This window comes from Athene cunicularia, assembly GCF_003259725.1.
Source record: "Athene cunicularia isolate RWA chromosome 6 unlocalized genomic scaffold, athCun1 chr6_part1, whole genome shotgun sequence".
Taxonomy (NCBI): domain Eukaryota; kingdom Metazoa; phylum Chordata; class Aves; order Strigiformes; family Strigidae; genus Athene; species Athene cunicularia.
In genome coordinates, this window is record NW_020799105.1 from 6,765,504 (window position 1) to 6,823,003 (window position 57,500).

At 42.1% G+C, this 57,500-nt stretch overlaps 2 protein-coding genes across 2 annotated transcripts in view; one reads left to right on the forward strand and one right to left on the reverse strand.

Annotated features, from left to right (window-relative positions):
• Positions 1-23,632: 23,632 nt before the first annotated feature.
• C6H10orf71 (chromosome 6 C10orf71 homolog) lies at positions 23,633-29,116 on the forward strand. Its single transcript, XM_026851313.1, has one exon. It carries the CDS (start codon positions 23,633-23,635, stop codon positions 28,283-28,285), a length of 4,653 nt encoding a protein of 1,550 aa, XP_026707114.1. The 3' UTR covers positions 28,286-29,116.
• A 14,154-nt stretch (positions 29,117-43,270) lies between these two features.
• DRGX (dorsal root ganglia homeobox) overlaps positions 43,271-57,500 on the reverse strand; it is a 15,114-nt gene continuing 884 nt past the window's right edge. The window contains exons 2-4 of the mRNA XM_026851309.1: positions 55,527-55,699; positions 55,075-55,187; positions 43,271-45,073 (exon numbers count right to left, since the gene is read on the reverse strand). Of these exons, the coding sequence (XP_026707110.1) occupies positions 44,808-45,073; positions 55,075-55,187; positions 55,527-55,699 (552 nt within the window). The 3' untranslated portion in view covers positions 43,271-44,807. The remainder of the gene's footprint in view (positions 45,074-55,074; positions 55,188-55,526; positions 55,700-57,500) is intronic.

The window sequence follows — 57,500 nt, forward strand, 5'->3', positions numbered from 1 at the left end:
CCCCTCTCCTCTCTCCTCTCTCCTCTCTCCTCTCTCCTCTCTCCTCTCCCCAAGAGCTGAGGACATGAACTTTTTCCAGGGCTATCAAATGAACAGTGAAAGGAAAGAGTCTTAAAGGCTTGCTTAACTGGAAAATATCACCTGTCTTTTCAAAGGCAGTGTTTGCTTGTCAGCAGTATGGGCTCTGCCCAAAAGACCCTTTAGGCACCTGATTATGTAGGAGGGGGAGCTATGTTGTGCTGTAACACCTGCAGCACTGGCGGGCCGAGGGGAGGCAGGTTAGGTGCCAGTCCTGGGGGATATCACTGCCAGTGCTGCTCAGCACCCCTCTCTGGCACAGGGCAGGCTGCCACAGCCATACCGTTTCACACACTCCTTCTCCTAGCCACCCTGAGAAAAGGTGGGCATCGACACAGGCAGATTTTCTCTATCAGGACCACCGGGTACATATTTCTTTAGTTCATCTTTCTGGATGAAACACTGTTTCCTAACTGAATTTGAACTGAAATGTAACACCCTTCACTTACGTGAACTTGTTGCTGGTGAGAGATAGCACACTGTCCTGCTTAAATTTGCCAGTGGTTTCAGTGTCCACCTTCTCTCTTCCTCTTTTTAGCCTAGCTCTAAAACCCTGTTGCATTGCAGTGGTCAAGAATGACACCTGGGTCTGAAAAACAAAGCTTACAGCAAAAGCAGCCCAGGGGTAGGGTGCTTGCCCAGCACTGAGAGCACAGCAGGACTATTCACAGGGCTTCTGAGGCAGAGTGGCAGCCTAGCACAGTTTGCTTAGGAAGGCTGAAATTAAGGGATTTAGAGAAGAATGCTAGAAAGCTTAATTCATTTAGATGCCTTTGATCTGATCCTATAAAATCTTAATCTGCTCATATTTCCTGCTGGAAAATTTACAAGGAGTTAAGAGAGAGAGGACCCAACACACAAAGCTTAGAAGAAAAACAATGACTGTGGTTGCTTTGTTGCTCCTAGTTTTCCCTTTATTCTTTCCTTATTTTTTTAGGACTTTCCCAGTATCCCAACTCCCTTTCCATCTCCTCTTGTGTGTATTTCATTCGTATGTCCTTGGTCTGGGGATCTCAGTGATTGGTGGGTTTCAGTCCCCTTCCTGGGGGCCATGGTCCCACAACCTCTCTCCAGCTGTCTCAGCACACGGTGCCTAGGGTAAGCTGGTCAGGAAGGCTTCCTCCTGATCTGTGGGGAGCACTGTGTCCTGAGGCTGTGATTTTTCCTGCAGGAAGGAAGGCATTTCAAACTTCCCAGGGGTGTCTGATAACTTCCACTGATGAGGAAGGGAGCCTAGATGTCCGGTTTAAACTTGTAAAAGGCCAGAATTGGATGTGATGGATTCCATCATTGGATCTCATCTTCTTGCTCATACAGGATATTTTGCACTAGAGCATTTGTGTTCCTCACATTACTGATTGTGAACCATCCGTGCATTCAAATGCTGAAACAAGTGTTCTTGAATGTCTCTGTCCCTTGAGGATTAATTGCTGCATTCCTGCCCCCTTCCAATACTAATATAATAATAATAATAATAATAATAATATCTTCTATTTATAGAGCTTCAAAGTTTGCCAAAGAGCTACCTTTGGGATGGAACATACCAGCAGTTAGTGCATAACAACCCTAGACAACAACTTAAGACAGATGAATGTATCCAGTTGAAGCTGAAGATGAGATTTCATTTGGCAGAAGATAATTACAAAAGTTATTAATTATTATTGTTGTTGTTTATGCAGCTCTAGACTCAAGAGCAATAGGCACTTTTTAAATACTACCAGTAGGTAGACAAAAGCGCAAAGGCATTATGATCATACCATAGTAATTTGCAGAAGGCAGAATATGCTAATAAAAATATTCTCTTGGAGGTTTTCCCATCTAGGACTCAGCATAAGATGATGAATAGTCCATAATGCTGGGAGAGTGCTGGATTCTTTTCCTGGCTTTTCTATAGGTTTCCTGTGTAACCTTGAGCATATCATTTAGTTGATCTGAATCTAACATGTATACACAGCATGTAGTAGATGTTTAACTAAAGGTGAGATGTGGAAAGCATTCTAGTAGAAGTATTTGATATGAATCTCTAAGTGGTTTGCAGCATGATTTTATTCACATTGACAGTTGTGGGGGGTTTTGTCTTAAGCAAGAGTACCAGGTGTACATGTGCCCAGATTTATAGATCATATTCTCTGAGTGCGAGGTTAAGTGCTTGCTTACTCTGGTACTTGCAACAGTGGAAACCCCTAATATACTTGATGACTAATATAAAAATCTCATGGACTTCGCAAACTAATGTAACTCAAATAGTAAACACAAGGACTGTATGATTATATCTGAAAGATCCTACGGAAACAGTGAGTCTGCAAATTATTTTTGAAGGCAACTATGAGAATTTGGTGACTATGGTTTTTTATACTGATGCCAAAATAAAAGGTAAAGCTGTGAAAGGTACATAGGAAAATATGAATCAGGACATTGGAATAAACCATACATCAAAGCATTTAAGGTTGAACAATGAAAAAATATTGTTGTTTAAATGATATTTATTTTTTACTTATTTCTATTTATATCTATTCACCTATTCCTTGCTTTCTTTGTATTTTCTGGTCTTGCATTACTACCATGCAAGTTTTGTAGTTGTTTCTTTAATTGTTTACCTAAATATCTGTAGACTTTCAGAATTGGTAGAGATGTTTTTTTCTACTGAGATGTTTCATAATTGTCATGCTCAACTAGGCTGGAAAAAGGCTAGTCCAAGGTCTCATTAACATCCCTTCTATGAGGACAGTACAAACTCTGTCTTTAAAGCAATAAGCAATCAGAGCATGTTCCAGCTCCCACTCATGTCTCTGGAAGGGTTTCTGTTGACTGGAGCTGGCTCAGACATATCTGTCAGGCTGCTTGCTGCAGTCAACAACAATTTCCAGAATATCCAGCTTCCGTGCGTCACATTGAAATGTCTGAGGGGCTATTGTCCTTCAGCAGGGTTGGAATATTAAAATCAATGGGACTTGTGATCCCAAATGACATAGACACTGTTGAAAGTGTAATCAGCAGAGACATCAGACCTTGCCTCCTTGTTCAGGCCTGCCTGCATACTCAGGCATTTTCTTAATGGATTTCAGATACTACACAAATTTGAGAATTACTGCTGTATTTTGAAACAGGAATACCTTCTGTCACTAACAAAAAGATTGCAGTAAAAATGCACTTTGTGCTCACAGTGCTTAAAGGCTTCAGTCTGTGCTCTGCATTGTGTGCGGACCCTTCCGCTGAAATCACTAAGCATATCTGTATGAGTGACATGGATTTACTTAGAGCCCTGGTTTTGCAAACATGTTTAGTTTTGGTCTAAGAGAAGGGCCCTTGATCTCTACAGGAAGATAATCACATATATGTTTGCAGGACTAGAATTTTCACCAGTAATAATTTTATTATTTGCTTTATGTTTATCTTTTTGCCTAAAATGCCTTTGTAAAGTTTAAAGGAAACGAGTTGTGACTTTTTTTAAAAGACAATATTTATGTCTTTATTCCCATCATATTTTTCTTCAAATATTTGACACCATAGATTTTCTAATGAGTTTTGCACACTACAAACCTTTAAAAAGTGCCTGAAGTCAGTGGTTTATATGATCACAATTCAAACGACATGCTCTTTCCTTAATGGAATGATATTAAAGAAGAATTCTTCTGTTTGCATTTGTCAGTTTATTAATACCAGACACTTTAGTACATTTGGTACAGTGAATTACAGTCCCAGGAATCACTTTACTGCTAAAAGTAGTCTGAATACCTGGGACTCATCTGGTTAATCCTCATTAAGGAATTGTGACATAGTTTTTAGGCCTGGGGGTTTTTAGGGAGTTCCCTGATGTTATCTTCCTATCTACTCCACATACCTCACTGACCCTATTTTTCAAGTTCACCTACAGGGAAAGGATGAAGATCCATCCCTAGTTTTCAGTCTACCCAATTCCCTAGGCAGAATATGCCAAGGGCCTTACAGCCAGGTCCTGATCTGTGTCAACTCGTCCAGGTGTGCTGGAGGCAGAAGAGCTGTGACTGATTTCTGCAGCGAATCTGCACAATTGAGCTGTTTCCGATTACCTCATTTCTGTTTTCTCATTTTTCTGCAGTGGTTGCTTTCTGTTCCTCATTTGGCTCCTTTCTTCTCAGTCATTATTTAGCACTGTTCGGCAGAGAAGCACATTTGCTATTGTTCAGACCAGGTTTTTAGCTGTTCTTGGCCTTTCTGTGTTACCGTGAATTCCTCCCGCTGACACTGATAATCTCACTGCATCACCATCTGTTGGTTTGTTAATCTTCCATTCCTGACATTCAGCAAAACCTTGAATAATTACACATTCACTTTTTCTGAAAGGCTGGGCATAAACTTCTAGTTCTCTCTCTAGTACTTCCTGTTTCACTGAATGCCCATTTTAGATTATTTACTCTTCTTAAACATGACTTAAAGTTGTATCATTTTAGAAATACTGTATTATAATTCCTCAGATGACTGGAATGAGAAAAAACCAAAAATCTGTGTTACTTTTTGCAGTTAACTGGTACACTCTGATCTGCTAGTGGACTGGAAACAGGTTAGGCAATTGTGTTTGCTGTGGCTTCCATACTAGCAATGCCCATTTTTCTGCCAAGATATGCAAAACAGAAATATTTTTAAAATTTTCTGTGGCTTCCAATATTTCTTTTCTGGGAAAAATTTTGAGCTAGGAAGAGTTAGTTTGAGAAGGAAGAAGTGCAAATTTAAATTCCTTCCCTGTCTGATTCACATCTGGGCTGAAACCTCTCTCCCAAGCAAAAACTGGCATTCCCCTCACTGCCTACCAGGTAGACCATAGGGTAGACAACCATACAGGTAGACAATTTGCACCCCAGTATTTTCTGAACACATTCTGCTGTGAGTTTTTGAGATAATGAAGATGTGTTTTGAAACTTCAGTGACTGCTGAGGAATAAAATTCTCATATTTTCTTCTGCTGTGCTTCACTGTTTCCTCTTCTTGGCCCACAGCAAATGTATTCTGCAAACCACAAAATGAAAACCCATGTCATTCAGGCAAAATGATTAGCCTATAACAAGTTTTAATGTTTTATCTTTTCTCTCTTCACCCCCCCCACCACCCAGAGATAAGCCCACATTTGAACTGCAGGTACCTCTGCAGTACCAGCTGTACTGCAGCATAACAACAGTTTCCTCTTGTAAAACATTGGTATTCCTCAAATCCGGGGGGAGTCAGCCCTGCAAACACTGCCCAAAACCCATCTCTCAGTTGCAGTGGAACCCAGCACAGGCTAGGGCCAGTGGTTCTGTGGAAACTGCCATGGAAATTCATTCAACATGTTGTGTAAAATACAAAATATTGTATGAAATCTGGATGAGGTGGGGGGGACTGGAACAAAATTCATACTGGCTAGATCACCTTGTCTGTGGTGGGGTGATACAGTGCAAAGGACTCTGAGAGCAGCCATGTGACAACTCCAGGTTGACTAGACTGCTAGCTGCTTGGGCTCTCATATGATCCCCTAAAAATAGCACCTTATGCTTGCCATCATTGCTATCCAGCTATTTTAATTAGCCCGTGGTCTCTGGTTTTTGCTTTGTGATTTGTAAATAGGCAATATTTATGGGAAGTCAGTAACTCCACATTCCTCCAACCTTTTTTCTTAAATTAGATGGATTATAGCTATGTTTATTAAAAATAGCTAATGCATTTGTCCTAATATATCTAAATGTCACTGACTTCTACATAATGTTTTTAAAGAGAACTAATTTTGAGATCGCTTGGGCTATTAACAGCATTTTTTCCCTCATCTGACCTGTTGCAAGTCTGCTCATTTCTTAACCTTTAGTTGAAAGACTGATTTATTGCGTGTCCTGGGATAGGCTGAACCTCTCCTGCAAACTGCAAAATGCTGTCAGTTCCTGCTGATTTCACTGACAGTTGCTGATGGGAAGGGAAAGATTCCAAGGTAAATCAGCGTGCATAGGGCAGATAGGTACCTTTTGTTTGCTTAGATAGTGCGATCCCCTTGAAAATTTGTCCAGGGTAAAATAGTGCTTTGCAGGATCAAATCCTTACTTTCAGAATAATTTAGCCATCTTCTGGTGTTTAGTATTTCCTGTAGTAAGTTTCTTTTCTGCCGCATCTGCCTTCCGCTCTTGGCAGAGTGTTTAATAGTGAAACAGTTACACAAAAGCATATATTTGACATCCTATCTTTTGCAGATATGATCAATGTGCGGGGGGTGGCTGTCTTACTGGCAAAAGCAAGACTTTGCTTCTGACTGAAGAGTCAGTTTACTTTGAGGGAAGTACGTAGGATGTGGTTGTGACTTACATCCTTGCCAAAGCTATGAAGAAGGCTGTGTCTCTAGAGGCTAGAAGGCCTGCAGTCTGTCCCTGAAAGCCATAAGAGGGCTGGTGAGCCCCAGTCTGGTGCCATGGCTGGGCACCTCCCAGAGTTTTAGGTTGAGTGTTCAAGGCTGAGATCCAGACAAGTCGTCTGTGAGTCAGCTGGGTCTGGGTGGTGTTGATGGGGCAGCAGCAGGGAGAGCAAATCAGGCTGTAGAAATTCTTTTAAAATTGAATTTAAGGTCATATTCACAGATGGAAAAAAGATGGTGGAATCAATGTCTGCCAGCGATCACAAATGCAGTCAAAGCTGAAATGTAGCAAAGTTTGTTGGTTTCATGAAAAGTCTGATTTCAGAGAAGACTCATAACTCTTTTTTTTTGGTTGGAAAATAATATTTTTAACTACTTTCTAAGGGTAGAATGAAAATAATTTTGATATTGTATTATATTAAACACCACTTTATAAAATTCTAAAAGCTTGAACCATGCTGAAATTTCTTTCAGAGCTTCCTTTTACAGAGGATTCTTACTTTGCCAGGCTTCAAGGTCCTAGACCTATAGCAATACTGAGACATCTTTCTCACTTAAAACCCTCAGGTCTCTGCTGCCTCCTGGAGACAGGGAAGCGGGGTAGGTCTGACCAGAGCTTTTGCACAAAATCCAGTTGCAGGAGGAAGCAGTGATGCTTTCACATTTAGTAGAATATATGTAGATGCTCAGACAAGTCCAACGCCTCCTAGAGAAGAATGCAATACTGGAGACCTCAACTCATTTTCAGGCATTCTCTCTCCTTCAGCAAGGTGTGAAATGGAAAGATTGCAAGAGAAGGAACAAGACAAGCACCTCCTCCCCAGAAACTGGGAGCATTTCCAGAGGTGTGCATTCAGATCAGCTTGAGCATGGAAAGAAAGGGTTTGGGTCCAGGTTGCTGACATGCTGCAGAAATGGGATAGAACTGGCAGCCACCTCCACATCCAGACAGGTCTCATGGAGATGGAGCACACTTGCTGGAAAACAAACTGGAGGCACCTGGGCTGTCCCAAGGAGGCAGATGGAGCAGCATTTGGTTTGCACAATAACTCCTTGCTCAGCACTGTACTGCTGCTGCACTTCTGAGCCCATCCAGGAGCAGGCATGCAGGTCCTGTGAACATCCCCAGACAAATGCAGGCCTTGCAAGACTTCAGGTGAGGCACAGCAATATCTACTTGCAAGTGTGGGGATCAACATTCAGAGCAGAGGAAGGTGTTGTCCTGCTGTGGGATATGTTCTAGTCCTTGATTCACTGATTTTGTTCAGCTGATATGACACTGGGGCTCCTCTGTCCAGCCGATGTTCTGCACTCATCTGTCTAGTGACCAGTGATCAAGCTCTTGTATTGACCGTGATAACAGTCAACAAATTATTCAGTCCGTGGCTGCCAGCTAAGAACTGAACCTGCATTGCTCTGCTGGACAAAAAGTGTGTAAACAAACAACTGAAAACTCAATATAGTCATATTGCTCTCATGGGTTATTAAATAGGCCCCTTGCTCATTAATGCCAAGAGAATTATAAACCGTTTACTTTCTGCAACCAAAGCAATTTGATACTTGTATTTTTCTAGTGTAGAGTGGCATTGTTTTCATTTCTGTTTATAATCAGTTCCACTTTTTGGTTTCCATGTACCAAGGACTTTTTGCATATGATCAGTCCATTGACCCCTCGGGGTCTGCTTACTGCTTCTCTGGGATTTGCAGCTAAGGTAACAAAGGAAAAAACTGTCTCTCTCAATAGGGCAGAACTCCATTTATTTCCCTGGAGAGTGTTAAGGAATGGGATACAAGTCAGAAAAGGCTGAAAACTACTGCTCTTGCATGAGGCTCTCATGTCTGTATTCTCAGCCTTGCCAAGCATACAATTTCAAGTGTGCGTGTGTGTGTCTGTGAAAGATGGTGTTCATTATACATACATATATTCATTGTCCATTGACATACTTGTGCAAATTGCATACTCTTCATATAAATTCAGAATTTCAGTCCAAACGGCTGTCTACAACAGTCGGTGTGATCTGTTATTGCTCTACACTCACTGAAAGGAAGCAGCAGGAATTTTTGCTTTTTAAATTTCCTGGGAGCAGGATAACAACATCTAAGTGCCATTGGGTTGTGTTTGCTGTGTGTTATTCAGTAATTTTACCCAGAAGTGGTTTTATTTTAATGACAGGCCATCTGATCCCAGTCTCATCTGAACACTGAATTTGCAAATATATGTATTTATTATCATCATATTTGAATAAGCATAACGCCTATCCCAAGATTTGAGTCCTTTCAAAGCTGGAGTCTGTAAAGCATATTCATCATGATGAATAGTGTTAACCCCAGCTGTTTTTGTGTGAGAGGCCTGTTTTGGATTCTCCAAGCAATCAGCCACCTTTCCCGCACTAGCAGTTGCAATTTCCATAGGGGTCTTTCTAGTTGCAATTCAGCCTCTAAGCAGTTCAGAAGTTCATGGGCTCACAGAAAGCAGGGCTATACCTGCCTCTCTTCATAGACAGCAGGGATGGGTTTATTTTTAGCACAAGTATTCCAGAAATACATTCCATCCCTCTTTAGAAATGTGTGGGAGAGACAGACAACTATATACAGACAGTTTTGCCTACATTACTGGCAGAGGGTGCCTGAAAACTACTTTTCTACTGTTTTCATCCCAAACTTTTATTTTTTTGTGTGTATGCACCGGTTCTTCCTGATGTCTCAGTTCCCAGGTGCCATGACGCATGATGCACCAGGTCTTTGTGTATAAGTGCTTTCCTGAGTACAGGATGTGGGGTGTAGTTTGGGGCCAGAACTTAGCAGAAGTGCCCTGATGTTTGGCAAAAACAGCATTCAGTTTGGGATGAGTTAGGAGAAGCACTTGAGCACCAAAAACCCAGACTAGGAATTTAGGAGTGAGCTTTGCAAAATCTTCCTGCTGGCATCTAAGGTGAATGATGAACCTCTCCCAGGTGGGGAATTCAAAGTTGAAGGTTGCTTTAGAGAAGGCAGATCATTGTCTCTCTGAGAACTGGTAAACTTCAGCTGCTCTGGGATGGCAGGGAGGATTAGTTCATCACAAGCCTCCTGGTGCTTGGAGATTCTCAGTCAGCAGATACCACATGGTTGTTGCCTTGCTCATGCTGTAGCAATGTAATTAGCAGCTCTTTTTAGAATGCAAATGAGCACTGGGCTCATGGAGCCCTGCTCCACTGTGGAAGCGGAGTTGGGCTGTAATTGCAGGAGATTCTGCTCTTCATTTGGCTGCAGGCTGTGGCTGAAGTCCAGCGTGATGCTGAGCCCTGAGAGAGCCCCATGACTTCAGTAAGGAGCTCTGTGTTCTCAGCATAGCCCAGGATGCAATCCATTGTTTATATCTGCAGTATAAAAACTTAGCTTGTTGACTTCATGGCATATTTCCCCTATTATTCAACATCCTATTGCAGTTCACCCAATGAAACCCAGTGCTGGCATGTGCCTCCCAGGAGGGCAGATGGTCTTGTTTGCTTTGGAAGGAGGGTGGAATGGAGTCCTTACTCCAAGAACACTGGATACGTTTGTCCAGCCTTGATGATGAAATTAGCTATTTATGAAAAAGCCTTGGTAGGACAGTAATGTGTTATTCATATGCATACTTTTTACACAGCATTTTTAATGGTGACATTAATAAACATTTTGACTCCCACCTGTAGATACAAAAATGCAGTGCTTTAATGTTTGAATCACTGGCAGTAGCAAGCCAATCGCACAGCATTACTTTCTGTATTAGTTATCTCTGAAGCATTACCAATGGCAAATCTGAATGTAAAAATAGCTGATGACTGTTTGTTTCATCTGTCTGTTACTTGACACCGCATGGTTATTCCAATACGTATGTTTGCCTCTTCCCCACCATGATCTCTGTTTGGTTTCCCCTTGCCTGATAACTATTTAAATACATTTTACTAACTTTGGATTCCTTGCTCCACTTCACTTCACCTGGCTGTGCAGGTCCGTAAGGACTCAAGGTTTAGCTCCTCCACTTTTATTGTTTTATTTATTTTTCAGTGGTTGTTTCTATTAAGATAACCATGCTCAGAAGGAGAGTCTGAAACACATAAATAATGGGAAGCACTAATAGTAAGCAGTCTGCTGTAAAATGTTTTGGGGCTTTGACTTAAGGGAAGAAAGCGCAGCACTGCACTGTCCCTGATCACGAAGCTGGAGCACAGAAGGTAAGGAGGAAGCGTATGGGTCTTTTTAAAACAGGGAAACGGTGAAGAATGGTGGTGTCTGAGCATGTAGATGTGTGTGCACTCAAGGATCAGTTGTGTAATTGATCAGATAAGAGAAATCAAACAGCATTTATATCTTTTTTTCAGTGATTAGTGGTAGAAAGTCCTTTCATTTTGTTCAGCTTTTTTCTGCTCTGAAAAGTGCAGAATTGTCTCTGAAATTCTGTGTGTGTGGAAAGAGACATACATATAGATTTGTATGCAGTGATTACTGTTTATGACATATAATTATTTGGTAAAGGGGTATGATCTTTTTAAAAGACCACTAAATTGCCATGAAGCTCCATTTAATTGTCCTGCACATTGTGCTGTAAGCAACTTTAAGCAAATACTCATTGATTTTATTTTCCAGATTATTTCCTGCCTGCAGATAAGATACTCATACAAACTTTAGTGATTTGTATAGGGGTTTGAAGGCATTTTAATTTCTTTTTTTGGAACAAATAGGAAGAGAATAATTTAAATATTTTATAGAGAGCAATTAGCATGCTACAGAGCCTGAAAAAGTAAAATAGTTCAAATACCTAGGCAGTGCTAAGAGGCCACTATAAATGACTGTGACTGTGACTTGTATCCAATTTTAATCAGTGGAAAATTTCTTAAATGGCATAAGCTTTTCTGATTCCAGTTGTTGCAGAAACTCTTAATCTGCCATCCCAAGGAACTGCATTTTATTAGCCTCGCCGCAGATCTCAGCAGCAAAATAAGAACAGAAATAATGAAAATTGAGCTTGAGAAGCCAAACTGCTTATGCCTTTTTAAACGGTCTGTGAACAGGCAATTCAATTAAATCTGAAAAGGGAAAGGTTTTCCAGTAGCAGGCCAAAGTGACCAGTTTGCACTGACTTTGTATGGTATTAGATAGAGGGTTCCTCACTAGTCCTCTGCCACTGCTGGGAGGGAGGCTGGAGAGAAGGAAAAGTGAGAAGAGATAAGAAGGAGAAATAAGCTTTCTGGACAGGATCAACATCCATGGCTCTTTTCCTTCACTTCTTCAAGAAATTGGCTACGTAAAAAGCAATTGCCGTCTGTTAAATTCTCGAAGGATAAGGCTTGTGGAAAATATTAATAAATGAAAGATACCAAATATATTGGAGCCCCAAACCAGTTAAATTTCTCCATCCTCTCATGCTTGTCATTAAGGAGGTATTTCCATAGATATTCACAACTTAGTTACTGAAACAGTTGTAACAGGCACTGACGCTCACCAGTGAACTTGAAGGCCACAGCTGGGTAGAGGTATGCAGGTATAATTGCATCCCTGCACTGCAAACCAAAAGCACATGGACATTTCACTTTGTAGCTTCTTATTCCTACCTGCTTCTCTGAAATGTTTGTCTTGTCTGTACTTGCATTACTAGAGCTGTGCAAAAGGCCCATGAAAATGTAAATCACTCCAAGAACAGGAAAAAAAACAACTAACCCCATGAGCCAGGCTGGGAGAAAATGCCACTCATCTGTATCAGTCTTTCCTTTCTTTATTCTAGCTGAATTTACACACACAGAAAGGTGCTGGCAGAGGCAAATTCTGCAAGTGGTTTTTAGCTGCAGGCTTCACTGTGCTGGCTTGCCTGCAGCTGGGGTGCTGGGTCACACAGAACTTTATCTACTCTAAGAAAGCGGGTGAGTCCATTGCTTTTAGAGCTAGCATACATTGCTTGAGGTAGTGTTGCATTTTGGGACCTGCGGTCTGTGAGCCAGCTGATAGGTGTGTGGGAAAAGGGATGATAGCGGGGGCTGCATGTGTGCACTGATAGAGGAACTTTACCCTTGACAAAAGCTTGTCCCTCTTCAATCAAGCCTGCGCATGTTTTTGGGTGGGTCAGTGACTGCTTATATGTACATATCATGTGTGTATTAAGCTCAGTGTTTTGTGACTGTGTTGCTTCTTGCCAGGTTTTTATGGCTTTCAAGTGTGTATGGTCGGAGAGACTGCCACTAAGACCCCCATCCCTTAGCAGTCCCAGAGAAACTGAGGCAGCATTGAAGCCATAAGAGACAACCCTTCCAGAAGTAAAGTTGCTCTCTCCCTTGGGTTCCCCTGCAAAATGATCCTCTTTAGACAGGCATAGAAAGTAGATATTTAATTACAGTCCTAGGTTTCTCTATCATCCATCTCCTGTGCTTGCAAATAATGATACACAAGAAGGCATTAGCTAGTAATGATTAATTTAAATCATCTGGTAACAGTCAGACCAATCTTCTTATGAGCCAAGCAAGTCAAATAGTGATGCATCTTTATTTTCAGTCTCTCACATATCTACATCCCAGTAGCTTCAGGGATGCTTTTCCTGTTGCTCACTCACTATGTCTTGGGCTGTTTTGGGAACTGTGATAGGGATGTGACAGTCAGGTACATGAAGGCCACCTAACTCATACTTTCCACTTGGAAAAGATTGAAGTGAAAATCCCTGAAATTTTTTTAAAAGTTTCTAAAAGAGGTAAATGTGGTTAACATCTGGCTACGCCTTAACATGCGGAGTCAGCAAACAGCAGTATCTGGTGGTTTAAGGATATTGCAGATCCTCAGTCTCAGGTGTGCCTCTGTCTATCACCTTTACCTGGATCAGGCATAAGCTGTCATACCTTAAGGTCAGCCTGGCTAGCCTGTCAGCTTCACTGTAGACCCTTGTACAATTCTGCACACTTCTGATGGCTTCTGTTCTGTTGAAATGTATTTTAGGTGTGTCCCTGTACTCATCCTTTTTTCAAAGGTTTCAAAGCACAGGGCTCCACTGTGTAGAAATTGGTATAATCACCCAGAACTGTCTGGGATGTGGTGCAGGGGCAGCCACATGTTCAGAGGGAATCCTTCAAGCCACATCCAGGGTTTGTGCTGGGGCAGTGGGGCAACATTCTTGATCATGATGTTGTTCACTGATACTCTGTTTTGACTGGTCTTTGAAGTAGTGACATTAGGACTTAGTCTGTTTCCTCAAAACTGAGAAATTATTCTTTGACTAGGCTTGTGAATGAATGAAGCCATAGACAGGTAGCTAGAATTGGCACTTGTGGTATAGGGGAGAATTGAGGAGAAGGGCTGGGGAAGAAGTGGCTGGTAACAGCCCTGGGCTGCGGGTGATGCTACTGGTGGCCTGCAGCGTTTTTCAGGCGGCCTGGATGTTCTCAAAAAGCACTGTGATGACAGCATTGCTGAGGTTGCTGAGATGCTCACTCAGCCAGAGTCATTGGCCTGTCTCTTAGGGAACAAGTGTGGATTCTGTTTAAAACTCTTATTTTCCTTTATGTCTTTTGCATATATCCTTTACAGAATAATCACAAGAAATGCCTTAGCATGTGCATTAACTATAAAAGAATGAGGAATTGCCTTGGGGACCCACCGTTAAATCATAACAATGAATCAATCTCTGAATAGGAAGAGGGAGTCTGCATTTCCGAGGAAAAAAAATTAAATCCTGTTGCACAGTGAAAAGGGAACTGGAAGGAGCTTCCATCTTGCTCAGGACAAGACCACTGTTTGGCTTTTGCTCCTCAAAAGGAGGAAAATAGTATGGCCTCCAGAGATACTACCTGGAGGCAAGGGTGGGTGGGCTCTCCCTGCCCTGTCGAAGTTCTCCCATAGGTGGATAGCTGTCCCATGGCCACCTTCCAGATAGCAGGCAGGGGTAAAGCAAGCCACAGCTTTTGTCCTTCAACTGAAATGGCTCTGTTATGATCACAAATGGTTGAGGAGCAGTTTGTCATCAGAGGAAAGAAGTTATGTGAATGGATGGTTGTATGCTTGAGTCATATGCTCTGGCATGTATATAAGCATGTATTTCCCTCCCTATCACACTGCTTACTCAGGAACTGAGTTCTATTGACTGCACTTGAACGCAGCATCAAGGTGTAAGTAAGAAATAACTCTATTCCTGCAACCTGAGCCAGAAAACTTTGAAAACCAAAACCTCCACCTTCTCTTACCCTCTCTGGTACATCAGGTATTTCAGGGTATTGCATGACCCTAAATCCTGTGGAATTCAGTGGGTGAGAAAACTACTCAGAACTTGAAACCATTTTGAACCTAGCATGTACAAATGGCTTGAATTCTTTTCTTTGTAGAAAACAGATTCAGCAACATCCTTGTCCAAACCCTGGAAATATCCAGAAGATATAAAGGAAAAGAGCAGGTGAAACTAGCAGTAAAAGAACAGTGCTTGTTTTCTGCAAGCTTGTTATTTCCTGAGACTGTATCCTGTCTGAGTGGGTGTGGGTCAGACTCTCCTTGTCAAGAAGCTTAGATGGCTAAGTGTAAACTTGACAGTTCAGATGGTATTGGTGTGCTGAGGCTGGTGAGGAGGGCAGTGTAAGTGGGGTATGGTTCAGATTCCCCAGCCTGGAAAGAGAAGTGAGCCATGGCTTGTTGCTAGCTGCAGATTTCCTTGTCACAGAGGAGAATACACCTCCTTCCCTCTTGTGTCTAACATATTTGCTGGTACCATTACAATTTTCCCATGACAGGGACTAGTACTGTCTGGCATACTCCTTTACAAGGCATCCAAGCCATTACATTTATTTTCTTGTCCATGTATTTTTCTTCCCTTTCCCCTTTGTCATCTCCCTTCTCTAGCCATTGCGATGCTGTGGTACTCTACAACTTTCCCTCTCCTGCGGGAAAATCTCCTTTCTCCCACTCAGGAAGTGAAAACTCTGAAGCTTTCATCCTCTAAACCTTGCTTGAGACTGAATGAAAGGAGGTGAATATCTGTCTCATCAGCCAAAATCCTGTTAGTGCTCAGTGAGGGGGCTGTACCAATGCAGTGTCAGTTGTCACCTTGAACTAGTGAGGAAGGCTTGAGTCTTCGTGATATCGGAGAGATATAGGTATCAAGCACCGGAGGCAGAGCTGAGATCTTTGCAGTAAGTCAGTCATCTGCAAATCTGGATGGATTTCACTATACAATGTATTGCCAAGCTACAGCACCATACTCAGTTGAAGAGGTTTTTTTATAGAGGCTTGTGGTAAAGTACCAAGCTCTATGAAGGGCAGTGGGAAGGCACATTTTTGCCTTAACTGACAAAGGTTAAGTTCTTCTTGTGTGATTCAGAAAACATAGATTTTATTCCCTGTCCTTCCACAGATGCCCTGTTTGATCTTTGCAAATCAGTCAATTGAGGCTGAGCCTTAGCTGCTGTTCTGTAAATGAGACAGAAATCCTGCTTGCAGTGGAAGGGTTTGTAAGGATAAATAGCCACGAGATGTTCATGTACCATATTACTGGAGAGCTGTATAAATATCTCAGTATATAATGACTGACCTAGTTACAGACAGTGGCCTTTTCCAATCAGACATTTAATGCCAAGAAATGCACTGTTTGGGTTCAGTTGCTTAAATGTCACTTGTCTGTGCTGACTTCAGGTCATGGGAGGAGCACCGTCCCTTTGCCTTGTGATTCTTGTAGACGTGTGCTGTTTGTCATGTGCTGCACCTGCCCTTTGCCTGTGTCAGTCATGCATTCTGTGGTTTTGACTTCCTCCATCATGTCTGCATGTTACTGACTCTTCAAAGGCAGTGAATAGGGCTCAGATAGTGGAAGAAGTGAACAGGAGTTGCAATAAAGCCTCAGTTCAGATACAACCCTTTCTGAGAAACATCTCCTTCTTCCAGACTTGACAGGCCTCTTGGCAGGATGGGGCATTTGGAGGACATTGGGAAAGGCAGTACGGAGACCATCTGGAAATAACTGTTGGGTCTTTGCCATTGAACCAGAAAGGGAAAGGTAGAAAGACTTGCCATGATTCTCCATAGCTGTTGCAAGCAGTCACTGTTCTTCCAATTTTTCTTCACATGAGGTCTTCATCTCCCAGTGCTTGAAGCTTTGTGGTCTGAGCTGAAGAGGTAAGCATTCCAGCTGGGGCCTGGAGGTTCACATCCTTTGGGGAAAGGACACAGTGCAGGATATGTAACACATGATCGTTAGCTAGGTACACTCCCTCCCTGCATTCATGTTTTTACCAGGTTCCACTGACCTTCCTTGAGCTGTGAGTCTGGTGAGTCCCTGGGTCCAGCTCCCATGGCAACAGATACACCAGCTTCAGCAGAGCTCATTGGGAGAAAAATACTTCAACTGTCTTTTCTTCAGAAAAAAATGGTTTGACTAAACAAATAAAATCACAATCATATTCATTTTAATGACAGTTCCCCTGGAAAGATAATTGGAAATTATTTTTTTGATCATTTGGAATATTTACTTAGGGAAATTTCAAAACAAGATCACACTGTTGCAATACCATCAGAGTATTGTTTCATGTAGAAAATAAAATGAAAACTTTCAGTTAATGTTAAATAGCAAACACCCTCTCTAACTTCAGGAAGTAATAATATACTATTTTAACTATTATGGTATATATTACATGCTACTTCTCATGGCCTATAGTGTAAAAATAGTGAAATAATCTGTAATATATATTTCAAAATTCCATTCAGAATTTAAAAAAAATTCTTTTCAATGTATTTTTTCTTCAGAAACTTTATTCCATGTGAAATTTCAAAAACAATCTAAATGAGAACATCCTCCCATCACACACACACAAACACATTTCCAAAAGATTATATTGTCCACACGATGGCAATTCATATTGGCAGCCGGCTTTGCTGGTCCAGTCTGAGACTGCACATCTACCACACCACTCAGGTCTAGGTATTCTAGTGAATATTGCAGAAAAGAGCAAAATTACTTCGTCCCAAATGCACTGCTATTGTCAGTGGTGAGCGATACAGGTTAGAAAATCATAACTGTCCAGAGGACATCATTTGGTGGCATAACAAAGTGGTATCAGTTCAAAAATCCCTTTCCTTCACATGTTGGTCTGAATGCCACATGGCAGTGAGGTCTGGCCCTTCAGAGATGTTGGATTTCACTTTACTGTGGTTACAGTTATGTAGCCTTCTGGATAGTGCACCAGTGTCAGCTTAGGAAGTAGATGTATTTAGAGTCACCAATTCTGTTCTCAGTTATTCTACTGACGTCAGTAAAATGACTCTAGATTTATACCAGTGTAACTGAGAACAGAAGTTGGCCCAAAGTCAAGAACAGTCTCTCCCCTTCTCTGGCCCAGGACAAGCTGTTCGAGACACAATTACTGGGCCAAATCTTCAAGGGGAATGAACCCACTCTACACTGGTTTGGTTCAGACACATGGTTCCTTCACCTTGCCTTGCAGTGCAACAGTCAAAGATCTGCTGCTGGAATAGCTGAGGTCACCTTGTTCTATGCTAGTCATTTCTGTCAGCGTTTGGGATCTTCACCCCAAGGGGGACAGATCCAGTTCTCCACCCTCCATCAACTGGAACAGGTATTTGTATTTGAGGAAAGTGATTCCTCTTTCCCCAAGCAGGATAATCCATTTCGTCTGCCTTTTATGACCACAAAACATAGATGAACGTGATCTTGTTGGATAAGGGAAGTGGAGGCTCATGCTAATAGCTTTTACCTTATGGTCATTTTAACCAAGAAGTTGCCTTTCTTGACAGTTCAGGGAAATGTGGCTGGAGCACCACTGTCTCTTTTGCCAGGCAGCTCCCCTCCTTGGTGAGGGTGCTGTGATCCTCCTGGTCCATGTTCCCCGAGGGTTGCTCAGAGAGGCAGTGTGCCTGGAGTAGCCCAGGCAACAGGGCAGATCAGAAAGAGCATTTGGCTCCAATGCAGCCCAATATGAGCAGCTCACATACCCTTGGCAGTCCAAGCAGCCCAGCACAGGGGATGTTCGCATATTCTACACCAGACTACAGAGGTTTCTAATTTCTCCTGGATGTTCTTCTGGCTCCTTGTCTCTGACAGGGACTTACAGGGTGACCTTTAACTCCCTGACACCATTTTGTCTGTTTTCCTAACTGCACAGTGAAGACAGCAGTACTGTGATCATTGACCGACAGCAGCATGCTCAATAGCCATTCACATACTGATCACTGCTGCCATGCAGGATTTTTTGGTGATATCCAAGAAAGCTCACTGAGCCAAGCACCGCTCAGCCTAGTGAGGAGCTGCCATCAGCTGTGGGAGCATTGTCTCAGCCTGATCACACATAAGCTGAACAGGCCTGTTTCCATCCAGCCCTCTCATCTGATTATGAGGTCCTGTATATGCCACGAACAAACATGCACCTCTGCAAAAAATTCATCAGTTCATTAGGGATACTCCTATTTACCATGGCAAGAAGCACTATTCATTGTCACAATGAGCCCCTGGAAGCCCTGTGTGCAAGTAGAGCACACCACTGAATAAACCTCAGCCAGCAGTCACCACAGGGCTCTAAGTTTTGCACTGGAGCTGTGGATGGATGCCATGAAGAGAGCACCACATGAAGAAAACAGCTCACAAAAATATTAAAAAACCCACCTTCCTTCCCTCTCCCTTCTCTTCCCATCCTCAAGGGGAATGCAATGCTGCTGACTTCAAATTGCTATGGAACTCTCAAGAGTGCTGCCAAAATGCCACCACGATGTCTCATGGCACAGCATTTCAGCCAAATACCAGCCCAAGGGGGGTGGAGGAACCAACCAGCCCTTTACATATTGCAGCAGCAGTGATGTCACACACTCCAGCCAAGTTTTTCTGTCTAGTGAAAAGAGTTGACATTCAGTCTGTGCCAGGCCAGGAATAGTCTCTGTAATTTAACCTCCTCATCATAACTTGCTAGGCACTTAAGAAAGCCTCCTGTTTATAAGAGAGGGGAGGATCATTTCTGATTAAGCTCCTTGAAATCTGTGCATTCATGCAAGCTTTTTCAGTAGCTCGTATTATATGATGCCTATTGAAAACACCTCACATGTTTCTCAGCATTTCCCAGGCAGTTCCAAACCCACAGCATAGCCTTCCTCTGTCTTGAAAATAGACTAAATTCAGATAACCTTAAGTGTTTGCACTAGGTGAATCCTGACCTAAGATCAAACACTGCACCTTGCTTCAGGCTGCCATGTTTGTCCAAAAAGATACAGAAATTGGACTTTACCAGGCTATTAAATCAGCCATGAGCAGATTCTTTGTCCAAAGTTCAGAAGTTACTATCATACTTATACAAGGGATAGTTAGGTCAGTACAGTGCTGCTGTTTTCACCCAGTCCCAGTAGTGATCTGCACCTTGAACACTTGGTGTAGATACGGCTTTTAGAGCTTGAAACATGACACTGCCCAAGTACTAGTATTAGAGCCAGGCAAGACAAGGATTTTCACAAGGGTTTCAGAGGCAGTGAGGGTTGCTATTCTTTTTTTAATCAGTGGCATTGAGTTGTTTTTGTAACAGTGACTCCATCTAGGAAAATAATTGCTGAGATTACATCATGATCTACATGTTTATTGTTACCCTACTCACTTCACCAAATGTTCTCAGTTTACAAGGGACAAAATGTTTCTTCAGACTCTGTCCATAAGATCTGAAAGCTTCCTCCTAGTTCAGGCTCCACTACCAATAAATACTGATGAACATTGTGCTGCTGGAATTTAGTCAATAGCCCCATTGATGAGTGAGCCAGAACATAATCACAATCTCCCATGGCTGTGTCGTCTTTGCACAGTTAAGAATGTCATATAAGCAGTAAAATTGTAATTTAACCTCTGAGCAAAGAGATAACTAAGTATACATCTCTGCAGTGATGATGCCTTTTTACATCTGGCTGCAACCAGACATAGCATTGTTTTTGAGGGTTTTTTTTTATATATATATTTTTTGTTTGTTTGTTTGTTTTCTTTTTTTTTCTTTCTTTTTTTTTTTTTTTTTATTCCACTCAGACCATCTTAAACAGACCACAGAAAGCTCTGATTGGTAGAGACTTGTCCCTAAACTAACACTGGTAACTGTCCTTCCTCATGTAAGGTATAGAAGAGCACCCCAATGAGTGAGCCCTTGTTGCCACTTTTGCTAGTGTGTTTCGAATATCATGGACTGACACAAAAGTTTTCTTAGAGGCAAACCTTGCTTCAGGAAATTCTACTGTATCTACACCTATGTGTTATTTGCATTACCTCAGGGCCAGGCAGTTCCCCTTGTTGGAAATGGATAAATTCTTGCAAAGAGTAAGCAAACTAGCCTGAACCTTGGGGGTCTCCACAGCAAAAGGACAGCAGCAATGCACATTCACCACAGCTGAGATTTCTTTTAGCATCTCATGCCTCCGGTTCATGCATGGAAGCAAAAATATATTTTGTTTACTGCCCCTCACCATCGAGCTGTCCACCTTTCCTCTACTTTACAACAGGGACAGTGAAAAGGATGGACTTTCAAACCTCAGCTGCAATGGTTCCCAGTCCACCAAACTGATGTCTGTCTATGCTTGTTGGCAGTAGGAAGTCATATACAGGTGGAGTGGAGGCACACATTTTCCTCTGCAGTCCCTCTGAAAGACTGGCACAGCAAGGACGTAGACAGCAGCAGGGAAGAAATCTGGCACAACCCCTCTTTTTAGCCTGAAGACGTCACCCAGCCTTTGCAATGGGCGGATTACCAGGAAACCATTGCTCACTCAGCTGTTAGCCCCTGCTGGTGGTACAAGAAAGTGCTGGGGGTTGTGATAAGTTGTTTGCTAGGACCCTGACTGCACTCCAAAGCTACCAAACCCTCAAGGTTATTATCACTCTGGGATGAATGCCTGTCTCTTTTGGTAAGAAATCCAGTAAATCACTCCTAAAATGGTTGTAAAATGTGAATGAACAAATAAATTAATAAATACAGCAAGACACAATGTTCAGATCATGTAAACAAATGTCTGTTTTCAAGTTGCAGAGTTCCCTTAAGATCAAAAAATGCTGAAGGTTGGAAACATCCTTGGACACTACTTCTGTCAAACCTACATCACTGGACTATTTCTACCTCTTCACTAAAGATGATCAGGAATGAAGCCAAATACAAACATGAGAGGGAGTTCTGAAGATAAGCAAAATTATATGGCAGGTATGTACCTGTACTGCCCACTCATATAACAGTTAAGAATCAAATCCAAGAATGGAGTAACCTTTCATTTGTCTTCTCTTTTTTTCTTGCTTCATTATACACAAAAATGTACATGCAGTGTGGGGTGTGAAACTCACTTTTGAAAAATCTTTGTATAAAGTAAAATGGAGAAGCTCTATTAAGCTCATTTTATTTCTGATGTAAATCTATTGTAGTTCTGCATAAGTCATAGGAATTGTATGGCTGGAAGGACAGAATCAAGATTCACTATGATACTTGGAGTCTAAAAATAGGCTGGCTGAGGGTTTTTTAAATAGAAAAGGAAGGTTAGGAGTGTTTTCATTTGAAGAAACAACTGAGACTGAGTAATTCAGCTGATTAAGCCCAGTTACTCTGACTTTTTGTACTTTGACCAGCACTGAGTCATCACAGGGGAAAACATGCCCTTTCCAAGAGTTTCACTAAGATGGGCCAAAGGTGAAATCATGGATTTGGACAGCTGGAAGGGCTGAAATCTGGATCTGGATTTTGTTGTTCAGTTCTACAGTGGATTCAGGCTTGAAACGGAGACAGTTTCCATCTCAAGCTTGTAGAAGCTGCTGTAGATGTGAACTGTGGTGTTTCAGCTCATCACACGTTCAATGCAATTGGAGATACAGATCAGACTTTAAGAAGTAGATTTTAGCTAGCTCTTGAATGAATATGCTTTTAAATTGAGTCTCGCTGTAGTTCAGTCAATACCCTGCTTAAGCCCTTGAATGTGAGAATAAGTATCGAAAGAGTTTGCAGAGTAAACTTTAAAGAGCTTTAGTGTATAGAATTCAGGTATAGCTAAGGGTCTATTTCACTTTTACTTGTTCCATCCAAAGATTCCTCCATCCTGTCTTCAGACTGATGTGGAGATAGACAAAAACCACAATGCTGTGGGCCCTGACTGCGCATCGTAATCAGGGATTAATGGAAGGCTGTGGTATTTTATGATTGTGTTGAATGGGTTACCTTTTGCTCTCAGCAATTCTGGAACTGAAACCAAATGTTCCCTGTGTTCCTTTAGTGGGTCTGCTAGAGTCCCCTAGGCTCTCCTGCCTTCTGCTGGCTAAGCTGATATTAGCAGCCTCTTCAGTTTCAATATACCAACCAAACCGTATCTGGATATGAGTGGCTAAAAGAATTTATCCCAGCAGTGTTTGCTTGGAACATGCTAATACACAGTAAGTCCTCTACCTGTGGTGCCATTCTGATTTCTCAAACAAGGATCCAACTCACGGTAATTGTCACAGAAAAGCTCCAGCCTGATACAAGCAGGTTCTACAACTTCGTTTTCCACAGCCATGAGCTAACAGATGAGTGAGAACAGAATCTTCTATAACTTTATTTTTCACAAAATATTTTAAATTATATCATGATGTCTTGTCAACTAAGTTTTACCAACTTTTCTTTCATTTTGGACATCGTGTGCAATGATGTATCCAGTGAGATTCTTTTTTCAAGTAAGATTTCTCCCTTTTTATTACTAATTTTTTCCTGGCCAAAAAATGGCTAACCTTAGCTAAATACATGAACAGCACTTAGAAGCATTTATGGTTGGAGGTATGGAAAGGGAAATGCTTGAAATTTGGCTCTTATATCCTTGTTTAAGAGTCCAAGTAAAGAATCTGAAGTGAAACCACTTTCTTTTAATGGCACTTTCCAGAAATTAAACTATCAACCCTGAGCTAATTGAATTGACCAAAATAACAATTATTTTTCATGTTGTCTACTGTATTGCTAGCACCTTGTTTAGAGTACATATAGGAGCAAATTAGTCAGTGACTAATATATCTGGAATATGCTCTCTGTCCGATACTGTTGATATAGAAAAATGATAATTTATAATTTTTGGCTTTGCAGAGAAGAAAGTTTCCTTCAGCTATTCTGTAAGATGAATTGATGTGCAACAGCACCATCTGGAAGAATTGCTTTGCACTTGTGAATTGCAAACAGCTGGAACCACCCCACACAGTTATTTGCCTATTTGACACCTGAAATTAATCCTTTGGATAATTAATTCATGACTCCTATGAACAATGCAGGGAAATAAGAAACATACAGAAGGACATAGTGACTCCTCGAGTATTGGGAGCCTCCTGGATGACACAGACAGAGAGGTGAGCAGCCTCACAGACCGGGCTTTCAAAAGTTTGTGTGTGGCAGAACTTGAAGACTCTTACAATGAACCAGATCTTGCCATTTCACCTGACTTTGCCCTCCAGTTCTCTGCTAAATTTCACCCAGGGACATTAAACCATGCAATCAAGAAAAGCAATGTCTGTAACAAGCTAACAGCAAGAAACAATGAACATACAATATGGGCTTCCACATTCCAGCAGCTACCAAAGTGTGTTCCAGAGGAGAAAAGGATTGCTAAAAATAACACCTTTGCCACAGAAAGGAAAAATCTGAATTTGCCAGTCCCTGGTCCAAGGAACAGTAAACATGTTTCAAAAGTGTCCTCACTGATTAAGACATTTGATAAGACTGCAGACCAAGGGTCAGGAGGTTCCCTGATAGCCATTAAGCAGCCCATTAAGAATAGCTTTCAAAAATGTAAATTAAGTCATGGAAATGATATGGCTTGGTGGGATGACACAGACATTTTAAGCATCCAGAAGGAACTTTCTGAATTTTCAGAGGCTAGTCAAGGTAGCCACTGTCTCAGTGGCAAACATGAGCCACAGAAAAGACCTAATAAAATAGACCTGAGTTATTGTGGTTCTGATGGTTATTATCCTGTGCTGATTGAGATGTCAAAAGTAGCCAAGTCAAATTTTTCCCGTTCTTCTAAAAAGGTTTTAAAAAACAGAAGTGTGAAAGTTAATGAGCCAGCAAAAAGAGGTAATTTTCTTCACAGTGAGAATAGTGCTTTTGAATCATGGAATATTCATCACAAAAAACTGACTGAAAAAGACAAATTCGTTGATATAAAAATGAAAAAGGAAGGTCTTACATACCTGGAAGAAGCACCGTTTATTAAAGGATCCCACACATATGAATGTCAGTTGCCACCTGTCAAAACCACTGTTGCTAAGAAGCAGGAGAAAAATTTTCATCTTAAGCCAACTCCACCAGAAGCTGCTTTCACCATCCCTCTCCAAACTGTATGTGTACCTCAGGGCCCTTTCCCTTCAGAAACCGAATTTCCTGCTGCTCTTCCTCCTGTACCTCCCACTAGGATACATGCACACCAGGGTCCTCCTCGGCCACCCCCTGTCCCTCAGGTACTTCCTCCTCCACTCCCCACCCAGCAGGGCCATCCACCAACACCCCCAATCCCTGAAGCCCCTCCTGTGCCACCACCCCCAATGCCAGCTCAACTTTCCCCTCCTGCCTTGTCCCAGGCCTCTGTCTCACCTCAGTCCACATCCTACAGGGTGGTTTCACCCTCACCTATGTCCCATGCACCCAATCCATCTCCACCAAGACCCCTGGCCACCTTAACTGAAGGAGAGGCTGCCGGTCCCCAGCTGGGTAATACCTGTCCACCCTGGAGGAGACAGAGGGCTACAAAAGAGGCAACAGAGAGGAGACAAACTTCAAAGGAGAAATTCACAACCAGTAATGAGATGTGTTCATTGTCTGAAAAAGTAACTGGTGCCAAGCCTGATATGGATGTGACTCCTCTGGCTAAACAGGTAAACTCTCCTGGATCGATCAGTCCCTCTTTCAACATCACTGAACTCTTAACACCCATCATACCACCAAAAAAGGAGATGGATGCTGTTGAAAGTGAGTTGATCCCACTGACACCTCCTCCCACTGAGAGCACAGCATCAAGAGACCACGAGGGGAGTGCATTTGGTGATTACACGTCTCGGGATAGTTACAAATCGAAAGCATCAAGCCTGTTATTCAACTTGAAGGATGTGCGTAAGCGTGTTAAAAGCATTTATACCCCTTCTCCCCTGTTAAGGGCCTTGGAGGAGAAAAATAAAAGTAGGGAAAATATACAGGAGAGTACAAAAATGAATGCCACACTCTCAACTTTACAAGAAAAAAGTCACAAAAATATTTCAGAGGAAGAGGAGTCAAGTGATATAACCTCCGTATTGTCTGACAGTGTTCACAAAAAGGACAATAAAGCGGATTTAACTGGACACCTTACAGACAGTTACCTGGCTTTAAGTTCACCCCAGACAACAGCAGACCTTTTATTTTACCAAACTGGAAACAACTTGAAGCAAGACAGTTCAAAACACAAAGATCTGGTTAAAAACAGAAGGGATAATGAAAACTTGCCTTTGTTTAGACATGAATCAAAAGAACCTGATTTAAGTAAACATCTGCAGTATCCAGCACTGAAACCATTCAGTAGAGACAATGCAGATACAGCAGCTGGGCAGCCCATGCAAAATCTGAATGTCCAGGGTGAGGAAAATGAGAGACAGGCTGCTATTCAGAATGAACACTTTGCCTTCAAAACACTCCCAAACCAACACTCACCAGCAGAGGATGTGCCTCACAGTGACATCCAAACCAATGTGGTGGTACTTGGCCATGAAGCACAAGGCAAAAGAAGCACGAGTTCTTCGGAGCAATCTTTTGTCTCCACAGTAGAGCAGCCACTTCAGGAGGAGCCGTTTCCACCAGTGCCCCTGGTGCAGAAGGCATGCCTACAGGAAAGCCAGAGGACTAAGAGTGAAATAGGTGCAGACAGTATCAAAAGCCACAAGGAGAGAGGGAAAGAGGTTGGGGGAGATGAACTGGAATATTATTCTTGCGTCATCTCTGATACTGGTGCAGCAGAGAAGAGGGAGGGGAAGGTTACTGATAATGAACAGAGGAGCTTGATGAAAGAGAAACTAAGTAGAGAGAAAAGGGAAGAGACCAACAGCATGGATTCTTCTTCTGATGGTATGAGGGAGATGTCTATCCCCAGGTCTGAGGAACCACAAACACCATCGTCTTCAAGCTCAACCAAACCCAGTCTTTTTATGATTAAAGATAACACATTTAGGTCTCCTCAGGTAATAAGGGCTGTCAAGCTGCCACTGTTCAGGTCATTTTCCCTGGATGATACAGTGAGCAGCAGTTATAAGGAAATGGAAAGTAGGTTGATGCTCCCAACGGAGCACAAGAAGCAGCACCAAAACATGTTGCATGCCCAGGAGGTGGGCTGGTTGGCATCAAGGCTCAGAGGGCAGCAGAACATGAGAGATGGAGCAATTGACAGAGGGAAAGAGGCCAGTGAGCCTGGGTCTACTTCAACAACACTGGATCCCAGTCTTCTGGAAGATAGAGAGAGCTTTTCATTAGGGAAGCTGATGGAAGAAGATGGAGAGACTTCTGCTTTGTTAAATAAAGTTGAGAAAAAGAATGAGGAAAGTGTCTGCAGAAGGAAAGAGAAGTCCCAGTCTAGGAAGGCAAGACACAGCTTAACACAGCCAAATTTAGGTCTGGAAAATGACCAAGCACAAAACAATCTCAGCTATCCCACAGAAAGAAAGACAAATTACTTTAAGAATCATCATTTATCTAATCGCAGAGGTGGCTCTTGTGCCAAAAAAATAATCACTAGGGAGACAAGTTCCCCTGTGACCGGCTTCATATCAGAGGACCACACATATTCTCCTGTATCCCATGAAGCTTTAGAGGACATCCTACATACAGAAGATGCACCGGTTTTGTTAGACAGTCATGTATGCTCATCTGTTACAAGTCCCAGGTCAGGCAGCATAATGCACTCTCTTGCTGCCAGTTCGTCATCAGACAAACCAACAACTTCTGGTCTTAGAGAGACAGAGGATGTTATAAACCCTGCCTTGCTGAATATGGCATTAAAGAACCAAGCTGATATGTCTTCAGAAGAGATACTTGATTTAACGCAGAGGAATCTGCTTTACGATTGTGGAGGGGAAGCTGAGAGACTGGAGCCCAGGGGACTTGGGGAGAGAGCAGCAGGCAAGCCTCCTGCTGTGCCACCAAAAACAGAAAAGGCTCTTCGACGGGCCAAAAAGCTAGCAAGCAGGAGAAAGAGAATGCAAGAGCAGCAGAAAAAACATCAGACTGAGCATACAGATACTGTAGGGAGAAAGCCTTCTCATTCTGAACAGACATTAGCATCTCCTTCATTCTTGGGATATTCTCATCTTCATCCTGCTCCTCACTCAACTTCTACTCCCACAGAAACCAGTACAGGAAGACCCAGTGGTGCATCAGCAGTAAGCCCTTCACCCTCTTCAACCCAGCGTAAACTCCTCCAAGACCCTGACTCTGGTCAATACTATGTAGTTGATTTACCAGCTGAAGTTAATTTAAAGATATTTTATGACCCAGAAACTGGCAAATATGTTCAAGTCTCAGTCCCTTCCTCAGAAGGGAACTTAGACCAGCCCCCCTCCTCAGAAATGATGAATTCTCCCTATGTCTCCTATCCTAGAGTGCTGCCTTTACCAGCTTCATCTGTAGCAGTTCTAAAGTCACCTTCTCAGCTATCTGAACCTACCGGGTTAATGCCATCTGTACCAAGAGAACCAGCTGAACTACCTGAAGATGGTCAACAGGACCAGAGGCATAGTGGAGCTGTGGATACTCAGCCCTGTATTGAACCCGCCTCTTACTCCTACAGTCAAGACGCTGAAGAAACTCAGGTTCGTGTAAGAAAGGACATGAGTCCAACCCCGAATACTGACACAGTATCCCTCACTGATTTAGACGATTTTGCTGCTGAAGGAGTATCTTGAAAACTGAAGTAATAAAATATGCCAGCTAGTGTTTCCAAGAACTGTCTGGACAAACACATGCACACAAAAGCACATGCAGATTTGATGTTTGTACAACACTTTATGTCTGAATCTCATTATGGTTTGGGTGGGAAGGAAAATGAAAGCTGACCACATTGAAAGATGCAAGGTGACAATCACTCTGAAGAAGAATGAAATTGAGTAAGCACCAAATTATCAGTGAGATGAAGGGGCAATGCCAGCTAAACAAATAAATATGACAGTATGAAGCCACTGCTTGCTGCTGCTGCTGCTTTGCCGTTATGGTGACTGGGATTGCCAAAGCAAGTGTCCTTTTGCCCAGATGTGTTGCATGATATATGACATAAAGTAAAACCTATGAGACCATCTTATCCATCCTATGAGACTTAGGACAGATGCTGCATCCACTGAACTTCCCTCACTCACTGCCTTTGAACTATATCTACAGGTAGAAAGCCTATGGCTTAAAAGTATGCCATAAACCCAAGATTCATTTTTTGCACACATTGGTTGCCCAGCTGTAATCGACAAGAAGATTGTATACTGGATGCACAATACCACGGCCCTGTCAAAAAAGCTTTAAACAACCAGAATACAGTTGCAGTTACTCTAGACTCCTCATATACTTTTGCAGCGTCCTCTAACATGCTGCTGAATTCTTATACTTCTTGATAATCTCCAGATAAGTTCCCCTAGAGTCAGGGGTTATTTATAATGCAGTTTAAAACTTCAACTCATCTTGATACTTGGCCTAAAATATTGTGATAAGGAGCAAAGTTGAATGAAATCCCATGACAGTATTTAATTTTTTGTTAGGATGAGACGATCTTTGCTTATTATATTTGAAATGCTTTTTGTTTTGTTTTGTCTTCAGGCTCCCACTGAAATACAGCACTAACTTTTAAAATCTGAAAAACATACCTAATTTTGGTCTTGTGAAGTTTCGGTTGGGTTTTTTTTTGGTTTTGTTTTTGTTTTTTTAAGGGTATAAAATATTATGTGCATGCCAGACATAGTCTGCTGTGAATGCAGCTCCCTTAAGTTAGCAGAAAGGATTGGCCAAAATAAAGAAGTCCTACTTGAAATGTATTTGGTATCCAAGTTACGACAGGCTCCTTTTCAGATGCCCACATCTTATGTTTACCTTCACAGTAGAGTGAAAAAATAAAGTATTAATTTCTATAAAAGTGTTTCTTTGGATTATCACTTTTCTTTGAAAGATCTGTATCAAAATATCACTCATCCTTGCGTAAGCTCTTCTTTATCATCATAGATAATGAGACAACCTTGGTGAAAAGGTGGAAAAATTGAATGTAATGTGCCTGCTTATAAATATCTATATTTGGAGTATTGCTTTACTTTTTCTCTGTCTCATTTTCATAGTTTCCCCAATTAAAACTGAAGTGCAGGAACTCTAAGGAAGAACTATACCGGTGACTTTCAGCCCGATTCACATCTTAGGCTATTTTTGCAGGATTGTTTTCAGTGAAGTTAACTCCTGAAAAGAAAGGGAAGAATTGGGCCTTTTTTAAATACATACAGTGTGGAGATGGGACACGGGTACTTCTCCACTATCCCAGTTTTAATATTTATGATAGAGGTTTTCTTCAGTAAATTCTTAATTTCCCAGGACTGAGGCTGCTCTCAGGACACAGAACACTTGGTAGTTTGACTCTGTCCCCAACCTCAATTAAGTTCCCAACCTTCATCCATCCCTGACAAGAGCCATGCATTCAGAACCTGTCCTGGTCCCTTCAGGCGCTTCCTTTTGCCAGTGTTATTTGCTAAAACATTTCCCTTAGAGGGGCTAGACAGACACTGAGGGCATCTCTTCATTGATTTCTGTGGGATTTGGATTTCACCTTTTAGTGATTTTCTAAGGTTCGTTTCACCTGTTATGCAGAGTTGTGTCAGATTTGCCATTTTGTGATTTGGCAGGGACAGTTACAGCAGAGGTGTGAGGTGGAAACAGAGAAGCTTGTACTGGTTTGGTGTGGGGTTTGAGCACATTCAACCAAATGCCCATATTTGAATAAACATCTATTGTTCACTCTCCACCCTTGAAAGTTTTCAACACCTGCCCAGATAAGGCCCTGAACAACCCCTCAGAGCTGACCTTCCTTGAGCAGGAGGTTCATCCAGAGACTCATGAGATCTCTTGCAGCTTGAATTATCCTATGACCCTATACTAACATTTTTATACCAACTTTGACTTGGAACTCAGAAAATGCAGTTTCCCCCAGGAAAGGACTCATTTTAAAAGAAATAAAAAAGAATTTGAAAATCAAAAGTGTTCCAGGAACAAGGATCAATTTTCAAGTTTTTAAATTAAGGGAATTTTTTTTTTTTGGTCACAAACATTTTCCTAAACTGACAAGGTGCCATTCAGGTTGCCCTTCTCTGTTGCTGTCACTATGTACAGCATAATGTCTATCCAGTATAGAGCAGAATGTTATCTACATGTTAAAATATGGATAAATAGATCTAGTCAAGTTTTCCAGGGTACATTTAGACAGAACCTATGTAATCTGAAAGTCTAGCTGAGTGCACAAGCCATTTTTCTTGGTTTGATATCACAAATCTAAATGCCCTTAATAGCCACAAGTCAAGAAGTAGGCAGAGTCTCAGAGGACAGGATAAAAGCTTGCTTTCCAAGGGAAGGCTGTGGATACAAAGTATCTGTGCACAGATACAAAATAAAAGGTAATTTGATAAGCAAAATATACAGCTTTGTTTTTTTTAAAAAAAAAATCCCTTCTGCTTGGTTCATTGTCATTTGTTTTGTAGACCTTCACACTTCTCCTTGTGCACCCTTTTCTTGAGGGCCTTCTTGAACTCTTATGTGGAGAATGGTATTCTCCAGTGTACTACTTCTAGGTATGCAAGGAATGCAGAGTGTATTTTTCACTCTACTGTGAAGGTAAACATGAGATGTGGGCATCTGAAAAGGAGCCTGTCCTAACTTGGATACCAAATACATTTCAAGTAGGACTTCTTTATTTTGGCCAATCCTTTCTGCTAACTTAAGGGAGCTGCATTCACAGCAGACCATGTCTGGCATGCACATCCGAAAGGGAGTTTTGACCCAGAGAATATGTAGCTAAATGAAACAAACAGAACTGGGGAGTTTTGAAAACAAATATGAAAGTGGCTCTCATTATGTATCCAGAGCTTTCCCTAGAGTTATTTGCCACAGGGAGTGAACGATATTATCAAAGTGTTGCTCCAGGTCCCAGCCTGGTGCTAACTCCATTCGAGTATGAACCCCTCAGCAAACCTGTCTGTGGCCTAAACCACACTGTTGGCCAACTTCTTGCTAGGCCATGGGAGTGTGTATGTACAAACACACACATGCATGCGCATAAACAACACAATATATATGTAAGTATTTTATATATATATAAAATATACCTATAAAGCTTCCATTTGCATATCAATGTAAGACAGCAGTAATGCAATGGTGAACTCAAGATATTTGTGTGTTAAAAGGAAGCCAAACGACACCTTTTCAAATAACAAATATTTTTCTTTCCTTACACTTTTCTGTTTCTGTTTGTTGGAATTTTTTTCCAATGCTGCTGTGGAAAACTAGGACGGAGAGGTCATTACTAGGCAAAATGACAACTGTGAATTGACCTGTTTCTTTGAAGGAGGAGGGGGCTATGGGAAATGTGCAAGAGTCAAGAAAGCAATTGTAGGAAAGCACTGTTTTGTGGTGCAAACAACAGTGACATTAAATCATAGGTTAAAAAGGTGTTGAGACAAACTAAGCTGAATGCTGCCTTGCCAGCAGACAGTGGTTAGGACTAAAGAACACCACAGCCTCCTTTAAGGCACAGAAGCACAGCAGGCTGAAAGGAACAGAGGGCCCTTGCTTTCACAGCTCCCTTCTCCTGCACATGGCCTTTTTTGCATGTTGCATTGCTTGGTGCCCCGAGGCTTGTTTACAGTGGTCATTCTTCCTTGGCAGACATGACTGAGGCCAAACCTGGCTTACCTAGTCTTTGGCTCTAGGGCCAGTACTGCCTCCCTCTAAACCTCCTTCTGCTTCTGGGGCAACTGCAACACCTTCCAGTCCAGTTGTCACACAGCAGACTTAGACTGCCATCCCTCAGCCTTGACTCTGTCCCAAGAGCTCGAATTTCCTCATGCAAAATGCTGGATTTGTTTTAGAGAGTGCAGTTTAATTGAATTGGACTGGGTGTGTGGATTTTTATTAACTCCTCCTTGGGTGTTCAGTGCCTTCCTACATCTGTCCAAGAAAACGTGTGTCATCAGCATGTTCCATCAATGCAACTGTATTTGCAAATACGTAATTATTTATTAATTAATAAATAAAATAAATGGGACTTGTTTTACAATACTGGAATGACTTCTAGCCAGATTTTTCATTGTAATTATGTCTCACTGTAATTATATCTCCATTTTTGTCAGCAAAAAAAGCCGACAACATCGCAGTGTGTGTTTTTTTGTGCATGTGTGTGGCACACAATCAAAAGATCTAAGAGGTGACTGGATGCAGGACTTCCTTCCCCTTCCTCCCCCTCCTAAAGACAGGGAGCAGGAAGATGGGCCCAGGATTCCTGCGATCATTCCCACCCCTCCCTGCTGTGTGAGGGCAGCAGTCTGGCCAGAGGACCCTGGGGATGTGGTGCCAGCACCCAGTCCAGCAGCACTGGAAGAGGATCACCTTCTTCCCATCACCCAGAAGACAACAGGGCTTTTGCATTCTCTGTGGCCCAGCCACCTCGGGGAAGTTACCAAGTGTGTAACTTAGTGTAACTTCTCTTTTTTCTTACTAACTAGACTGTATGTAATCTCCGAAGTCTTGTCAATGATGGTTTTACGTTTCTCCTCAGATTCTCTTATTGTCTGCTGCATTATGAAACCCAGCAGAGACTCTTCTTAAAGTCATTTTGGCTCAGTCCTTGTCCAGACTGGCAATTTTATTTAGATCTGCTCTGCTTTGATCCATGACTAGCCAAGCAGTCCTCGCTGATAGTGAAAATGTTACTGTAGTTGAAATATAACAGAGCATAAACAGAAAAGTTGGCTAGTTCTGTTTTTACCAGAAATACTTTGACAGATTTGCATATCTGTATTTGGGGGATATATTCTTTTTCCTTTCTGAGTAAATAAAGAACTCTAAGTCTGATCCTCTGTCTCACTGAAAAGCAACATCAAAAGCTGGTGATATTGTACATCATGGGTACGTGGGCTCTAGTGAATACATACAAATGTGTAATTTGAAGCAACTGGTGTACATCAGTCATTTTTATTAAAGAAACTCTGCTTCAGAGCCTTACAGGAGACAGAAAGAACATAGAACACTTGAGTAAATTGAGCTTCAGTGTGATTTGGTTTGGTTTATTTTTGTGTGAAATGCTCATTATAACAACAGAGGTCAATGATTAATTTATTCTGTCTTTAGGATGATTATTCTGGTCTTATGATGATCTTACCACTGTCCCCCGATATTAAAGATAATATTGTAATTATGGGGTTTAAATGGACAGGGAATGGCTGAAAATGACTTGAGGTCTTCCCTTTCTTCTTTTTGATATTCTCAAAGTTTTCATGATGTTGATTTTTTACATTAGACAGTCAGGTCTTTGGTACTCTATGGCCAATTAGAGACTTGTTTCTAATATGCTATTGACCATACTTAGAAAGCAGCATTTCAATAGTGCAGAAGAGAAATCATTTATGTCCCAATTGCCTAAAGCTCTGTGTTTTTATTAAAGCAGATTTAACTCAAGCCTTTTGGGAAGCAGCTTGCAATGCTAAAAGATAAACACTTTCCCATGTCAAAGTCCATATCAGGTACTTTGAAAGAAGGAGAAGGGGAAGGCTTTGTGAGAAGCAGGGACAATCTTTGAAATCCTTCTATCAATGGAAGGAAGTTGAACTCCAGCAAAAGGTAAAAAATGTATGTATGTATTCAAAGCTGGAGGTATGCTTTGAGAAGCCAGGGCTTGTCAAAGTCGAGCTGCCTGACAGGCTTGGAATCCCTTGTCCTGGAGTTCCCCAGTGTGTTCACACTTCTGCCTACTTTCATTCAGCATCAGAGTCTCATCTTCTCACAACTACCCGCCCAGTTGCTTAAAACTGGCATAGGAAATGGCAGCATTCAGAGCACACAGAAATGGGCCCTGCTTATTGCTAAGCCAGAAGTGCTGGTGTTGTCACCAACAACAGGAAGCATTTCAAGTGAGCTAAGGTGGCCTTCCACAGGATCTTCCTTACATTGACAGGCCACAGATGGCAGACAGACTCTGAGATAAACAGCAATCCTTCTTTCTATTCCCACTGTCGATAAACTGTAGAGGATGCAAACTGGATCTGGCCCAAGAGAAACCCTTTCTTTGATTGCACTGAGATCACTGAAAGGCTTTTGGCAGAAATGGTTTCTGCTGGTGAGTGCTGCCTGCCTGCCTGCATGTATGTAGGTATGTCTATATCTGTATATATAATTACAGATATAGTATTCATGTTCTATTGAAGTGTCTGGATGTGATCTAAGCCGTGCTCTTGAACTGTCCTTTGCATCTCCTACCTGTCAGTCCAGTTACTTGCACAGTCTGCCTCAAGGGAGTTCCATTTTCCCTGGGCTTCCCATGATCCACTACCCCAGGGAGATGAATGTCTGTTTCTTTCCATATTCTTTCATATTCAGGACTGGGAGATGTACCTGGGATGTCCCCATACCTCCATCTCCCCTGTTGGAGGAATGAGCAGTCACCCTCAAACCTCTTGCTAAATCTGATGCAGCTGGTGAGTCCTGAGCAGTCCCCCAGGCTGGAGCAGATAGGATTGAAAAGTGAGATGGAAAATCCCTTTTGCTTAATACTCTCCCTTCGTGAAACCACTGCACTATCAACCCAAGACAACAAACACTTCTCCTGGCAACAGGATCAGTCCCAACATCAGCATAACTGGCCCTAGCACTGATCCTACTAACAGTAAACTTCTTACCTTAGCAACCAGATGAGCCCTAGCATAAACCAAGCAGGATCAGATACCAGCTGGAGTACTGGCCCAGAAACCTACTGACACAGCCAAGTCACATGATTGCACCTTAGCAGGAATTTTCCAGTAAAACAGCTCCTCTGCTTAAAAAAAGAAAAAAAAAAAATTTAAAAGGCTGCTTTGACAACAATGAAATTTCTTCTTAAAAAAAGTACTTTTGGGGTGGTTGATTTTAACATCTGACTCTGAGCTGGGAAATTTGCTGAAAGATTATTGAGAAGACCTCATTTGCTTACATGTATGTATAAGTGAACAGTCCTAGACCTTTTTTTTCTTATTATTTTCAAATAAATCATTAATTTAAAAACATGTATTAAGAAGTTGAAACTAAAGCAAATGTTTTCAAATATCTCAGAATGTTTCCAATAGTCCAAGTTGGTTTATTACATTGTGATGGTTGGGATGAATATTACTTTGGCTTTTCTTTTTTTTTTTCAGTGTTTGGTTTTTTGCGGTTGTTGGGTTTTTTTTTTTTGTCCAGTATGGAATGAGGAAGAGAGGTCACCATCAGCAAAATGACTATGTGAGGGCAAAACAGTTTCTGGTCCAGTCACAGACAAGTGGTCGTAGCACTGGCTGCCACTGATGAGCCACTGTGGAGCTCCCTCTTGTGCTGGACTGCCCGTAGCTCTGGATACCGCTGCCGTGTGACCAGCTCTGTGCTGGGTCTTTATTATTAACACTGATGGTGGGGGGGGCTATTCCCGCTGCTAACTAACTGTGTTTTCAAGTGGTAGAGGAACCTGGTTGTAGTTTTATATTCTTCAGGGCATTCAAGACATGTTTAATGGCGTGCAATATCTGCATCCCTGGAGTATACTAAGAGAGGATATTTGATTGTGCTCAGTAGGACTCTAACCATGTGGCTTACACTTGTCAATTTTCATGCTTCTCATCTGAAAAACCCAAACAACATCCTGGTCCTTGAAAAGCTTCCAGCCACATTTACGCTGTGAGAGGAGTGGTATATCCATACAGAGCTTGAAACACTCCGTCAGGACGCACAGCTTTGTCAGTAGAACCGATCTTGGTATCACGGCAGTAAGACCACCCTGTAAATAAATCTGATTCAAGAGTTAAAACTAAGGTTTATACATGTGACTGCATCTGTACTATGGGCTTTCGCTGGAATAGCACTGTCAGCTAAGGTCACATATGCCTGATATAGGACCTGAGCAGGAGGAAGCCTGTGGTGCTCAGAGGCCATAGGTAACACCACATGGATCCCAACATGTACTTTTTATTCTGGTTTATTTTAAGCCTGAATCAAAAAAAACACTTGCTAATTCCTAATTCCCCCCAATTAATGCTCACATTTCTGTGTATATGCTGCTAACACAGCACACATCAGACATCATCTTCCGTACCATGCTGGGCTGTTTGAAAACTTTTCTGCACCTCTTTGCTTATTGCTGTCTCTGCCAGCAGGAGCACTTCGCAAAGGCTTTCTGGTCTGCTTGTATTTAGCTCAAAATGCTCCCTCCTGCTTATAGAAATGCAAGGAGCTGAGCTCAGGAAGTGAGAGAGTCCCAGGCAGAGGGCAGGGAGAGAGAGTGAGAGAAAAGTAATGCTCTTAAAAGGTGTCATCTTTACAAAAGTAATATCTGGAAAAATGCAAGTTCTCTTAGTGGCAGGTGCTAAGGTTTGCTTTCTTATGGGCCTTGTTAAACTGTGGCCCAGATATAACCACCCTGACATGCAGGAGCTATTTAGGTTGGACACATGTAAGTCCCAGACTGTGAAATGAAAGCTAAATCACCTGCCCACACGGTGGCAGTAGGAACAAGGTGTCTCTAGTACCTTGGCTCCTCCTTTCCTGGCTCATAAATGCAATTCTAAAATATAATTGATAACAATTATTCTCATTTATTCACTCCTTTCCTGTTTCACAGTATCTGGCAAATGGTCTACTGCAGAACAGAAGAGCACCAGTGTCACTAAAGTAATTTTAGTATGTATCTGATTCATCAAGCTGATGTAAAAGCATAACTCTTAATTCACTGTATTAATGTTTTAAAAGTTTGATTTGACCTGAACTGGGTAGAAATTGGAATATTGCCAGAGTTTCCCATAAACGAGAGTCTTCCCAGCCTCAGCAGCTCTCTAGACACTTGACATTTGTACAGAGCAGCAGACCTTTGATATTTTAACAAAACAAATTGAATTCAACCAATACAATTTCAGCCAAAATCTAGTGATCTCTTTGTGTGGGGCAAAGAGTATCACTTGTATCTTTAGCTGTACTGCTCCTCATCTCTGGTGAGGATGTGATGCAGCCAAGTCAGTGTGGCATTGAGCAGCAGGGTGACACAGAGGTACTGAAGGGTCTTAGATGGGTAATGAGCCCCCACAGAGGGAACAGCAAGGCTCCCAAGCTATGGAGGCTGCTTCAGTTGTTGTAAAAGGGGATCTCTTAGCAAGAAAAACCTCCCTTTGGTACATCTGCACTGAAAAAAAGTTATGTAGGACTCAGGATGGCTGGGCACAGTGCAAAGGGATCACTAGTAAGAAAGCACTAGTAAGAAACCCTCCTCCTTCCTTTCCTTCCAGCTTGGACCCAGGCTGTGAGCTCCATCCCACAGCGTTATAGTGGAGGTAGGGATAAAATGTGCAGAGAGTCCTGGGCTTCTTTGACAGCTGTGGTGTGCATGAAGCTGACTCACCTAAATGCAGGTCCTGAGCCCTGTGGAGGGAAGCCCCATCAAAAAGAAATTAAGCTGTGGTTTGCATGCGCTCACACATGCATACACACACGCATGAATGCCTGGCTGCTTGTGGTCTGTATTATTTGTCTGAACAACAAGCTGCAACATCAATCTGGTTTACTCCCATGTTCAGCCCTACAGGAGAAGTATTCAGGTACTTGGCTTTCTAGGTGGGATTTTTGAAACTTTTTGACCCCCCTTTCAGATGATGATTGTGAAATCCTCCCTGGAGAACCTCTGGCTCAGTCCCAGGTAGGTTTAGCTCTAAACGTGAGTAATGGTTCAGAGAAGAAATAGAATAATTTCTTTTCTCCTGTACATCTTCCTTCCCTGCCAGGAGTCAATTTCTTGCACACTGCTACAGAAATATTTCTAATAAAAATGAACAACTCCCAGAGATCCTTCTTTCCCTTGCTGTGCCAAGGACTGGTGATCACATCAGCATCTTGGTTCTCAAGCATCTGCCAAAACCTGATGGCTTCAGCCAGCACGATGGAGCAAGGGTGAGCCAGCTGTGATATAACAGGGAGAGTTTAGGTTCCTGGGGAGTCTTCTTTGCAGAGATGGGCTTCTTCATTTAATGGGCTTTGGATCTTATTTAACACATCAGCTCATGTACAGTGCGGGTGTAAAGAAGCTGTGTGCATATAATAAAAAACATCAGCCTATTCAATACCTAGGGGAGTCTTAATAAATTTGCCACTATAGCAAGTGTTAGTCTCTAGGGCCAATGCTGAATACTTGAATTTAATAAACAAAAATTCTGAAGCAGGAGAACTGAAAGGTAAACCAGTTCAGCTGACAAAGCAAACACACCTTAATTAGAAATTAAAAGTTTTCTCCTGGTCTTGACCAGTCTCAAGGACCAGCATCTCAGACTGGTTGTGTCTGGGCTACCTTCTAGTGGCTGCTCTCTCAGGTGCATTTTCTGACCATACTATCAGAGGTCTCCCAACCTGGGCTGAAGGACACTGCTCAGAATACACAAGAACTTGCATACCAGACTAGACCTGGGCAGCTAACAAGCTATATATGTCCAGGCCATCCGTGGGGCATAAAATAGGTCGTGAAGGATGACATACTTCCAGTTGTCCACCTGTATATAGCATTAATGTCATAGTACTCTAGCTTATGCTGGGGCTTAGCAAGCAGGGCAGTAACAACCGCCCTGCCACTAGACCAGCCCAGAGAAGAGAGTATTTCCTCTGTACAGAGCTGTCACAGTCTCAGGTGCTCCAGCACCATCCTCCAGTGACTGTAGGATCATTTAGATAAACTGTTAACTGTCCAAGACCAGAACCAGCTTCAGTGCTGCTGTTACCTTTTATGAGAAAATATAGATGCAAGGTAACTTCCAGACCCATCAGAACAGAATTGGGTTGAGCATTAGATCTGGAAGTGATTCAGCCTGCAGAAAAGAGCTGCATTTTTTTGCTCCTCTGCATGTGAGAACTCTTCTTGGCTAAAATTGCACAGGTGGTGATGGTTTATTTCCTTCTCTGTATCATGTTATGGATGTTACAGCAGTATTGTAAAAGCACTGACTACAGAAGAAGCCATCAAGGTTAAATACTTGACGAGTTATGCAGGCCAATACTTTAAATCTTGGTGAGTTTTAACTATTATAAGTTTACCACAGGAGACTTGTCACAGTTCCACAAAATGATGCTCAGACTTCTGAGACAGCAGACCAGCACCTACTTGTTTTGTGGCAGAGAGCTTAGGCCTGGTAACAAGGATGTTGTGGTTGGATTATTAAAATATTTTTCAATACATCACTCTCAAATAAGGCTGGATTTGCTATATACCAATAATATTCTCATTCTCACAGGCCAGATCTATGTAAAGGCTGCTTTGGTTAGTATCAGGAAAAGATCATATTGTGTGGTAATATGGTCACCTGAAGTCAATATTTTACTACAGTGCAAAGGAAGTTTTTAACTGGAAAGAATAAAGCATTGTTTATTGTACTCTACTGCTCTTTTATTTATGGCAGGGGTGTCAAACTCTTCAGTGGAAAGGTCTGAATTATGTACTTGGAGCTTGGGTATCAATTCAGGGCTTCTCGCTTCCCCTGCTTTACACACAGCTTCCACCACGTAAATGGCCAGGCACAACAGGATCTTTATTGAGTAACGGCTCTTTTAGGGGGAGAGTGTGCCACAGCAGCACACCACAAGCATTTCATCTCCATCCCCTGCTCCCTCGTGGTCCACCCAGCAGCAAACGACTTCCTCCCACACTGTGCCGATTTCTTTCTGCTACAGGGAAGCAGAAAGCTTAAGCATACAGCAGAAGTGCAAACTTCCCAGAGACACAGCACTACCAGTAGGCTTTTCTCCCTGGCCCTGACACATGATGAGGGAGTCCTCTGGGAGGTGTAGAGAAGGTCAACCCAAACTCACCAAGGGCAGCAACCTGTGGGGAACACAGAGCAGAGGGCACCGACTGCAAGAGGGAAGAACTGATGGTATACGAAGATAATTTTCTGCATGCACATGGCCTTCAGCATCACTGTAAATAATACTCTTAATAAAGAGACAATTAGCCTAATAGTCTCATTACTATCCAGAATGCAGTGTAGGAAGGACTGGCCTACAGCATAACCTAGCAAAGGTGCATTCCTGCTATAATGTATGTAGGCATAAGGAGGCCTAAATACATGTGCAAGAGATAAAAATCATGGAGAATTGAGAGAATGGCATGCAATCTTCTAAAGAAGGTCTCATGGCCTGATGTTTTGCATCAACCCCCATTAACAAAACCCAGACCAACGTGCTGCGATACCCATGCGCACACACCTGGAGCACCAGCTTGCCGGCTGGCTCTGCCATAGCCTCCCGGCACTGGCCTCAGCAGTGGGGCAGGGCCCTGCGCAGGGCAGCAGGGACTGTGGCATGGGGAAAGCACAAGCTGAAAGTCAGCACCAGAGCTGGAGGCAGGACCGCAGGCTTTCTGCAGAGTGGTGAGTGAGGATGTTGGGAGATGGTCCAAGCAGGGAAGGTGGGGGATGGGGGAAATTTGGGCATTGTGGATATTTGTGATTTCTTGAGAAAAGAGCCCAGAACTGGAGAAGCTTTACCAAAATCATGCAAGTGACATTTGCACAGAGGCCATTCATGCCACGTGTGGCTCATGCTAGTGTGGAAATTCACAGAAAATTACTGCATGGTATCTAGTTACAATGCAGTAAGCCATTAAACAAAACATCTTTGTCTTATATCTGTTCCCTCAAACCTTGGGCTTCCATTTTTCCATCACAGAACTGAAAAAATATCACACAGGTTGATTTTGGAATAGCTCGCATGTAAATCATCCCCTTGGGCTTGGGCCTCTCACGCTGGGGTTCAGCCTGAGTGACTTTTTATAGCCGAGTTATAAACTTTTAAATGCCAGACTTAATCAGAGCTACTGAGATGGCCATTACAGGAGTGGTTTAAGTGGCACAGCCCTGATATATGATAGCACAGAAAGAACGTAGGTGGCTCATCCGCAGTGGGCAGTCTATCTGGAAGGGAGCAGGGTCTGGTGGCTAGAAGCGGGCATGACTGAGATACAGATCTCTTGAGTTTTGTTTTTGCCCTTGTGCTACTGCTCAGCGACCTCGAGCAAGTTCCCTTGGGCTGAGCTGCCCTGAGCAGACAGATTTCACATCAAAACTTGAGAGGAAAACCTGGCTTACTATGCCCTTTTCTCCCCAGCATGCTAATGAGAATGAAAATATGCATCTGTCTCCCTTAGGGGGGTTGCAAGAGTTGTTGGTGAATTGGGCTAGGGTTTAACGTGGTATTGTGCAGTCAGAACATACAAATCTGAAAGCTTCATTTATGTCTGGCATAGAGCAACCACCCACAAAATCATACCAAATAACTATAATCAAGAATACGTAAGACACTAAAGAGTGTAAAAGACTTTGGGCTCAGGCTTAAGGGAGACTAAGGCCACCTTGTTCCAAACAGGGGGCTCTGCAAAACTTTGGGGCCCCTAATTTTGCAAGCTGTGAGACACCAAGATGTTCCAGCTATGAATCTGAAAGACCCCTCCATTCTGCAACATCTTTGTGGTCTAAGCACAGCTGGACAGTCAACAATGTGAGAATAGATGCTTGGACGAAGAAATTGATCTGAATGAAAACAGTACAGGAACTTTTCAGAGTCTTCTTTCTAAATTTATTCAAGTATTAAACAAACAGAAACTACAGCATGCATCAGATACTTTTCTTTATTGTACAACAAAACTATGGACTTGTTTGTAATTGCAGCATTTCCAGCAACATCAGGCAGACTTGTCGATGCTATCCAGTTTTGCACAGTCACTAGAGTGTCGCATCATGAATTATTAAATCAGTGCTTCGTGGTAATACATAATTTCTTATCAATTATTCATGCTAATGTGCGTGTAGTTTACTTAATTGTGTTATTGACGATCAAAAGTAATTTCCTGAAAATCCTCAAGGACAGAAAATTTAATCAGCGTAACTACTTTTCAGATGCAATGCTGTTAAGTATTCTTAATTTGCTCAACAATTCACTTATTTATGTACCTTTCTGGAGGAAATACGAGTTTAATCAAACAATTAGATTGAAGAGTTAGTGTACAGAAGGGCTGAAGTTCAACTGAATGCAAGGTAATTATGTTGAAATGAAGTTGGACCTGCCTCTTTGGAGTGGAATATTTTTTTTAGTCTTTTGGGAGAGGGAGCACAAAAAAACTATGGGAAGATCACTAAGAAAAATTCTCTCTTCTCCAACCACTTCCCACAACAAAGCACACAGCAATTTATTTTATTTTGGTGGAAGAAAAAGATTGTTGCTGTTGTTTAATCTGAGCCATAATTTGCAGCCAGGGAAGGCACCTCCACCTACAGTTCAGTAGAGCAGCTCCTGAAGCTGGAACACAAAGGTGGATCACAGACTACTGCATGTTCTCCCCCTTAATTAGGACAGTCCAGGATTGCCAAAAGAAACACACATGTAGCAAAGGAAAAGCAAAATTACTCCATTTGATGAATGTGGACCCTGTCAGACTTTTCTTTGTACCTGGATCCAAAGATAGACCCAGCAATGCTCTCTCTGATGACATATGTTCAGAAGACACAAACTCCACCCTAGGGGAATGCCTGGTACTCTTTACTCCTGGAGTGAGGTGTTTGGTGCTGCCAAGCCACCCCCTGAAGACCAGGGCTTTCACCATTTAAATGGGTGCTGACACCAAGCCCTGCTCAGGGAAAGGAAAGTTCTGCAAACCCTAGAGAAGTCCCAGATTCTGTGAAATTGTCAGCTGAGATCAGTTAGGTGGGGGAGAGAGATTTTTGCTGCCAATCTTACTCAGGATTGCCTTTCTAAGCACATAGCCAACCTCAGATCCTGTGAGAAGCCACACACAACCCCATGTAAAAGCATGTGCTCAGTGCATTGCAGGAGGTCCTCAGCACAATATGCAGAATCAGAGCTGACAGGAGTCAACTAGCCTCCACGTTACTTGGTCAAGGCTCAGAGCAGTGGTTTCACCCTGTTCTCCAGGGACATCTGTGGACAAGTGTAAGAGTCTGCAAAAGGCACCTAAGAAAAACAAATCCATGTCACTAAGTTTAAATCTGCATGTACATTTCCCATGAAAAAAATGTGGGGCACCCCAGATGGAAATGCCTGCTCTAGAGCATCAGATATTAGTCTGCTTTGCTTTGGGGAGTTTTGGGTCAGAGATAAAACTGTATTTCCTGAGGCACCAATTTCTCCTTTGCACTGTGCCCACTCTGTAATAATTAAGACATTTTCATATCTAGATTCATTACAAGCCTTCAGTGAATGGAATAATCTGATTTTGGATGGCATAAAGGAATATTCTTCCAAGCTTTATTTTCTCTTTATTAAAAACAAAATATGCAAGCACATATTTGCAGTGTTGCAATGCAGGATTATTTTGTTCTCCAGTCTTTCTTTCCAAGAGAATGATGCTAAAATACCCTCAGCTTTGTGCAGATCTAGACACAACTGCACTCTCCAATAACTAAAAGCATTACCATTTGAAGCTATGAATGCTGCTCTGCAGTCATGTGTCCTTTATGTCTAATCCAGGGAATGGCAAGACTAGCAGACTGATGTTCACACAGGGACTAGTGCAAGGATTTTATTCACAGGTAAACTGATCTCAGAAACTTCCCAGCAATCTACTCATGAAAAGTTTCACTTTTGGGGAAAAGGAGAGAGAAGGAAAAAATTCTGAAGAATTTTGTTCTATTTTCTGCTTCTCTTACACCTGGCTTTGCCTGGGATAGATTTGACTGAAGTCAAATGCCATCAGAAAACAGCAGGCCAAATTGGTATATACCTGCATATTCCTTCACCTCTGTTGTGCGTGGTGGGGTAAATGATGCCTGGATGCCTCTCCTGCCTCAGACCTTGTATCTGAAAGTGCTGCCCTGCTGCCAGCCCTCCACCTCACACGGGATGGGAAGCTGAGATGTGTGGGAGCAAGCCAGGATCCTGGATGTTTCAGTGCCCCTGGGATGTGGAGGGGGGAGCTAAAAACAGTTTCACAAATGTTTCCAAACACAGATAGTGCTGATAAATCAAGGGAATGGACCTACAGCGGCGCAAGAAAAGCAAGGGTGCGTGAAAGGCAGCCAAAGAGGCCACTCAGATTTGCTGGGTCCCTGGTGGCCCCATGACATCCTGCTGGGTCATGGCCACACTGTAGTTCACCCCGTGGCAGACCCCTGGCAGCGGGTCCCTGCCCTCAGCTGAGGGGCCGGTGCCGGTCCGGTCTCATACGCTCTTCTCCCCTTCCATGTGCTCCTTGGCTGGAGAGGGCAGCTTGTCCTGGCTGCTCTCGGGGCCGGGTTTGGTGGGAGGAGTGGGGCTGCTGCTGGTGGTGGGCAGGAGGTTGGCAGACTGGAGCACAGCCTCCGAGTGCTCCCGGGCCTTCATGCGCAGCGCAGCCACGCTGGCGGTGCGGTTGCTTTGGCAGCCGTAGGTGGGCAGGAAGGAGAGGCCCATGGGGTCTGGAACGCAGCACGAGCACAGTGGGCTCCCTGGGGAGGAAGGAGACAAGGCACCATCACTGATAGGGAAGGTCATGGGGACTGTCTGACTGTTCCCTCCGTGGTCAATCTGGAGACAGCAGAGATGGGGTTGGAGTCTTGAACGGCAACAATCCCCTCCCCTGTTGACATTTAGTGGGTACGTAGATATTCTCTGGATCAGGGCTAGAAAAGTCAGATCTTGTTCTGCTGAGGCCCACTGTGAAGGATCTTACACTGTGAACAGTCCAGGGTGACAAACAGAGTGAGCAAGGGCAAGCAGAGTCAGAAGTAAACAGTGAAGTTTAGATCACACATGAGATTTCCCCACAGTTCATCCCCTGCTCTCATACCAAGCTGCTGCTCTGTGGCTATTTTCAGTGTGGTATGTTGAGGTATCCCCTGCCCTACCCCTGCACACTGAAGCCTGATCAATTTGGGCAGTTGCATTTGTTGCGTGAGGGGGGGGGGGTGTCCCATCACTTGTCTATATCTGAAAGATTGCTGCAGAGAGAAAGGTCAAAGCATTCTGGTTATTATGCAGGAACTAATGACCTTCTCCTATCTCACTGTAAGATGAGACAGGCTTTTCCTTGGCCAGGCCCCTGCTAACTATTGGCATCATGTCTACCTGCAAGAGTCTGTTCTACCTTCAACCACCTCATGTCTGTGCTGCTTAAGGATGACCTCAAAGAGAATGGCCTCCAGAAGTGAGCCAAGGTCATCTAAAGCTGCTACTGCTGATGTGGCTTAAGAGTCCCATCAGAAGAGATGGGCCAGACCATTGAGACACATGGGCTGTTCCAAGTAGGCAATAAAATGAAATGGGTATTCCTATCCCTTTAAGCCAAAGGGCTCCCTGCAACCCACTGACAGAGGCAGTCCTTACTCCACCAGCTGCCTTCCTTCCTGAGCTGGACCCCTACAGGCTCTTCCTCTGTCTTATTTTAGATAATACTGGGATTTGGGCCAGTTCCCAAACAAGCACACCTGGTTGACCACTGGGCAGGACATGTAGTCCATCCAAAAATCACCCTGGTACCTAGCTTAGATGCATCTACTGAATAAAAGAGAATGTGTCAGAGGAGTAGGGAGGGGAGGAAGGGTGGGATGGCTGACCTGCTACTTTAATTTGCTCTCTGGTGAGAAACTTGGGTGACACCACTTTTCTAGGGGTCTCAGAGGCCACACAAACTCCACATCCTTTTCTACACCCCTGGAAATAGCCTGTCCTTTGCTGATATGCTACCTCCCAACAAGAAACAAGCTGGCCATGCACATCTTGACACAATGCAATGTCTTCCTCTGATCTTTCCAAGCCAAGGACTTGCTTTAATTTCTGTAGTTAATATTTGAGTTAAATGGCTCATGACTAAGTGATGGAACTAATAACCTGCGGGGAGCAGGTAGTCTTTCTTTTACATTTCTGCTCTTGGTAACAATGGGTCAGCATCCATCTGCTAGGGATGAAGCCAGACAGTTGTTTGGTTTTAGTATGTTGGCAAGACTTCTCCAGAGCAATTGTCAGAGATTAGCAGCTTGCAGGTAACATTGAGGAAAAAGTATTGCTTGTATTTTAAAAAAACAGAATCTGCAAGGGACAAGTTATTAATGCAACTGGAAAAATCTTTTCTCCTTGTAATAACTCCTCTGATAGAGCACAAGATCAGCAGACCAACATTTCCATGGGTCCAGGCATTAAAAGGAATTACACAAACAAGTTTCAGCACTTAACTAATATCCTCAATTTTTTGCTTTTATCACTAGGAAGTTTGATCTTAAATTCTGTGACTGCTTTGAGCAGGTCAGAAGGAGGGTTTACAACAAAATCAATTCACTAGCACAAATTACAGTTTTTGTTGCCACCAAACACTCTCATGATGTCATTTTTTGCTCTGTTGAATTGCAGTCACTTGTGGGGTGCTGGACAGCCACTGTTCTACCAAGAGGCAGTACTTCAGAGTCCCTACAGATTGCAGCAGGTCTTTAGCTGCAGAAGCCAAACAGAAGTCTTTTTTCAGACTTTTCAAACAGAAGTCTAGTTTTTCACTAGTATTAAGCCCCACTATCTTAAGGTTCAGCTTTGAAATGGGGAAGCATGGAGGCCTGCTTGTGCATAAGCTGTCTTTGCAATGCTGCTTTCTAACACAGAGACTTTCAAATGCAGCTGTTCAGCTCCCAGGCTGAGGGGAGGGCTGGCCCAGCTGTGGTACCTAACACAGGGCTGAGCATGGTCACTGTCTGCTTAGTGGGAGGTGGGGAGAAGTGGAAAAGAGTCTTCCCCTTTTCAAAAGAGCAGGAATCAGCACCATCCCCTAAGAATAATTTTCATTCCATTGTTAGAGAGGGATAAAATATTTATCAGTCTTCAGTACGAATCTAAGCTCCTTGCTTAATAATTAGACCTGATATTACCTAGTGGCTCTGCGACCTGAGGGTGCAGCTACCTATGGTGGAAACTAGGACATTTCTAGCAATAATTCAACCAGAAACCATTCTTTTAATTTTCACTGAGGTTAAATCTCTTGCAAACAACAGCTCACACCCAAAAAAATGTAAAGTAACAAGTGTCAGTTGCTCCAGGGTCCAACTAGAATACAGGAGAGTAGGATTTGGCCCTGTTTCTTTTAATGTAGGTTGTAAGGAAGATTGAATCTACCTTACAATTGCCTGTGTATGCAGCTTGTAAATCCAGTGAAATCTATCATAATTTGCTGGAACGAAAGCCAAGACAAACTATGGGAGACTCAGGAGCCCAAGGTCTGCACCTGTCCGTCAGTCAGCCCATGATGGACAGGGATGTGACTTTCACCAAGAAAGAGGCATCCACATATAGCAGACATCAGTGGTTTTTACATCTTATTGCAGTAACCCTGGGTCCACAGTGGGGAAGGGAGGAATTGTTCCTACTGATTTTTGGATCCTCAGAGGAATTTAGGCACCTAGCTCCCACCAAAATCAGTGAGGTGTTATCCCTAGATCTTGATTCAGCTTCCACTAACATCTATGACAGTCTGATATTACTTTAATGGGATTTGGATCAAGTTGCTACAATACAGACAGGGTATGGTTTTCTTTCTTTCAGGAACTTACTGCCTCCTGCACGCAAAATTAAAATACACAATTAGATTTCCATTAACTTACAGCAAATTCTGCTGAATTGATCTGAACCTCCTTGTATTCCTATATGAGATCATACTTTAAATGCTCAGCCTGAACATAAATACTTAATGTAATAAATACAGTCTGAAATATTTGATCCACTTGGCAGTTTAATTGATCTACTACAGAGACTGACAGGAAAAATTAAATTTGTTCTGTCTTGTCTCTGCCAACATCACATTTCAATTGAAACGATATCTGTTCTACAATTTTGGTTGCAGACCCCTTTGTGTTGTACCAAGGTTCAGTTTCAGCTGATAATAGTGGGGTGGGAGCAGAGCCCATATTGGTACATAAGTATTTAAAATCTATATTTAGTATTTCAACTCAACAGTTTAAAGAATTTAATAGATAGCCCTTCCAAAAGGAAAAAAAAAAAAACCAGTTCCTTTCCTCTTTCAGTATTTGTGCATATCAGCATTTGATGTGGACAGCTGAACAGCAACCTGACATGGAATGAAGTGAGGAAAAATTCTTGTTTAAAATCCTCACCTGTCAGTGCATGCTGTTTAGTTTTCAGATAAAATATGCTTCATTAATATTTTTTTCTTCTGATAGTAGTCACATTGGTTTGCTTGAGCTCTAAATCCTCATAAACTCTGAAATCACTTTCACAGAGGTTGGAAGGTCAACAACAACCTTGAGTTCACAGTGTCGTTTACCAGTGAGAGTTGATTCAAAAAGAGCTTCCTCTTGCTCTTCATACATGACACCAACACTCTATCTATTAAAGCCTGAGGCACAAGCAGGAAAAGCAAAGGCATCTTTATCTAAACCTTCTTGAGCTCTGAATCAGGAGGGTCAGAAGAACAAGAAAGCCATGATCAGACGCTCCCAGTATAATTTAGGGTAGCTTCAAGGCTGCTGAATTTGTGCTAGATTGTTCCTTCTTCTAGTGCCTAAGCTGGTTAAGTGTGGAAGGCACCCTGTGCTGCCCAGAGGCTGGAAGAGCACTTCAGAGCTGACGGCAGACCCCAGATGTTGTAAGTTCACATCTCCTTGACATGTGAACCATATACACCCAACGCAAAAAACAAAGAGCTGATGATCTGGCCCAGTTGCTCTAGCAGGAGCCTTTTTGTGTAAATAACTTGACACTGGAACAGGGTGATTTCATCCTCCTTTATTGTGCCATTAGTACTGTTGCAAAAAAATAATTCAGAAGCCAGGGCCTTGCCTGTTTGGATAGGAAAGCTGTCAGCAAAGCCCTCAAGAACTGGGAGAACAGAATAAGCCCTTTGAATACTATCAGCTCAGCATTTACCACTCTTCCCTTACACATCAAAAGCATGATCCAACCATAAATCCTACTGACTTGTGTCACTCCGAGAGGGGTCAATAGGAACCCCTGCCCAGCTAAGGTCCACTAAGCTAATCAAGACTTGTCCTGGAGGAACAAGCCAGCAGCCATTTCCTTACCATGGCTCTTAGGGCTCCTAGTATCTTCATATTCCCAAATATTTGTGATAAAGACCAAAAAAAATCTACTTGTGAGGTAGAGCAGTGCTAGACTCAGGGACCTGTGATACAGGAATCAAAGGAATTTGCTTAAGGTCTCTTCATCTGCAGCAAACTTAAGAAATGTTTTAAATTCTCTAAAGTCACAGTGGCAGGTAAACTGGGAAAAATGCCACACAGAACCACTTGATATATTTGCTCTATTACATCAGAAAAGTCAGTAAATCCATAATCAAGAATGACGGAGAAAATAAAGGACCCCAAGAGTTTTGATTCCCGTTCCCCAGTCTTAGGGTAAACAGTGGTGCTTCACTTCAGTAAACACTAGTTCAAGGGTAAGTTAGGTCCCTGAACACTTCTTTTTCAGTCTTGGCAATGAAAATTGCACAATGGAATCAGGCAAATTCTCTTCATCTTTCCATAACAGAAATTGAAATGTAATTGATGGGCACTTCTAGTTGTGTATTTTTTCCTGGATACTGCAATTAGGCCTCCCTAATAGGAACAACAGCAACCACAGCAGCAACAAACCATAAAAGAGCCTAATCAATGGTGCCCTGGAATATCCACTTTGATGTGCATAATGCAGTCCTGCTTCTCTATCAGTGGTGTGGAGGTGCCGTGAAACCAACTGAGATATAACTTGCACAGAGCAGAGCTGTGGGTGAATTATGAAAGTAATTCCCTGGCAAGTGTAATTATTTCTCTCCTCATACACTGCACTCATCACGGGGTCTGGGGAAATTTCAGCGGAATGTAACCGACACACTCTTGGCCTCAGCCACCAGAATGGTGGAACACTTCCGCTAAAAAACGGAGATTTTTGTTTACACCCATTAATAACATCTTCTACATTAATGAATTGCATTCATGCTGTCATCCATTAAGAAGGTACTTTGAGGTCTCTCTCTGCACAGAACACTAGCTTCTCCTGATGACTCCTGTTATACAGCCCATAAATAAAACAAGTATTTTCCCCTCATATTTGAGGTCTGCAATTAAGTCTACTAAATGGACTGCAGATGCATGGTTTACTGTAAGTGATTCATCTTGGAAGATCATGAAAACATCGAAGTCACCACAATGAAGTAACATAGTTGTCAAATTAGGACAATTTCAGAGAGTAACAAACACCAGAAATTTAATCTATGTGAGCTAACCTTCTTCTTGACTATAGCCAGTGGTGAAGAAATAAAACCCTGAAGTAGGAAACCATATATACCACAGAAATTATGATCTTATGCTAATTTTTCAAATAAGAAACTGTATTTCCTGAAAGAATAGTACATAGTGAGGTGATATGGAAATTAACAGATGCTTGCTACTAAGTACAGCCTCTGATGTGCTAAAGTTCAGAGAGAGAATTCACCTAAGGAAAGGAAAAAGTCTGTTGCATTACTGAATAGAGAATATTTGATAGAAACAGGGAAAAACTGTCCTGTGATAATATATTCTTCTTTTGAACAGTCTATGCTCTGAATTACAGTTCTGAATGCTATTGTATAGGTGACCTGCTTTCTTCACAGAACATCCTGTGGTGGCAATACCATCCCTTTGAGGAAAAAAAATTAAAAATCTCAGAGACAGCAGGATTCATGGAGCATAGTGGTTAGGGAGAATAGCTTTCTTGTCATTCATCAGAGCAGATCTAGTCTCATGCTCCAACGATATCCTTCATTTATCTATAAGTGGCACATGCAGGGTTCAGATGAGAGCTGCCTTTTGCAGAGCATGAGGCAAGTCTACAGTTCACTGCACGGTCTTTCTGAAAGCAAAGTTGCAGGCTGAGTCCCTGCTCCTTGTCTCTACTAGAGATTTCTTGTCTCTACTAGACCAACTTCATCATCAACTATTACATCCTTATACTACAAATTAGATCCAGAAACTATGTGCCCCAGACACTTTATGCAGCCTTGGAAATCTGGGTCTGGAGCCAAGCAATCAAAGGCAGAGAAAGAGAGGTATTAGTTTCTTTACAGAACTCTCAGATGGCAGAGTGAAAATGGTCCCTTAGAGCATAAGATAATTATTAATTAGTTACATCAGCATCATCACTTGTTATTCACTGTATTGATTTTAAATGTCTCCTAAAGCATTGGTCAAATATTACTCACTGACACCAACAATGTGTTGGCTCACAAGCCCAACAAAACCCGTCTTGTCTCCTCAAAAGAATAAGAAAACAACCTAGACTTCCCTGTAGTATCTGATGTCTGAGAGTGCCCATTTGTCTGCAGGCAGCTTTTACAGCCTTACTGAAGAATATGATTCCCTTTACTGGCCAGGATTATTCTCCCAATGGTGGGAATATATATCTATGTATGGGATCCACATAGAGGAGCTGCATTTAATTTGATATTTGCATAGAAGAAAGCAGGGTTATGCATCCATTGGTAGTGAAATGGTGCTCTGATTCTGGAGCAACTATTTTGCTTTCAAAAGCACAAAGAATTCCTGGTAGTTTCAAGAATGGCCAGCACGAGAGAGGTACCAGGAAAACTCCTGATCATTGCACTCTTCAATAAAATTTGTAAAATCTTGGAAAACCTAACTACTTGTTGAATTTCTCCTTTTCCAAGTAATCAAAAAACCAAACAGCTCAGAACTTTATGCCTTGTGCTGAATTTGATGGGATTTCATGTGGCATAAAATCCTATGCCCTCAAAATCACTGTGGCAGACTCCTGTCAGCCTTTCTGCTGCAAAATACAACTAGATTCTCGAGGGAGAGGCTTAGGTCACTTCATTAAGACACACAAGGACACAGACTAATGCCCACCTAAATGTAGGGTTCGTTGTCCTGAGGTATGCAAATCAGCTCCTAGCTCAGTGGGGGAAATGAGAAGGGAAAGTCAAACAAACTGAATTGAACAAGATGAAGAACATCATATAAAGGTTTTGTGAACACTCCCTGTCCCTTCCTTCCTTTCCACAACCATTATCTCTTTCTTCAGGCTGACATGTGAGCTTGGTTCTGTTCTCAAATACATTGGTTTAAACAAACCATCATTCACCTGGTGTTTCCATACCACAGAAAAACAAAACATGAGTGAATCAGGTCCACTCAGAACCTCTAGAGATCACCCTGTTCATCATTGCCAATTAATGAGACTGAAGCTCAAGGTTGCTGTGCACAGCCCCTGCCCACGCCCAGATGAATTGCTCTTGGAGAAACAGGGAAAGAGGAACTTGTGGAGATGAGTGGAGGAAAGAGGAGACAATAATCCATATATAAATACCACAAGAAAGATGCTACAATTATTCCCTGCTTGTATAAATCAAATTTGCCACCTTATAGAACAACAAATTCTCCCTTAACCTCAAAGCCAAAATTTGACATTACTGAGACCTAGCTGCAGAAGAAAAAGATCTCCCCTGAAAGCAGCAGTTCAGTCTACCAGTTCCTTGCAAGTATAACAATATGCTGACAGGCACAGGCAGCTCCACAAAGCTCTTGGTAAGCAGATATGCAGATATTCAAATCTGTAACTGGATTTCTTAAAATCAAAATATACTACATTATCTCAGTCCCCTTGCATGTATCTGGAGATTTCTAGTGCCAGGGAGGAAATATAAATGGGGCACCTCAGCAATGAACTGCACATGTAGCTGACAACATTCATCAAGAGAATACGCATGCATCTGATAACTGACTATCCCTATACAAATTATAAAAAATCTGTATTTACATTTGGGACCAATTTTTCAGGGACACTGCCTCTTAGCCTGGGCAACTGACTATCTAATAAGTATTTCTGCAAGAGATTCAGGAATAGGATTTTTCCTGCCCTTAGGTTGTAAAACTGCTATCAAGCAAAAAGGAGCAAATTATTAATTTCTCAATTTAGTGGCTGAGCTGTAAAAACCCAGAAAATATTATCTGGAACTCTTTCAAATAAATAACACTTTACAAAATCCTCATGACTTTTTTTTTCATTCATTTTTATTGGCTTTTGTTTATTGGGGTTATTTTTCCTAAAATTTACCTACTTTTAAACATGAAACAAATGAGAAAAATGTATTGATGCATTTAATCTTGAAAAGGCTTAAATGTAAATTTTAAGAAAAAAAAAGTCCTTTTCTTCCAACCAAAATAATTCACTGAACACAGCCCCATTTCCACACCTTTCAACCTGCCCACAACTACATTTATCAACCATTTTGCCTTAAGAATCTCACCTGTATCCAAAAGTCTCTGCCCTAAGACTTCACAGTCACAGGGTGGAGATCAAGAGGATTCATGCAGTCCAACAGCCTCTGCCCACCTACAGGGTTTAGGCTGACAATCATCCTTGAAGTTTTAGGGTTCACATCATACTGTGTGGCTTTTCTTGATTCAAAATCATAGGTCCCAGACCTATCAAAACAGCAGTAGCTGTATGGTGTGTCTGGCTTCAGCTTTTTTTGAAAGACAGAAGGAAAAGGGGAAAAGGGAACAGGACACTGGAGTTAATGCAAAACTCAGCAGTTCCAGTCATTTGCTTCAGGAATATACCTTGGCAATGCTGATTTAACTGGAAATACAAAGAGCATGAGGTATGCCAGAGAACACAGTGAGAGGTATTAGAGGACATTCATGTTCATAGTGGAGGGTCTTAAACTGGGAAACATTCCTCACAAATTATTGTACCACATTGGAGGATAGAGTAAATGTATGTGCCACTTTGTGCTTGGCAGTGCTATGAAGCTTTACATCTTATAAATCTATAAATTGAATTCATCCTGCTTACACCCTTAGTCTTATAAATTGTTAGACTAGGAACAGCTAATGGATCAGCTGGTGATTTATTTTTAAAAGATGCATACTGCTGCTTTTTGGGAACTGAAAGGGATATGGACACTGGATGTACCCTTCCTGAAGCCTAAGTCCCAGGTAATGAGGAATTACTTTGTATCCTCCCCTGTCCCCATGCATGCGCTTTATTCAAGTTCTCAGAGGGGACCTACTGTTCAAGAAGAGAAAGGTCTGGCATTGTGCAGAGATGCACTGCAAAGGAAACCGCATGCAAAGAGCAGATGAAGCATCAGTAACTGTGCCAGATAATGTATAATGCAAAAGGATGTGTATAACTAATTTATTAGTATAAATCCAACTCTTCAAATAAAGCATATGCGAAGAAAACTCTAAAGGAGCAAAGCGTACCTGCCTTGCTCCTTGAGACAAACCCTGAGCTCACTAAAGCCGTCTGAGTAAAGTGAAGGATCTCCACCACAAATGATGCTACAACTTACAAGAGACTCACTTCTGTACCTGCAGCATCAGTCTGTGCAATCACTGCCAATCATAACAGAGGGAAGGATCCACCATTTCCCAAAGGCTTCCCCACTGCCTCAAGTGCTTAGCTTGAAAGACCCACTCTTTGACCTTATCCAAGAAGTTAAACAGTCACTTACCTTTTAGAGAGGCAACATGGGATAAAGCTTGTGCATAGGTGGCTGTGTTGAGAAGAGTCCCCGGCAGGCAGGAAGGGAAGAAAGGTCCTGTAGGACCCACTGCTCGACTCAGGCTGATGAAGAAGAAAAAACAACTTCCTTACAAAACCAGAACTAACTGATTCCAAAGACAGCATTTGTGCATGCACACAAACATGCTGGTGTCTTAGCATCCAACTAGATGGGACCAAACCCAAGTTACATCAGCCTCCCACAGACACCAGCTTCTCCACATCTCCACAGGGAGCAGCGAGTTGCACAAGAGACAGCTCATCTTCTAATGATCTGGTCTGTACGTGAAGATGATGCTGTGTAGGTCAAGGGTTAGCAGCAGGCAAATTTGTATCTATGTACACACATATGATGCATGATTGCCCCAAAGAAAGACAGTTGATAACATGTATTACTCCTACCTCTGCTGGATCTCCAGACCCTCTTTTTTATTCCTGGTTTGTTCTGCTGGAGAAGGGGAATTTAAATTCCTCGCAGGAGGTGCCACCTCAGCCATTGTTTCTTTAGAACCCTCTTGGTCAGAAGCACCCCTCTCTGTTTTCCTCCATTTAGCTCTTCGATTTTGGAACCACACCTGGAGCAGGAGGGCAATCCAGTCTGAATACTGTGTTTAGCCAGATGTTAAGCAAGGAAATTGTAAATTATTACTCTAGTGAAATGAATCATTTAGAAGCTTGGCTAAAACTTTCTCTTATTTTATGTCCCCATTGCTATTCTAGTTGAGCCTTAGGATTACATTTGTATCATCTGGAATATTTCTGTGTCTGGAAAACAAGCCAGACTTGGAAGTCTAAAGACATTCCAAAGACATGTTAAAAATAAAATTTTTGTTAAAATATTTTGATGTTACTGTACCAGTTAGCAAAACACTTAAACACAAGCTTGCCTTTATGCTCACATTTAATTCTCACTGACCTCTATGTTTTAACACATCCAAATCCTTTTGTGTCGGGATGGACTTAAATACAAATACAAGCACTCTCACAAAAGCATATGTAAGTCTTTAAATGAGCTGCTGCTAGAAACAGAAAGGTCAGAAATGAAAAGGTATGTATTAGGCCATCTTATCCAGCCTATTTCCTGAAGAGGACTGATGCTTGCTGTTATTCCACTGATATTTGTCCAGTCTGCATTCAGAGAACTCAAAAGGTGGTAGGTACTAATTCTGGAATATCATTCTGCAGTTTAATACACAGCAGTTTCTAAAACATTTTTTCCCCTGTAATGCAATCAAATATGCATGTTCTTGATTTTACCCCCTGATTTTTAGTCCAAATACCTTTTTTTTAACATTTACCCTGGAGTGATGCTCTGAAAGGACTTTATTTGAGGTGGAAAATGCCAAGACTCTCCTGAGGTCAGGAAATCCACATTTTAATACATGACTTCAAGTATAGGCAGGATTGTTATTATTATTGTTATTATTCTCCTCCTACAACTCCATTTTAGTTAGCTGCCTTTTAATTGCATGTATCAGCAAACGTTGAATAATGATTTTATCTATATTCTAAATTTAGAGCAGTTAAATGCAAAGCAAAATGCAGACACTTTCTTGTGTCTTAATTGAATGAAGGTCACAGCTATAACAACATTTAATTGAGCTATTTTTCATTATCATATTTTAATGACTTTGCACTGACAGTTCGCCTGCTTCTGAGGAAAGAGCATGATGAAGTCGTTTATTTCCCTATTTAGTTATTGTTTGACAACATCATCTTCGATTAAGACTCTGCTTTATAGCACATTAATCATATTTGAATGAGCAAGGGGTATAAATGTAAACATATCTCCCATCCTCTGTGTTTCCCCATGTCCCTGCATGAAAGCAGGCTAAACAAATGCTTGCATCTATTGTCTGTTTGCATAATAGCCAACAACAAGGCTAAACACCAGTCCTCAGCAATCTAATTGTCACCACCCCTATCTCACCCTTGCACCTTTCAGGAAGAAGTTATGATCTTCCACTTCTGAATGCTCAATAATTGTCCCATTTATCTCAATTTGCAGTTCAGTCTTTAGGCACCAATAGCCAAAATGGCATTTTTTTTTTTAAGCCAGTACCTACAATGCAGTGGCAAAAGGGGATTTTCATTTCCAAATAATAATCAGTTTAATTTGCCCGCATATGACCAATGATTCATGTTCAGATTTAATAATCAGGATCGCATAATCTGATTATAGGAGAAATAATTTGTTTACAATCCCCAATTTACTGCGGTGAATTCCATTATCTCTCTTCAGCCATTGGGTTTTAAGAGATACTAACATGACCCTAGGGAACAAAAGGCAAGCTATTATATTTCCTACAATTAGATCTTTGCATAGTCTTAACCCCAAGCACCTAAAAAAAAAAAAATACAGAAACAGCATGCAGA

Bases quoted from the DNA above. Each gene is read 5' to 3' on its own strand.
- C6H10orf71 (XM_026851313.1), top strand. From the start codon at position 23,633: ATGCAGGGAAATAAGAAACATACAGAAGGACATAGTGACTCCTCGAGT.